This window comes from Stigmatopora argus, chromosome 6 (assembly GCF_051989625.1).
Source record: "Stigmatopora argus isolate UIUO_Sarg chromosome 6, RoL_Sarg_1.0, whole genome shotgun sequence".
Lineage (NCBI taxonomy): Eukaryota > Metazoa > Chordata > Actinopteri > Syngnathiformes > Syngnathidae > Stigmatopora > Stigmatopora argus.
Window position 1 is genome coordinate 17,397,521 of NC_135392.1, and position 72,089 is coordinate 17,469,609.

Consider the following 72,089-nt stretch of genomic DNA (forward strand, 5'->3'; position numbering starts at 1 on the left):
CTTGATGTTAAAGTAAACATGATCCACAGTTTTATCCTCCCTTGTTGGACATTTCACATGCAATTTTGAGATTTGCCTGATTAAAATCTCCTGCAATAATGTGCGCACCGCTTGGGTAGGCGTGCTGGTGATTATTTAGGTGTCTGCTCATCCATGGTCAAAACTAATGTCTGAGCTCAATGCTTCAATGTCAAATGCAGACCACCCCTTTAATTCATCTTCTGGAAAATGAGCATCCATGTGGTCACGGAGCTTACTAACAAAAAAAAGTAATCTCATCAGTATTTCTGCCATCAACTGATGAGGTCCCTATTGCCTCTTTGATACGGTCACTTCACTGCACATCTTTGTCCTTCAAGGATTGGGAATGTAACTTTTCAATCTTTGCTCTAGCAAAGCAGTGTCCCTGCATCACAATCAAGTTGCGTCTTTGTAAAGTGGGGCAGATTTGTGCGAGCTCACCTAAAATATCTTCCAGAGCAGTGACAGTAACCTTGAACTTTGGATAACTCACCTTTTTGGAGCAGTACATTACCATTGGATCTTTGTTATCAGTGAATTCTCTTTTGCAGTATTCTTCAAGCACAGTGTAGTAATTCAGAACAGCATTCATAGCTTGGTTTGTGAAAGCCAGCGCACTTCACTCAGAGGCCTAAATGACATTCTCTCTTCATCTAGAATCTTTGCTCGGGCCTCCAATTTTCCCTTCCTCACGGTACACTGAGAGAAAGTGGAATATACTGTTCTCAGAAGAGTTTCCACATCATCCATCAAAGGCACATCTTTAGCATTACTGAGGCACCATCAGATATCAGCGTGACCATTCTCTGCATGTCCAGTCCATGTTTGAAGTAAAACTGATTTATTGCCTGCACAATGTCCTGAGCAGTGCATGATATCAGCTGGATGATGCAAACAAACACAGTTTTATAGCTGACATCATTTTCCTCCCTGAATTTGATATATATGACTAGCATTTTGTGTACTCTTATGTCTGTGCTCTCCCATGGTGGATGTTTAACCTTACACATAGTCTCATTCTGCACTCATTGATTGAGTTCACACATTCAGAGGCATAGTTTTTGCTTTGCCAGCTTTCTGGTGAACTCACATACTTTGCCGTGCGATTGTGGATTTGTTGAACTGATAGCATTGATGCATTCATTTTCATGGCGAGTAAAATATTGTCAATGAGAATTTAAACTTGCTCACGGTCAGATTTTTCTTCTTGTGACAGCTCGTTCTTTTTCTCCTACTCGTCTGTGCTCTCTTGCAATAACGTACAAATCCCTTTTCCTATCTTGAGTCTTCTTATAATTACAACAGCATTCAAATGGGGTTTCTGCTGAATGTGTCACTTGAGGTAGTTTAGCTTCCATTTCATCTCATTTTCTGAACCGCTTTATCCTCATTAGGGTCGCGGGGCGTGCTGGAGCCTAACCCAGCTGCCTCTAATCGCAGGGCACAAGGAGATGGACAACCATGCACACTCTCACCCATACCTAGGGGCAATTTAGAGTGTCCAACCAGCCTACCAGCCTAACCGAGCTGACTTAGGGCGGAAGGCATTCTACACCCTAGACTGGTCGCCAGTCAGCCGAAGGGCATACAGAGAGATAAACGAACCATCCACACTCTCAATCATACCGCCACCAGCAGGAATCGAGCCCGCGCCTGGCGAGTGAACTTCGACTGTACTTTGACACTAGGACTAAAACACCATAACTACCTCACCTGCTGCTAACCACCAAGTCACTTTTTTTTTACCTCACTTCATTTTTATTGTATATAAAACTTTTTATGACTACTTACTATTTGTGTGCACTTTATAGTGAAGCTTTACATCTTATTGTACATGTATAATGACAATAAGGGCATTCAATTCAATTCAAGTAGACAGTATTCTAGTGTAAAATGTTGGTGGTAACCTGTTGGTTTCTTTTTAAAACAAAAAATGGATTTATTGCAGAAGTATATTGAAAACCTATTGGGTAACATGATACTACATCACCAAATTAAATATAACTCGCATTTGTTCTAAAAACCAAAAGACTACAGAGATACGTATTAAACAATTCATTATTGTCGTTTTGGTGTTTTATTAATATGTTGAAGGACATGTGAAAGAATGGCACGTTATGACTGTTTAGAGGGGTATGCAAGCTATTAGTCACCAACATACATATTTTCATGGAGAACATTTTAGGGAACAAGTGTTTCTTGACCATGAGAGGAAAAGCTTTAAGAAAATGTTTGTCTCTTTGTTTACAGGATGGTGTTAGTTAGGTATTTCAAATGGATTGTCCAAAAGGTGCCACCCGATTGGGCAGTGGTTCTTCCACCTGACTGGTGCGGGCAATTTGGGCTCGATTCCCACTCGGTGACAGTATGATTGTCAGAGTGAGTAGTCATCTGTCTCTTTGTTTGCCCTACGACTGATTGGCGACTAGTCTAGGGGGTAGTCTGCCTTTTGCCCAAAGACAGCTGGGTTAGGCTCCAGTAACCCCCGCAACCCTTTCTAGGTTGGGTGGTATGGAAGATGAATGAATGAATGTCCAAAAGGTATAAAGGGGATCCTGCCTTACAGTGAATCAATTTCTGACAACAACCCATTCTGTTTCATGAAGATAAAACATAGGGCTGGATTATAAATTTGTTTACTAAGTCACATCAAGACATTACATGTTTCAATGGAAGATGTTTTCACTGGAAAAAAATCAGGAAGAAAACCGAATTAAGATCAATAATCCTGAAGCTGAAGCATTTCATGGGATATAGGCAGAGCCTACAGTATAACGTTATTTTGAGCCTTGTCTGCAGGGACTCCATAAGGCTAACCCAGTGGTTCTTAACCTGGGTTCGATCGAACGCTTGGGGTTCGGTGAGTCGGTCTCAGGGGCTTGGTGAGGCGTCTGCCGCAGAGGTCAAGACACATCGACCTATCATATCTACTCACAATAACATGCCCCGCTTTACCATTACTGGCTGCAGATGATCACGTGACATTGCTTGGCCAATCAGTGCTGCGAAGAATTTATATATCTTGAATTTTAAAAAGAGCATATTTATTTTACACTAAAGTAGCGTCCGGTAAGTGCACATATGAGACTGGTGATGTTTGGTGAATGCGTATATGAAACTGGTGGGATTAGATAGCTCCAACAAGGTTAAGAACCACTGCCCTAACCATTACATCAGAACAGAACTACCCTGTCCGTGTATGGGACATGGCATACGAACGCCGATCATAAACAAATTGTGTGGTTGTCAAATACTTTAAGATAGTGTTATGACCAGAAAGAATGGACATAATAGTGAAAGCATGCTGAGTTTTGCTAAAACCTGCGATTGGTTTACCGTAATTACTCGAATATAACGCGCACTCAAAAATAACACGCAGGTAATTTTGGGCCAAAAACATCTGGAAAAACGCAGTAATCGAATATAGTGCGCACCTAAAATTTCCCGCTGACGAAAATCAGAAATCTTACCTTTTTTTCTTCGTTTCACGATTGTTTTGTTCAAACAAATTTATTCATTAGAATCCTTCAAATGAAGAGTTCCTCTCTCTCTTTGTCTGTCCTCTCATCCGTCTCCTCATACATCTCTTCGTTGAGAATCCTATCAACGTCCACGCTTCCTTCATCCACTTCCTCTTCCTCCCACAACACATCATCCGATTGGCTTTACGAGATGACGTAAAATCCGTGCGTCAAAGTGAGTTTCACAATGCTTTTTTCGATCGAAAATTTGTAATTTATTTTAGTTATTGATTATAACACTGAACTGAGAGAGGGTGAACTGAGACGAGTACGAGGCTAGAGGGGGGCAGTGGTGGTCTCGGCTTTACGAGATGACGTAAAATCCGTGCGTCGGCTTTACAAGATGACGTAAAATCCGTGCGTCGGCTTTACGAGATGACGTAAAATCCGTGCGTCAAAGTGAGTTTCACAATGCTTTTTTCGATCGAAAATTTGTAATTTATTTTAGTTATTGATTATAACACTGAACTGAGAGAGGGTGAACTGAGACGAGTACGAGGCTAGAGGGGGGCAGTGGTGGTCTCGGCTTTACGAGATGACGTAAAATCCGTGCGTCGTCTTTACAAGATGACGTAAAATCCGTGCGTCGGCTTTACGAGATGACGTAAAATCCGTGCGTCAAAGTGAGTTTGACAATGCTTTTTTCGATCGAAAATTTGTAATTTATTTTAGTTATTGATTATAACACGCACCCCCAACTATTGGAATTAATTATATAGCAAAAATCTGCGTGTTATATTCGAGTAATTACGGTAAATGAGATTCGTACTCTCTATTTTATAGTTTGTGACATTGCTTTATGATCACTGGCTGTAATCATTTACCTTTCATCCTAGTGGTGACATTACAGACAACCAAATGTGGCATGTACGCAATGTTCCCTCTAATTTTTCGTTGGCCTGGGCAGAAAGACAACCTCTCTGAGCGCACTGAGTACCAGTGTGAGCGACATCATTGGTACTCGGATGATTCGCCTAAAGACGTTTCGCCGACGGACGTTTGACAGACGGGCAGGTCGCCGAATGGACGTTCCGCCATATACGGCCCGTTAGGATTTTTAATCCGGCCCGCCGCCGGCGTTGTCCAAATTATAGTAAAAATCAATGTTAGTCTACCATCAATGCAGCCCGGGAATAAGCACTCTTCGGCGGGCATGGCAGCCCGGGAATAAGCACTCTTGGGCGGGCAGATGTAGCAGAACCGAGCCGTAAAATGACAGCAATCGGGTCAAATCCATCCTAAAAAAGCATTTAATGATTAAATACAAATACTGGAGCTCTTTGGACATTAGAACCGAGCCCAGGGAAGTGAATTCCTCGGTAAAATGTCGCGATGATGTCGCTCGCAATGGAGGCAAAAAAACGTCTATATACGTCCATTCGCCAAACGGCTCAAAATGCTCTCAAATTCGGTCAAATCCAGCCGAAAACAGCGTTTAATGATTAAATACAAATACTGGAGCTCTTTGGACATTAGAACCCAGCCCAGGGAAGTGAATTCCTCGGTAAAATGTCGCGATGATGTCGCGATGGAGGCAAAAAATGTCCATATACGTCCATTCGCCAAACGGCTCAAAATGCTCTCAAATTCGGTCAAATCCAGGTGAAAACAGCGCTTAATGATTAAATACAAATACTAGTATTTGTATTTAATCATTAAACTAACAAATACTAGTATTTGTATTTAATCATTAAACGCTGTTTGAACGAACGTTCATTCGGCGACCTGTCCGTCTCTCAAACGTCCGTCGGCAAAACGTCTTTAGGCGAATCATCCGGTCACGACATCATCATTGCTCGCTATGGGCACACCAGTATCACACCTGCCACTAGCAGGTGCATGTCAATGTTCCCTCTAATTTTTCATGTAAAACATGCTGTAAAACACGAAAAACATAAGAGTGGACAGAGCTACTGTCACTGGCTGCCGCTTAAACGGCGCCATCATGGGGAAAGGGGTAAAAAAAAATACTGCGCGCCATATGATTGCTGCTACGCAGAGAAGACGAGAGTAGCGCGCAATTGCGCACGCGCGCAGCTTAGAGGGAACATTGCATGTACGTAAAGATTTCTCCAAAACACACTTCTATTATTGAGAATGGATGTACTGTAGGACAATATTGTTCTCAAACTTTGACAATATATTCACCTAATACGCTCTTTGATCAACATTCCGTGCAAAATATCACTTCATCCATTACGGTTTTGACTTTTCTGAAATTTTGTATGCCCCTTTATCCTGCCAACTATCTTTTTTTTGTTTTGTTTTTGCAATTGGAACAGTTATTAAAGAGGGTTAATACATAGTTCAAATTTCAAGTCGATGCTTTTAATTAGTTATACAAGAGATACTCCAAATCAAGCTCTATCTTGACTGTACTTTTGGGTCTTTCTCATCATTGCACTCAGTGGTAAAATAAAAGATTCAATTTCCTTTTAATTTCTATTGACCTCCATTTGAACAATTCCTCGTTGCCCAAAAAAAGTCTCAGCTCTGAGTATCAAACAACCTAACTAACAATCCTAAAAACATCCTTGGGAGGCTGTTTGCACACTCTAAATTGCCCCTATGTATGAGTGTGAATGCTTGTCCGTCTCCTTGTGCCTTGCTATTGGCTGGCCACCAATTGAGGGCCCCCCTCCTGGTGCCCGAAGTCAGCTGGAATAGGCTCCAGTACCCCCGCAACCCTTGTGAGGATAAGTGGTTCAGAAAATGAAGGAATATTACTGTGATCGGGCAGGCCGGTGGTGCAATTGGTTAGCGCGTCGGCCTCACAGCTCTGGGGTCCTGGGTTCAAATCCAGGTCACGTCCATATGTGTGGAGTTTGCATGTTCTCCCCGGGCCTGAGTGGGTTTCCTCCGGGTACTCCGGTTTCCTCCCAAATTCCCAAAACATGCTTGGTAGAGTGATTGGACACTCTAAATTGCCCCTAAGTATGGGTGTGAGTGTGAATGGATCGTCCGTCTCCTTGTGCCCTGCGATCGGCTGGCCACCGATTCAGGGTGTCCCCGCCTCTGGCCCGGAGTCAGCTGGGATATGCTCCAGCACCCCCCGCGACCCTAATGAGGATAAAGCGGTTCAGAAAATGAGAGGAGATTACTGTGATCCTTCTTCACTTTGTGGCTTCAACTTTCGCATCTTCACTACATCCGGACTCAGCTGGGATAGTCTCCAGCACCCCCCCGACAATTCCATGTTAAAAAATGGACACATGCGGCATTTGTATGTAGATTTTATAGTCAAGTGTGCTCTATAGTTCAAAAATTAAGGTACTTTGCGCAACTCTATTTCCCATCGAAGTAATTTCTCCTAGGTGTTATCGATTTCCTTAAGAATCTGACTTCAGGCTTTCTTTTATTTTAAACAAAAAAGGAAATTTTACAATTTCATTCAAATTATGTGTGACATTACTCCTCTTTGGGACTAAAATAGATGTGACTTTGATAAACTAAGAAAAATTAATGTCAAAAGCAAACCAAAACTTGTGTACAGTAATCCCTCGATTATCGTGTCTTCACTTATCGCGAATTCACCACTACGATTTTTTCCACCATTAATTATTAAAAAATAAATAATTCAAGTTCATAAAAATCACTCTTGCTACTAGGACTCAGCACTGAAAAAAAGTTATAATAGGGGTGACCCTACTTCACGATTTTTCGATTATCGTGGCCATATCTGGTCTACATTAACCGTGATATTCGAGGGATTACTGTAGTGGAAAATGAGAAACTCCACACCCATTGTTTAATTCTAGTATTGCAAAGAACAACCTGATAACTTTTACTAACATTGAAACTTTTAAGTAGTCTCAATGGAAATGTGACTAAGGTTACACTTACACACACAAACTGTGTTTATGAGAAAAAAAGACACATGGAACAAATGATTTGACGCAGAACACGGTGGTCCGAGTCCCGGGTCAGTCCCGAAAGCGGCATGTGGCGTCATGAGAGGAGGAAGGGGAATGTATTAATGGCTGTCTTGTTTTAAAGGAAGCCAGCATGGCCTCTCTTGCACCCATGGAAAAAGAAGTAAAACACAACTGGAGTTCTGAAGTTGTGCACTGCTGGGCCCACTCTTTTCCTTCCTGTCTGGGACATTCTCAGACAACTTGTCTGCGCACGCGCTCACATGCACACACAATACACAACTCCTTGAAGTAACTATGGGCCTCAAGCAGATGGCCTTCTAGGGGCTCTTGTAGACAAGGAGGAATGGTTAGCCATGTATAGGTACTACTATGTGTCCTATATTCATTTAGTGATGGACATAGAGTCAAAAATCTCTACAAAGTTACTATGTTGCCTATTGAAAAGCCTTCAGTTTTCACACCTTGATGTATTTTTTTGTCATTTTTTTTCTAACGTGTTTTTAAACAGTGATTTCTTCAATAGGTTAATCATTTAAATGGTGATGGTGGTTGCGATGTCAGGGATTTCCTAAAAAGTGTAGGTGTACAAATACCTTCAGAAGTAATAAGAATCTTGAGAGAAGGGCTCTGTTTCGGTGGCCCACAAATGTGCGCATGTCTGTGTGTGTGTGTGTGTAGGAGGGGGTTGGTGAGTCTACGAAGAGAACATCTGGATGTGCTTTTCATTGCAAGCTGTGGTTGCCGCAACCACTCGCCGATGTGTGTGCGTTTGCGTATCTGCAGGGGTTTGTGAGCATGTTTTACTGCTCTTCTGGTTTAGTGTGTCAGAGCTTTTTAAAAAATTTATTTATTTTTGTAATTCTCTCATCTTTTTGTTCACTAGACTGGCATCATTTAGGATAATAGAAATCATTTTCAAAACCCTCTTGCCCCAGGTACCATTTGTCATTTTTATCACGGAAAGTGAGTTTTCCCCTCACACACCAATAGCCAAAATGTATTCTTAGAAATTCGAGTTCTAGTAGCCACTTATAATTTCACCAAAACACAGGAATTGCAGCTGTCTTTTCTTTCCCTTTTTTTCTGGATGGAAAAACACACATGAAGTGAATATAAAGGAATACAGAATTTTTCTGCAAGGAAATGACAATGACTGCCTGTTCCAAATTATTGTCCAAATGCCAGATGTAGTTTAGAATGTCTTAAAATGACCATGAGTAATTTTCTTAATAATAAAACAATCAATTTCAAAATAAAGCATTAAATTATAGTATTAAAAAGGTTGGATTGTGGAAAATGCACTTTTTGTGTTGTACTTTTTCAAATATAGTGGTACCTTTTTACTTTCATCCATTTTCTGAATCGCCTATCCTCACAAAAGTCACAGGTGGTGCTGGAGCCTATCCAAGCTGACTGAAGCAGAGCACATGGAGACGGACAGCTCACTCACCCTCATACCTAGGGGCAATTTAGACTGTCCAATCAGCCTACCATGCGTGTTTTTGGATAGTGTGAGGAAATCCGAGTACCCGGAGAAAACCCACACAGAACATCCAAAATCCACACAGGTGGACCGACCTGGATTTGAACCCAGATTCAGATCCAGATTTGAAAGCAACTGTGAGGCCGAGATGCTAACCACTCAGCCACCGTTACCTTTACTTACAAAATAAAATTGCTTCCATAAGTCTTTATCTAGTCCAACACTACCAACTAAACCCTTTAGAAATGACGAAAGATGCAAAAAGGAAAGAAGATGAGAACATTAATTTTTATACAATGAATAAGATGTGCTCAAACATTTTCCATTGGGGTGGATAGGCAGGTGCGGAGGTAAGGGCGAAAAAGGAGGAGTAGCTGAGCAAACAAATGTCCCATGCACGTAGGCACTGTCATATACTTAAAATATACATTCTCGATTGTGTCATATTCAAAAGATATTTTCCTGCCAGAAACGACTGTCAGGAGCAATTGTTTATACTGCATATACCAGAGCCCTATACTGTAGTGACACATCACTGTGAATAATCTGCTCAACCCTAAATGATCATATAGGAGCAATCACTTTGATCAGCAAGCGTGAAGCATCCTACATTCTGCTGGGAACATATATTTTGAATATGACACAAACGGGAATGTATATTTTAAATATATGACAGCACACAATTTAACAACTTGTGGCCCGAGCACCCCCCACGTGAGTAAAAACTCCGGCGAGTCGGACACGCGCCCAGTCTCGACCCGGCACAGCTCAGAGCATTGCGAAATCGCCTTGTGGGAGTAATAGAAGGGGTTGTGACTGAGCTCCGAGGCCACACCCGCCTATCAAACTTGCTGTACCCGCTTTCCAACAGGCAGGAAAAACTACTTCCTGTTCATGGCGAAGACCGGATGGCCATGGCAACAGACACAGGCCTTTGGACACGGGCTACAAAAGGTAGTATGACAAAGGACTTCTAACCACACTGATTGACATTCAGGGGGAAAAACTCAACCTGCAATGAACTGGACCTGCCTAACTAAAGAGTGACTTTTTGTGTACAGTTTTATTACAGATTTAGCAAATGACTCCCACAGAATATACTCTTGATTAGTTTAGAAAGTTTGGTGCAAATACATTGAATTACAACCAAGTTATGGCTGTTCAAACTTGAAAAAAATAGGCTTTCACTGAGTTGTGTAAGCACGCCCATGGCTTGGGATGATAGTTAGCTCGGCACGTTGGCAAACACATGTTGAACTTTGACCACCAGTCAAACATCCATAAAAGTTCAGTGTCACAGGTTTTCTCAATTCAAGCTAAAAAGAACTCTAAAATTGTTACAGATGTGTAAAAGGGAAAGGAGAGAGAACTGCTCTAAAATGAATAAACAATTCCATCCATCCATACACATTCCTGTGTATATTCTTTAAATTGACAGACCTTGTTGAGGCTGCTTCTCTTATAAGTACTGGTTACACACAAACAAATAGTAAAACATGCAGTGTCTAAATATTGAGTGGCCTCACAATTTTCAAATCCTAACTAGGGTATCTTTTTTCTTCATTGATTGTTCTCGCTCTAAGCATGAGAGAAAAAAAATTCCCGCCTGTGATGAAAGAAATGAGCGCTGGTGGCCACACAGAAATATCTTTGAAAGTGGTTGCATGTGCTGGGAAATATCCAGAAAAGAAGCACATGCACACACTCACACACACACAAAGTGGCAGACCTAATGCACTAGATAATTTAAAAACAGGAAGTAATCTTAAATAGTCATCTTTTTTTAACTTGATTACAGGCCTAGTGCATTTTTTTTCACAAGTTAACAGCGAACATCGAGTCATTAGTCCAAACATGAGGCATCACTGAGTGAGTGCACAGCATTTTCCAGTTAAACGTGACCACTTGCTGCGTCTGAAGTAGTGGAAATCTGTAAAGAAGCAGACACATTCATCACACGCCAATATTTTTATTTTGGTTTTCATCATTAGGCAGCAAACCTCATTTATTTGAATATTATTGGCAACGTATGAGAAGAGTGATTAAAAGCATATTGAAATATATGTTACAATTGTAAATGACTTACGAATCTTAATTTTCTATTTCCGAACGTGCGCAAGTGGTTAGCAGGTCGTCCTCACAGCTCTGGGGTCCTGTGTTCAAATCCAGGTCATGTCCATTTGTGAGGAGTTTCCATGTTCTCCCCGGGCCTGCGTGGGTTTCCTCCGCGTACTCCAGTTTCCTCCCACATTCCAAAACCACACATGGTAGGCTGATTGGACACTCTAAATTGCCCATAGATATGGGTGTGAGTGTGTATTGTTGTCCATCTCCTTGTGCCCTGCGATTGGCCTGCCACCAATTCAGGGTGTCCCCTGCCTCTGGCCCGGAGTCAGCTGGGATAGGCTCCAGCACCCCCCGCGACCGGTACTCAGACGTTTCGTCGAAAGACGTTTGGTCCCCGGACGTTTGGTCCCCGGACGTTTGGTCGACCGGGCGTTTGGTAGAACGGACGTTTGGTAGAACGGACGTCTGGTAGAACAGGTTCGCGAGTCCCGAGACTTTCATTTGTTTAACCCTAACCCTATTCACTCAATGTTAAATAATAGTCATTAAATCCCTATTCACCCAATGTTAAAAAATCTGTCAACCCGTTCTACCAAACGTCCATTCTACCAAACGTCCGGTCGACCAAACGTCCGGGGACTAAACGTCCGGGGACCAAACGTCTTTCGACGAGACGTCCGATCACGCCCGCGACCCTAATGAGGTTAAAGCGGTTCAGAAAATGAGATGAGAGGAGGGGAGAATAATCAAATAAACAAGACAACACAACCATTAGACAGCAAAGTCCGGCATGAAACGTGTTCACAACTCCTGCCATCCTTTAAAAAAACACAAAAAAATTCTACAAATAGTAACACTACATACACATGAAATGAAACATTCGCGAATTAAGTAACAATTGGTTTGAAATGCAACTCTATCGGTACAACATGCACGATTTGAAACTCACTCACATTTACATTTCTTCCTTTGTCTGATAAATGAAAACTCATACATGTTTCATCATGCTTTTGTCTCAGAGTGCATGTTTAACCTGCCGTATCCCCTTGTCATCATGAAGAATCATGCATTCATAAAATCCTTCCATCATCGTTGCTCAATATAAACAGTGATACGCACTCTTAAAAGTATTCTTAGTTTATTTTGCCCTGCATCCATGGTTATGTGGCAATAGTTGTCGATTTCTTTCTTTAAGGAGCCATATGTAAGATTGGTGACCAAAAATGGTAATACAACTGACACGCAGAACAATCCCTTGCTCTGGGGGCTGCCAGATAAGCACTTTGCAATGGAGATTCAAGCTTCGTTATTATACCAATGTTGCATTACAATCAGAAAAGACATTGATTAACGACTACACAATCACGATCACAAAAACATACAGCACGTGTAGTCAGTCTACAGTCTTTCTCTATTAGTACATGCCAAAAATAAAATACGTATATGGTACAGTCTACAAACGTAAGGGTTCCAAATCGTATCATAGTTAATTTGGTGCATGAATAAATAATATTTTTAATGGGGTAGGTAAATACATAGAGCGGAGTTCCAAAATAAAATAAAATAAAAGTAAGAAAAGAGGCAAGTTAGGAGCAGCGGTTAGTTTCTTTCTCCATAACGGGAGCGGAAGTCTGTATTTTTTTCAACATAAGCACACTGGCAAAGAAAAATCTTATTTGAAAATGCATTGACAGCACCACAAAAAAGATTTTATTCCTTCATTTAAATTTCAGGCTCTCATGGGTCAATGTAGCGGCGCTGGGGTTAGTGTCGGCACCGCTGGGGTGTTCCAACGCCAGGCTCCTATTGGTCGATGTACCGAAGCTCGAGGTCATGTTGCGAACATGGTCATGTGCCAACGCAAGACTCTTATTGATGCGTTTTAGCTTACTGGTCAGCGGAGAGCCATATGCACCTATCATGAGCCATAGGTTCCCAACCCATAAACCATGCTAGACTGAATAACAACACTCCACATTGCCCCCACGTATGAGTGTGAGCGTAGATGGTTGTCCGTCTCCTTGTGCTCTGCGATTGGCTGGCCACCAATTCAGGGTGTCCCCCGCCTGGTGCCCATAGTTGGCTGGGATAGGCTCCAGCACCCTGCGACCCTTGTTAGGGTAAGCGGTATGGAAAATGAATGAGTAATAGGAGGATTTAATGAATAATTGAATTCCAATTCTTTCATATCGCTCCTTTAAAGCAAAGCATTAGAATACTATTCCTTTATTCTCAACTGTTTTTTTAAGTTTGCAAATTCATGAGTGAGCATTTCTGCCAACTAGATAATGTGGATTTTGCAAGAAAAACACTGCAATAGTGGGAAGGAAATGAGCTGTTTTACATTTTGGTGGTGCCTCAAACTAAATGTAAAAAAAGTTTCTTTTTTGTTTTATTGGGGATTTTTAATGTGAATGTGTTGCTTATCAATTGTCAATGATAATATAACATCAATCAGGTAAATCAATGTCATGTTCAACATATACATACTAGTACATATTGTTGTTATGCTGACATTATTCAGCAATATAAAACATTTCTAAGCGATAGTATCAATTCGCAAACATATTTGAATCCCTTCACCACTTTGTGACCGTCAGCCGACTTTTGTTTTTTGTTTTATTTCCTATTTATTTTTAATAATAGTCGGACATAGGCTTTGTCATCATCATTGACTCGACAAAAGCTTAATTGTCATCATACCCAGCTGCATATGACAACATTTCAAAATTTGTTTCAACTCTATATATAATAAGTTCTGCTTTATTTACAAAAAGTCCAGTTAAAAAGATACAAGTAAAAAAAGTCTGCCTATGTATGCCAGTATAGTTATGTCCTCCAAAATTAATGTGTTATTTAAACGTGTGAAAGGTTACACGATGTAGTGGGTGCATACCATGTTGTGACATCACTGAGTGTTTTTAAAGAAGCTGGATTTGGCCAAATTCCCCAGTGCCTCATTTCCTGAACACCCCCTTCCATCCTCCACTCCACCACTTCAGTCCACTCACTGCACCCTCCTCCGCTCACAAGACTGAGCCACGCTTGTCGACAGTTGCTGGGGTTTTTGGCGCTGCGTTGCTCTCAACCCACGCCTGGGGTTTGTGCTCCAAAACCATCTTTTCCATTTGCTCTCTTGGAGTGAATGGCTGGAAGCAGTGCAATCACAAACCCATTCGCATGAACCTCATTTACTCAACTTTAAAGACAAAAAGTATGTTTTTTTCACATAAATTTAAATATATCAACTCAAATTTTAATTAAGGCAACCATTCAAAACAAAGTAAACATCTAAAAAAACAGACACTCAAATAGTAAAGTTATTTAGCTTTCAATTAGTTTTTTTTATTTCATTTTGAACTGATGAGAAATATACAGTTGTGGTCGAAGGTTTACATACACTTGTGAAGAACATAATGTCATGGCTCTCTTGAGTTTCCAGTTATTTCTACAACTCTGAATTTTCTCTGATAGAGTGAACAGATACTTCTTTGTCACAAAAAAACATTCATGAAGTTTGGTTCTTTTATGACTTCATTATGGGTGATCAGAAAAAAGTCATCAAATCTGCTGGGTCAAAAATATACATACAGCAGCGCTAATATTTGGTAACATGTCCATTGGCCATTTTCACTTCAATTAGGCGCTTTTGGTAGCCATCCACAAGCTTCTGGCAAGCTTCTGGTTGAATCTTTGACCACGCCTCATGACAGAATTGGTGCAGTTCAGTTAAATTTGATGGCTTTCTGACATGGACTTGTTTCTTCAGCATTGTCCACAAGTTCTCAATGGGGTTTAAGTCAGGACTTTAGGAAGGCCATTCGAAAACCTTAATTCTAGCCTGATTTAGCCATTCCATTACCACTTTTGATGTGTTTGGGGATTCATCAAAAACACCAGGTTCCTTCGCTTCGTTGTCAGAGTCACTGTCATTGCCATGTGGCTCCACAGAAATGATGTCGGCTTTGGCAAAAGCTTGAACAACACTGCAAACAGACACGTTCGTACAAGCGGCCACAATCCATTCGCAAATAGTGGCGTAACTAGCCCAGCGCTGCCTCCTACTCTTCGTAAAGCTGTGTCGGCTTTGGCAAAAGCTTGAACAACAGTGCAAGCAGACACGTTTGTCCAAGCGGCCACAATCCATTCGCAAATAGTGGCGTAACTAGCCCGGCGCTTTAGTTAAGCCTCCGGGAATGACGGCAAGCTCAGAGTTCATTTTCGTGACTTGGTTTTTCACCGCTGCTTTGGGGGCCTTAGAAACCAAACCGAAATTGTTTTGCAATAAACACATGCCCACACTATATACGGGTACCTTGTGGGGGCGTGCCTTTAGCGTCTGACCCCACCCACGGCCGCCTTCTCTCTATATGAGAAGCGTGTCGGCAAGAAGTGTTCTCAGTTAGGCTTTAGAGCTTACACACGGCGCTCCACATTATAAGGCGCCCTGTCTATTTTGGAGAAAATTTAAGACTTTTTAGTGCACCTTATAGTCGTGAAAATACAGTATACCCCTCAGCTATTAGTGGCAATGCGGTCCTATTGCATCAATACAACTCAACAGGAGAAGAAGCAGACCCGCAGAGAATTTGATTACATTACTTGAGCATTAACACAGCATCTTTACTGTTTGGTTTTCATGCATGTCAGTTATGATTAAAAAGCATAATTATAAGCTCAGCAAATTCATTTTTTGGTGAGTCAAATCATCTTGTCAATTGTTCAGTTTAAGTTTGTAATAAACTTCTAAGCCTGTGCATTGAATTGTAATGTCAAGTTGAAATTCGTTTGATAAAATATGAACTATGAAGTCACAGTTTTGTGTATTCTTATCCATCATGTTTAGCAGTTTAGACAGCATGAAAAGAAAGAGACAGATGCATTGATTAAGTGCTTTATTATAAAAAGAAAACCTAAGGTGAATAAAAACGAGGGCTTAAACAAAGAGAGAGGCAGCACAAGTCGGAAGATGGCAGGATGGGCCGTCCACTGCAATTTGAGGATCCCTCACCAGCCCAGGTTCCTCTTCACCAGGTCACTGAAAACGTGATTCACTAGGCAAAACCAGATGACAACAAATACTGTATTTTCTCGCATATACGCCATATTTGCCACAAAAAAAATGATGACTGAATCGAGGGTAAGTCTTTTTTGCGCACAATTTAGACTTGACAAGCACAAAACGCCATAACGCAAGACAATGCGGCCGATATGGTAATTTGTTTCAAAATAAAGAAAAGATAAACAGATAAAACGCTTAACAAAATTTATTTTGACATCTATGAATCAAATAAAAGAAAAAAAATAAACTGTATCTTGCATAAAACGTGAAAAAACGTACTTGTGCCTGCCAATGCTCGCTCAGGGTGCTGCCATCTTACCTAGGGATGAAAAACTACACCGCTACGAACACACTTCCTGGTTGTACTGCTCACGTGACTTCCTTTTTGAATTTGTCTGTGCAGGCAATACCCTTTAGGAATGTGCAATCCAGCAGACGATTCTTACAGTATATCAGAAATACCACGTGCGATGATTTTCCTTAAGATTTTCCCTTCAAAGTAACACATTTCTACTCCCTATTAAAACCACAAATGCGGAGGTGAAAATTGTGAATCAGGGGGTGTCTTATAAGAGAGAAATTGTAAAATTCAATGATTTTAAGGCAATTTAATGAATACGGCTTCATACCTGTCAACCTGGGCCAATTCCTCCCCGTATTAATGATTGGAATTCCCCGTATTAAGCAATAGAAAACCGTACAAATGCAACGCGGCACATATTTACTCACATAGGGTGCACGTAAAAGTGTTATGGTCGCGCCGCGTTGTCGTGACGCGACCGTGAATGTATTCGGACCCAAGCGCTATGACTCATAGCTGCTTAAATAACGAAACAAATCATTTCCTGTTTCGTGTGAAAGGGGAATGCGTGTGCGCATATCATGCTTAAAGCATGACAATATTAGCAGTTGACGATGACGTTTTCGTCTGCTACCAGTGACCGAGACGATCTGGATTAGAGCCGAAATGCGTAAAACGAGATCCGTTTTACAAAAAACGTACTTAAAAAAAATCCCGTACAAAAGTTGTTATACGGCGTACACAATTTGAAATGATCAAAAAACGTATAAAATACGGTAAAAACGTATAAGTTCACAGGTATGCGGCTTATACGCGAGAAAATACTGTAATGCAATACCGGTTTATCTGGAAATGGTATTCGTTGAAATCACATTGATGGGAAAGGTACAATTTAAGTTTTATTATTACTATTTTAGTTCTAGACCTGTTTTAGTGCCAAAATGCTGAATGCTGCTGGAACAGGAAGTCACCACGCTAATTTGAACAATTTACTAACGTTAAAATGGCCATATATCCAATTTAAGGTGTAATGGTAAACCTCCAGGCTATGATGTCAAGTTGAATGATGTGTAATGCGTTTTGTAAATGTGAAATTGCATTTTAGGGCAAGAATCAGATGTTGTTCCTACAGTACTGTATTTTCACGCCTATAGGGCGCACTTAAAAGTTAAAAAAAAAAAATGAATGTGGTGCCCAATCAGTCAGTGCTGTGTATGCACTAAATTCAAAATTCTATAGATTTAGCTGTATGACCACTTGCCTCACTGGGTGCATTTCTTGCCGACATGGCACTTGGATATAGAAGAAAGGGGCTGATGTGAATTACGACAGGATGTGGGTGAGTAGGCGGGGACAGAGAAGAGCATGTACAATATTGCTTTGACCCGAAAATGGCATCTGCCGAGAGGCACGCTGGTGAGATGGATTTGAACATGTTTGAATGCTTTGCCTTATATTTAACGTGGGTACACATTACGTCAATAAAGCACAATCATACTCAGTTTTGCTCCTGCTGCCTTTTTAAAGTTTCTTGCTGGCACTACCATGTGTTGTGCCCATTGAGCCGACGCACCTTGTGTATCGGCTAAATACAGAAATTGCACCAACAACTGAGACAGCAACCGTTAAATTGGTGTGCTATATAGGCGTGAAAATATGGTATGTGAAATGTTAATGCTGTACCTTTGTCTTTCAGCACAGGTCTACAATATCTGTGTGTAACCGTGCCTATAAAAAAACAGAATTGAAGGACTGTTCCATATATTGTATCCTTTTTTGTCCGTCCTTACTTGCACACTGTATGATTAAATGCGAATTAATACATTTTTTCCCTGCTTCATATTATTTTGTGTTTGAAAAGGGTGACTGAATAAATCATTTGTGTGCTTGAGTAAGTAGCAAAGTCAAAGTGGATAAACTTTATTGTCACTATACAAGTACAGTGAGATGTAGAGAGCTGGTTATCTATTTACAATAAGGGTATGATGGGTCAATAAATACAATGAGACTTTGATGGGTAAATAAATACAATGAGACTATGATGGGTAAATAAATACAAAGAGACAATTATGGGTAATAAATTGATTGTGTGCCATATGACATAGCTGTGTGGCTCAGAGTCCAGAAAAATATCACAGCCCAATTCCAAAGATGTAAAGTTCTATGGCACAGTCCAGGAAATGTTCAGTGCTAGTGAGGGAAGTATTCAGGGAAGAGATCTTGTGTATAAGCTCATAGATAGCACTATGTGGAGTGTAGCCATACCAGATAAAGAATACTGGATGCCACAGTGTAGCCAGACTTTCTGTGAATACTGGAAGCCTCGGGTGCTATTGGCTTTTGTTCGTGTTTTTGCACTGTCAACAAATGATGTTTTTACCGAAACATGCAGGATAATCTGTGTATATTGTCTTTTTGATCTGAACAAAGATGGAAACGACCCTTGGCCCCTTCTTGGACCGTTTCAGAAAAATCCTAGAACCGCCATTGAATATGATTGCTATCTTACACTGAAAATTTTAAGAGGGTATCTTCTCTTATTGACAGACTTTAGAGATTTGACAAACTGCATCAATGATTGAGATGTGAGTGCTTCAAATTCTAACATTACAGTCACACCATGGAGGATGGAGGACCTAGTGTGAGAAAAGTACTTTGTGAATTTCTTTGGTTTTTAAATGTTGACCCTAAAACAGTAAAGTTTTGTCAAACATACTCCTAATTTAACATACTTCGGTCCACTTATTTGCCCTGCCGAGCTGCTTCAATGCACTTCAGGCAGCACGCTATGCAAACAGACTTTGAAAATTGATGAACACACATGACAGCGAACCCAACCCATAAAACAATTGCTGTGATAAGCCAGCCAACACCTGCGTCCCTTCCTCCACCTATGCCCCATCTCATCTACTTACTAAAGGTCAGCCACTTACTCATGGTTGTAATGTAGGTCAGGTTAGTCGAGCCATAAAAAGCCATATTGCCTTTATTAAGGGTATACTGTATAGTTTCATGTTATAGATAACACACCCAGTGTGGAGCAATAATTTTATTCTAGAGTTGAGCGATCGGGTTGTTACGATGGAGTATTCAGGCTAAAGACAGGGAAAAGAATAAAACTGAGATTAAAGTCACGGTATTAGTACCAGACTACAGTTGTATCACGTACAGTTAATGTAGTTGAATTAGCTACTACATATTTACATAGTGCTAAGCCGGCTCCGTCAAAATCAACAAGATTCAGAGCATAACGTGAGGCTGGGTTTCAGTGTATTGGTTTGGAAAAGTTACAATTTAAAACTGCTTAAAGATGCCAAGAAAACTTTTCTTATTAAGGCACAAATAAGAAATGTACTAAATTACTCAACAAACTCAAACCCTAACATTAGTTTGGCAAAGTCTCCATTTTAGGAATTATTAGAGCATTGAAACTGTTAAGTTAAAAAAAATCCAAAGTTCTCTTAAAAACAGGCATTTGTTGGATCTCTGAAATGAGTAATTGAGCAACTCTGTTGTGTAATGCAACTGTGAGGTCATTATTCAAAGTGCCGCTTGAATGTAGAGACTGAAGTGATCATTAAGGGTGGTGCTGGGGGACATGCACCTTTGACCAGGACCTACCACTTTAGGTTGCCAAGGCAGCATAATAAGGTGAGGTGCTTTTTGTGTATAGTATGTGTTTTCCTCTCCACTTTGATTTGATTCGGATACAAAAAAGGATGAATGTTGTAATAAAGGCTACAGCAGTAACGGTGGTAACACATTCTTGTTGTTGTTGGTGTCTGCTGGTTAGATGAGTCACTATCTTTATTAACACTGATGCCTTAATGGACAATACCTCCTGCATTTGAGGTCATTCTGTAGTATTTATACTCATTCTCTGCTCCATGGTGCCCCTCAAGTGAACATGTCCCTGCCAAAAACACTTAAGAGTCAAATAGTACAAAAAGAGTCTCATTAGTATTTTGATAGCAAGGAAGATTGGAACAATATACTATTTAGAATCCCCTACCAATTATAAATGTTAGCCTGCAAGTATCAGCTTTAGAATTCCTACTGGAACTGTGTTAAATACCCAATCAAACAACATTAACCTAAAAGATAATGGCTTGAGGCATTTTAATTTATCTCAGAAAATGATACGTGCTTATTAAAAAAGTGTTGTTTTGTGTGAGTGTGTGTGCATGAAATTCCAATTACCGTATTTTCTGGATTATAAGTCGCACCAGTCAAAAATGCATAATTAGGAGAGAAAAGACATATAAGTCGCACTGGAGTATAAGTCACATTTTTTGGGGAAAAATAATGATAAAATCCAACACCAAAAACATACATGTCATCTTGAAAGGCAATTTATAATAAAAATAAAATAGAGAACAATAGGCTGAATAGGTGTACGGTATACTAACATTATATGACTGACATGCCTGGTAATGTCAGTAACGACGTAAAATATTAAGAGTTATTCAGATAACTAGCATAAAGAACATGCTAACAAGTTTACCAAACAATCAGTTTCACTCCAAATCACTAAATCCAATGAAATATTCATCCTCAGTGTCACCTTTAAACAACTCCCCCAACTTGGGAGGTAGCTTTTTTGTTTTCTTCATTTCAATAAGAGTAACCTCCTTTCTCGCTAACTCCAAACTTTCTTTCTGCTGCTCGATTACAGTTTTCGGCTGCATATTTCACTATTTGAAAATAATGTGAAATTATGTAATAATGTGTTAATAATTTCACACATAAATCGCACACCCGGCCAAACAATGAAAAAACTGGGATTTATAATCCGAAAAATACGGTAGTAAAATCATTTGACATAATTTTTGGGGGATTTCTAGTTGTGTTCTATTAAGGTCTGCAATTGTTGTGAAAGTGATATATAGAGTGGAAGAGTAGAGTTTGATAATGTTTTTAATTGATTTTACAAGCTATTTAAATATAACACGAGCAATTATGCAATCAATATTTGTTTTTTCGTCAACAAAGTCACGGTATTTAGGGTGGCATGCAGGCTGATATGCATCGTTATTCCCCATCGAAGTTGGGTGTCGCGGGTTCCCAGGAAAATCAGTGCTCTATTTCCTCCAGAAGACAAGACTGGAGTCAAAACAGCAGAAGAAAGCCACACGGGACATAGCCGTAACAGCCGAGTCCAGCTCAAGATGTCTGTGGCTCAAGTGAGCCCACAGTTAGAAGCCTTCTGCAGGTGAAGCCTAGTCAGTCTTCACTGCCCCACTCAGGCTAGGTGTCCAGGTTATGGGGCGAAAAGCCTGTGACCCTGAGATGCCTGCTGATGATGCAGAGGGGTTTCCATAAACGTTCGCAGCCCACGTAAGATCATCTCTAAAAGTGTTCTGCATTACATAACTTTAAGTACCGTATTTTCACAACTATATGGCACACCACATTTAAAGGCGCAGTGTCAGTAATGAGTGCTATTTCTGTATTTGACACACAAGACGCACCGCATTTAAAGGCGCACCGCTCCACATTACACTGGTCTACCGCACCGCATTATACAGGTCTACAGTAGAGGCTGGGGTTACGTTATGCATCCACTAGATGGTGCTGCGGTAAAGGGAATGTCAACAAAACAGTCAGATAGGTCAGCCAAACTTTATTAATAGATTACAAATCAGCTTTCTGACAACTCCATTCACTCCCAACATGAATAAACAACAGTTTTTTTTTATTTTCTCTGAGGTTAAAGTATTAGTATTTTCGTGACACAGCAATAGCATAATAACTAATGTTGAACAGGTGGGCATCTCACCAAAGTCATCATTAATCGAGTCAGTAATTTCTGCCTTCCTGAAAGCTCGGACCACAGTTGAGACTTCCACTGGGAATGACGACGAACATAGAATTAATGTGCTAGATCGAGCTCAACTGAAATGCAATGCCGTTTTATATATCTCAGCATTCACCGCGCACCGGAAATAGAGTCTGGGGCTGCTTGCCGTAGTTGCCAGAGCTATTGCGGCTCTATATTTTATATATATATATATATATATATATATATATATATATATATATATATATATATATATATATATATATATATATATATATATATATAGTTCGCAGTCTAGCTTTGAATGCTCTGTTGACGCCAACATCTAGCAGCAGGAGTTCTTTTGTAAATCCACCCTATTAAATGACGGCCGCTGTCAATTGGTTGACAAAAGAACTATATATCCCAGCAGTCACTGCGCACTACTTCTTCTACAGAAGAATAGAGTCGGGGGCTGCTTGCCCTAGTTGCGAGAGCTGTTCGGCTGGAGTTCTTTTGTAAATCCAGTCGGAATGACGGCGAGCACCAAATTAGTGTGCTCGCCGTCATACTGGGTGTATTGACAAAAGAACTACATATCCCAACATGATTCGCGCATGGGGGAAAATGAAGTCGCAGGCTGCTTATCGTAGTTGCGAGACCTGTAGAGGATGGTGTACCCTATCGACTGATTTATTTTATTTTATCGTGATAACAATTTTAGTATTGGTCCATATATAAAGCACACTGGATTATAAGGTGATCTGTCTATTTTGGAGAAAATTTAAGACTTTTAAGTCCACCTTATAGTTGTGAAAATACGGTAGTTCCGAATGGTTACGGCTCGTGACAAAGCATCTTGGATGTTTGCTTTACCCCAGTGCGCCTATTATGTTATTGTGGCCGAAAAGTGTATTTCAAGCAAGAAATGCACGACTTGGCTGAGTACGATTTTTTTTATTAAAGCGCAACAATTGTGGCGCGGAATGGGGGCTCAGTGGTTCAACCCCGGAGTGGCACCGGGTGCTTTGGGTATTTGGGTTGCATTGGGCTGCACTGTATATATTTTAGGGTATGGCCTTTCATTTGTGGTCAGTGTGCATCTTGATTTGTTGTGGCCAAATTGTGTGTTTCAGGCGCTGAGGGGCGTGATTTGGCCGAGTGTGATATTTTTGATTAAGGCACAATGGTTATGTCGCAGAGGGGTTCCAAGTACTTCAGGTGGTTTGATCAAATCAGTTTGCACTGTGTGCATGGAGAGGTTTTCTAAAAGGGTTCTGCATTGAGTAAGTTTGAGTGGTTCCGAATGGTTACTCAACTCATTTTCTGAACCACTTTATTCTCACTAGGGTTACAGGGTGCTGGAGCCTATCCCAGCAGACTCCGGGCCAGAAGCGGGGGACCAGCTGATCGCAGGGCACAAGGAGATGGACAACCATGCACACTTACACCCATATCTAGGGGCTATTTAGAATGTCCAATCAGCCTACCATGCATGTTTTTGGAAGGTGGGAGGAAACCAGAGCACCTGAAGGAAACCCATGCAGGCCCGGGAGAACATGCAAACTCCACACAGATGGACATGATCTGGATTTGAACCCAGGACCCCAGAGCTGTGAGACCGACACGCTAACCACTTGCTCCATCGGGCCACCCTATGCAAATCCTAATCAGATATTTATTTTATAGAGTCCATGAACATGGTGCATCCAATCATAACAATAATCCAATCTGAAATGGGGCTAAAGAATTTTTGGCCACTGAAACCTTTGTCATTCCATGGTGTTGTTATAGTGCCTTCTCTTCTGGGAGATGCCAACAGTCTCAGCTAGGAAAGAAAGAATCTTCTATCATACATCACCATTTGGTGTTCGTAGTCAATGTTTTCTGTGGTTGTTTGTGTTGTTGGCCGTCCAGACCGCAGATCATGTTCAATCCTCTCTCTACACCTTTTGAATTCAGATGCCACCATTTCACTTGAGTAAAAGTATGGAGTATTATCCCCTAATGTTCCTACCATACCAGCACAGCAGCACAAGTTTGTGTCGGAGTTAAACCTTTCAAGGTCAGATACTTGCTAATGACACAATAAACTACTTTGTTTATTTTCAGAAACTTTTACAGCCGTAAACTTCAAAGTACTGTCGCAGCATAAAAAAAATCCCGCAATTGAAAAATTTTGATGCAGGTACTCATCAAAGAGCTGAAATAAATGCATGCCAAGTTTAATTGAATTTACACTATTCCTTTATAGTTGGCATCAAAAATGTTCCTAAAACCATTCTATTACAATTAAATAAATGTCCAAATGTTCCTGTTATAAATTACCATATCAAAGTGAGTCCAGTCTCTATTTGTCAATAGGTGAGTGAAGAAATATATGCTTAGTAAATTGCTACTCCCAAAATAGACAACTCAGGACAAACAAAAAATTAAATGTGATTCTCCTATTTCACGTCATGAATGCTCATGAAGACAGTACCCTAAATAGATGATTAAAGGAAACCAAAAATAATCATTTACAATGCCAATAAAATATGGGAAACTGTATTTTCTGGTAAGTGGTATCCACCTACTCATCTGCTCAAATTGCATCCTTGACAAGAAATAAAAGTGCCAGTGCCTTTTGTTTGCCCATTTTGATCATAATAATAGGAAATTACTGTATTAAAACTAAGATAAGCACATCACATCTCATAAAGAGTCAAATTCAACAAGGGACCACGAGAAAGATTATCTTGATCTGTAGGGGAAAGCTGTTGGATCTCACAATATGCAGCAAATATGTGAGGATGGGAGGCTGGCTTGTGAAAACGGTTTGAGAGATGGACCCAAGTGAAAGGAAACAAGGCAAAAAAATAAACAGGAACTGGTGCAAAATAAAAAATATCCATTTAACATAAACTTGTTCTCAATCACAAAATACTATGGGCAAAACAAACGACAAAATAAAAAAATCAAATTGAAACAAACAAACTGAAATTGTCTACACAAAAACTCACAAGAACACACCAGGAGCAGGCAACAACAGGTGAAATCCTCAGGCAGCTATAACGACAACACATATTAAGGCTGAATTCATACTTTTTAACAAGTGTCTAAATCAGAGTTGAGTCTGTTCAGACTGGGCCACATTATTGATGCATCTGGCTGTGGCAACTAAGTCTTCATTCAATATAGACAGATGTCAAAACCGATATTAGCTGTTCGGTCTGAGAAGCATCTTGTCCTTATTGGATATGAAATTATCCTCTATATGTAGTTTCAATCCATCTCACAAAAATCATGTTTATGTCCTTTGTGATTGTTCAGATTACCAAAGAGCCATCCATTTCAATCTGGATGTGCTAAAATTCTGATTTAGAGTGCCATTCCGAACAAGGCCAAAGGCACACACATAAACTTAACCAAAGCACTAAACCAACTCAGACCTTAATATTTTTTTTTGATCCAATCAGTGTTTATTACTACACAGGGCCTATGCGAAATATTACTACTTCATAAAAAGACAATTCCAAGCAGTTTCCCATCAAAACCCTACACAAGAGGTAATCTACAAATATACAGTGTGTAAAATATCAACATATGTGTATCACTATATTGTTTTGTGGTATATTCTTTCTTATCTTTAGGCCCTCTTCTCAGCTCTCAGCGGTTGGTCTCACTGACGTCATTTCAATGAATATATCAATGACAATGTACATGAATAACAACAGAAAGAGTATCGCAAAGCAAAACTCTTTGAGCCCAAAAAACAATTAGTGTGCATCAGTAAGAATGTTCCAACAAGTTAAAACATGCACATGCAGACTCCAACAGGTGGTGGCCATCACCAGACATATATATATATATATATATATATATATATATATATATATATATATATATATATATATATATATATATATATAAAATATAATATATACATATATATATATATATATATATATATATATATATATATATATATATATATATATATATATATATATATATATATATATATATATATATATATATATATATATATATATATATGCTGGAACAATGCAAACAGAACACATACTGTGGCAATGCGTGGTCATGCATGAAGTTCAAAATTCTCCCATTGGTTCGGATGAAAACCCTAGCAGAGCCTGTTTTGTGTGTTTTTGTGTGCATGCGTGCGTGTGTGTGTGCGTGTGACCTGAGCACTAAAGTTTTTTCTCAGTCTTGTTTGTGTTCTTGCGTATGTGTGTGTTCACTGGTGAGTCAAGAGAAGCATTGTCTGCAGCTGGTGCATCACCCCCCAACCCACCCCTGCTCTGTGCAGCTGTGAGGAAATCAAACGCTCCTCTTTTCCCCCCCTCCTTGTCTGTCACAACCTGCTGATGTCCTATGAGGTCACTCACGGTGGAGCCTAGTGACGACCAAGTGACACTGACCCCATTTACAAACATGACATCTCCTCAAATCAGCTCTCTGCTGTGAATAGTTTAGCACTTTTGCTGGTTAGATGAAGAAAAATAAACACCGGCCAAACATGCTGCCCCTAAAATGGAGGACTTTGTTGCTGCGTAACTACCAAAACAAAAATAACGCCTTGTCCATCACATCAATCCAGGGCATGTCAGTGGTGGTGGACTGGTGTACCACAAAACTACCCCGTGAAAACAAAATGGAAAGAGTGTTTGACATAGAAAGTGGTAGCCACTATAAGAAAAGTATCCACAATGGCTCAAGCAATGGCCACCATCTGGAAATAAACCACTCACTCAAGACAAATGAACCTAAAAAAGCAACCTCAGTTTATGGAGGTTTTTCACACACAGATTTAAAATACGTAACTGCAAAGTATCAGGTTTCGTCGAATTGTCTGCTACTCTAATTGCACATTGCCCTGTGAAAGCAGTTAATGCATCAGACATTTCAAGGAATTTTTCATACTTTTAAATAATTCATGTTTGACTTAATGGCTTCTTGTGATAAAAACTCTGGTAGAAAATGTTTCTGTTAGGAATATACGTACATCAAGAACTCTTGAAGCTTGTTGTAATGCATAGAGCAAGTCTGCCTTACAACTCGCAATGCCTCATACAGTGGCAAAAGTAATGTGACCATCAGATTCGGATATTAGGGCCATGCCTATAGCAACATCTGTTGTAATACCACTTTGTTCACCCGATTAGGATTGTTACACCTGCAAATTAAAGCTAAAAGTCTACCGTTATTTTGCACATATGCTCATTTTATTTCATTTTTCGTAAAATTTAGAACCCAAAATATAACAGTTGTGCCAATGTCCCAAAACAGTATTTAACAATATAAAATATTTCATTTTTAGGAAAAACTGAATCTTCAATATATTAAACTTTGACCATCATAAAGCCTATTTTACCTGCAGAAAATGATGAATAAATGATGACACTGTGAACCCTATGAATGTTTTGGGGATTTTTAACTAACAAAGTCAACAGTTTATTTCTATGATAAGGCAAATCACCAGGATTTTTCTTAACCAGCTGCTTAGGTGACATATCATCCATCATGTGTATATTTTATTTCCAACCTCCGTTCCCCTTTGAAGGCAAGCGGCGAGCTAAACTTAAAGTTACTGAGTGGTGGCGGTCCGCCGCAGTAGTTGTAGACCGACAACAACCACGTCCACAGTTTTCACCGCAATCCGGAGCCATAAACATGCAGAGCAGCTGTTGTTTTCTAGAGAAAGACACAAAAAGCACTTGTACTGGTGAACACTTTAAATGTTTTTTAAAGTGTTTAATGACTGGTCATCTCTGGCCTGTTAGTTTGGTTGACTGTGACTATTAACCGCACAACAGGGGTGAGCTCTGGTTCCGGAAACAAAACAACTTCCGCAATTAAATCACTGATACCCAACCACTGAGATCATAAGGTGTGTCGGAAATTTACCAACTTCACTGAACTGCCATTCATATGACAAAATAGGTCACGGCTTCCTGTGAGTATAATAGCTTTGTGTTGAATTAAATGACTCAGATTTCTCATTATCCGATTTAAGTTGTGAGTAGTCTTAGTAATGTGTATTTTTCTGTGGTTTTCATGCCTTTTTTAAAATGTAAAATATGGTCCCTGGCTCAGTTTGGATAAAGTGCATTAGATGATATATAAATACTCGAAATAAGCGTCAAGTGTGACATTTCAAACTCGTTCCACTTTTTTAGATTGTCATCATATACACCAGAGATGTACTACACCTGTTTGTTACTTAGGGCTGTGAAATAATGGAATTTTCCCAGTTTTCAATGTTATGATTCTTTTCTATAGTGTTCAGTACACACAACAAATTGGAAAACATTGGTGTTAGAGTGAGTGACTGGTTTAATGATTTTTGTTGGTTATTTTTTAAGATTAGAGCCCTCATTCTGTTCTTCATTTGCTTTGATTTGCTAGCAAAACCTGAGATACGAACACTGTATGGTAGCAGTGAACCAAGCTCAGTTGACAAGAAGCAGAACTTTGGCAGATGGAGAACAGGCTTAATTTTTTTTATCCTGCCAGATTTCGATTTTATGTCAATTTTAACATAAAACCCTATTCTGTCCAGATGTTTTCCCTGAATAAACAACACAATATGGGCAATCACATGGTAGTTCACCAAACTCCCAGGTGGCACATTAGAACTCTTAAGCCTATAATGATTCCCAGTCTTTGTTTCTAAGCAACTAAAAAGGACAACAACAACAAAATCCAACAAAACAAAGAATCAGAGTTACAACAGTCTTTTTAGCCAAGTATTTATAAAAATGGTTATAACTTATAGCCTGATCTGGACAAAAACAGCAGAGCAAACTATATGGTCAGACACGCTGTTGTGTGTATAGTTATACTCACAAGCACAATACACTATTTGTTTTTGTTATACTTATATACCTGCAGTTTACTGAGTTGTAAACAGTATTTTTCCTTATTCATATTGTGGTATATTTACTTTAAAAGACATGCAATTCACACTCTAAATTGTCCTAAAATATGAGTGTTTACCTGAATGGTTGTCTCTCTCCTCGTACCCAGCGATTGGCTGGCAACCAATGCCGTATGTACCCTGCCTATTGCCCATAGTTAGCTGGGATAGGCCCCGACAGCCCTGGGACACTCGTGAGAATAAGCGTCACGGAAGATGATGTCAGATGTCATATGAATGAATGATATGCCATATGTTAGCCTATAAGAATCTCTATGTTGACCACATTGGATTGTTAGCTGCAATGTTCAACACTTGAGTGTTAGGCCCAGGGCTCGAAAGGTGGATGGATGCGCCTGTCACCCAATCACAGGTCCATGGGTCAACCAACACCAGGTGTGACACATCATTATCACTGACTTATTTAAGCCACCCAGAGCCTGACCACGTCACTGGATCGTTTTAAGCAGTTTACCCATCACCTCTACGCCCATGCTTCTTGGACCTTCACCATGGATTCCCTTACAGACCTCACAGGTCTCGATCTCCACGCCACGTTCACTGACCTGCCTACGCTGCTTCCCTCGTGACCTGTAATAAACACAAATTGCCAGAACCAGAGTTGTCCTTATGCATGCTTTGGGTGCCTCCGCCCACGATCATAACACTTAGGAAAAAATGATGGTTTATAGCCAAAAAATTATGGATGATATGCAATCTATTAGCCCATAAAAAATAAATAAACTGTACTGGACTCTAAGTTTATAGCAGAAAATTACAGTATATTTCTATGCCTGTATTAAACCGGCACTGGTGGCTAAGGCACGCACACCAGAGGGAGCAGCACAATGTCGAATGAAGTAATGCAAAATACGTGTTAAAACAGTTTCATAAGCGATATCAGTAATAATATCATTTGTGTTTTTTTGGAATGTATAAGTTCCTAGATTTTTATTTCCTTTATTACAAATACGGGCAGCCCGGCGGATGAACGCTTAGCACGTCGGCCTCACAGTGGGAGTCCTGGGTTCAAATCCAGGTGGGTCCACCTGTGTGGAGTTTGCATGTTCTCTCCTGCGTGGGTTTTCTCTGGGTACCCCTGGTTTCATCCCACATTCCAAAGACATGCATGGTAGGCTGATTGGACACTCTAAATTGCTCCTATGTATGAGTGTGATCGTGAATGGTTGTCCGTCTCCTTATGCCCTGTGATTAGCTGGCCACTAATTCAGCGTGTCATCCGCCTCGTGCCCGAAGTCAGCTGGGATAGGCTCCAGCACCCCCGCGACATTTGTTAGGATAAGAAGTTCAGAAAATGAATGAATGAATGCTAGAATTTGTAAGATTAATGGCAAATCCCTTTGTTTTACTTAGAAAGAAAGTTACTAGGTTTAATTCATCTTCTGTATTGGTGTCATTTTTAAAGAACAGAAAAATCACAGATTTTGCAGCATTTGAAAAGAAATTTTGCATATTCAAGTGAAAATTATTTTTCACCCAATTTTACGGAATATCTGCATATGGAGAAAAAAAATCAACCCACATTAGCGAACATTTTATGCTGCTCTGGATATTGTATCAATATTGTGTGCATTTTGTGTTTTCACACTACCCTTTACCATGCTGTTGATTCTGCCTGTTGCTGACATCTGTGTGTAATTGCCGATATCAAGGAAATGTTGATGTTTTTTATATTCAAGAATTTTCAACTGTAAAATAAGTTTCAGACTGTGCTCCAATTTTTCAAAAAACAAGTGATTTTGTAGAGTGCAAATGGGTGGCGGATTTTTTTTTTTTTACGGGACAGAATTTTATTATTGCACTATGGTTGTGATGGTAAAATTATAAGAGTGCAAACTTGACAAAAAAGTGAAAAGGGAAGATACAACAGAAGAAGAAAGACGAATCTATTTATTTGTTGCCTTTTGGGTGTCACTAAACATCATTGCCGCATCATATTTATCTCCACGATCTCACCTTTGTTCCCTTCATATATTTTGGATCCCAAATAACTATAAATAGTTCATCTACCGTGAGCAGATTGTAAGTATGTTCAGACTGAATATGTAGCCTCAATTGATGCTGCAATTCCTGCTATTGATGAAAGAAGTAGAAGGGTAAGAAAAGGTGTCACTGGCCTTTACCTTTTTTACATGATGGTAAACCGCTGTTAGTATACTGAATATATTACATTAAAGGTGTATAGAGAGAGATTGATATAAATAAATAAAAATCCCTATTTGGATTATTCCTCAGGTGCATTAGAAAGAAATTGCTGAACGTGCATACCTCGAAAGGGTCCATTGTTCAAAGCAAGAGTGGAGTGAGGTTCTCAAAGTTGTATGAGCAAATATGAGCAAAAATATCTTAGGGTTTCAAAAATCTCCACAATAAAGCCTGATATTATGATGATGCCGCAAAAAGGACAAGAGGAACCTCGTCCCCATAACATCAGCACTCCTTTCTGTCTCCACCTCGTGATCAAAAGAATGAACAATTGGGAGGAATTTCATGATCAATGGCCCACACCTGGCATCACCGTGGCTGAGTAGTTAGTGTGTTGGGTTAAAAGTTTTAAGATCGAGGGTTCAATCTCAAGTGGTGTTGTCACCTTTCTATTTGGAGTTTGCATGTTGTCCCTGGGCTTGAGTGTTTTCTCTGGGCTCTGGTTTCCTCCTACATCCCAAAAACATGCATGACGGGCTGCTTGAACACTCTAATTTCCATCTCCTTGTGCCCTGCGATTGGCTAGCCGCCAATTCAGGGTGTCCCCCGCCGAGTGCCCGTAGTTGGCTGGCAGAAGATGTTGCATTGTGATTCTCTACGAATGTCATAGAGGAGAGCATTTGAAAATCTAAGGACTAATTCAATAATTAGTGAGGGATAATTTTCTAATTATTGTTGATTTTTATTGTGGGAGTGTATTGCCATGATAATTGTCTTCATTATAATATTATTTAGTATTTTAGAAATGTGAAAGTGCTAGCGTGGTAGCAAGGGAGGAGAGGTTTGCACGTTCTCACAGCAAGCACGAGTTTGATCCCTGATGTGTTCCCTCCTTCCCTTATTGCAGGGGTGGGCAAACTATTCCACAAAGGGCCACAGTGGGTGCAGGTTTTCATTCCAACCCATAAAGAGGACACCTTTACAGCAATCTGGTGTCCTATAACCGCAATTAGTGGATTGCAGTCAGGTGCTTCTTGTTTTCTTCAGAAATCCCATTGGTTAAAGTGTCTGTGCTGGATTGGTTGCACCAAAAACCTGCACCCACAGCGGCCCTCGAACACCGGTTCTTCCCTTGTCTGCGTGGGTTTCCAATGTCCAAAAGACATTCATGTTCTCATCTCACTTTCTGAAGCGCTTTATCCTCACTAGGGTCGCGGAGGGTGCTGGAACACGTCCCAGCTGACTTCGGGCCAAAAGGTGGGGGACACACTGAATTGGTGGCCAGCCAATCGCAGGCCACAAGGAGACAAACAACCATTCACGCTCACACTCATACCTAGGGTCAATTTAGAGTGTCCAATCAGCCTACCATGCATGTCTTTGGAATGTGGGAGTAAACCAGAGTACCCAGAGAAAACCCACACAGGCCCTGGGAGAACATGCAAATTCCACACAGGTGGGCCGACCTGGATTTGAACCCTTGACCACTGTGAGGCTGACGCACTAACCACTCATCCACCGGGCTGCCCTCAACATTCACAGTTGCAGTCCAAAATGAGTATGAGCGGGCGGTTATTAGTCTCTATGTGCCCAGCGATTGGATGGCAACTAATTCAGGGTGTACCATGCCTACTTACTATTGCTGGCTGAGATAGGCTCCAGTACCCCTGTGACTTTCTTTTTTTAGGATAAGTGACTTGGATAATGAATGAAGGAACGAACAAATGATGAATGAAAGCGGTAGCTCTTCATCTTCAACCCACATTTAAATTTCCTTGTTGAGACCAATCTGGGATCGTTTGTATTAAAAGTTTGTTGATTTGAACATGAGGCGGCCGGGCGGATGAGTGGTTAGTGCGTCGGCCTCACAGTGAGGGGGGTTCAAATGCAGGTCGGTCCACCTGTTTGGAATTTGCATGTTCTAGCTGAGCCTGTGTGTGTTTTCTCTAGTTACTCCAGTTTCCTCCCACATTTCGAAGACATGCATGGTAGGCTGATTGGACACTCTAAATTGCCCCTAGGTATGAGTGTGAGCGTGAATGGGTGTTTGTCTCTTTGTGCCCGATTGGCTGGCCACCGGTTCAGGGTGTCCCCCGCCTCTGGCCCAAATCAGCTGGGATAGGCTCCAGCACCCCCCGCGACCCTGATAAGGATAAAGCGGTTCAGAAAATGAATGAACAAAAAAGTGACGCGGATAATGAATGAAGGAACGAACAAATGAATGAATGAACCAATGAAAAGTGACTCGGATAATGAATGAAGGAACGAACAAATGAATTAATGAATGAATGAAAATGACTCGGATAATGAATGAAGGAACGAACGAATGAATGAATGAAAGCGGCAGCGCTTCATCTTCAACTCGCATTAAAATGTCCTTGTTCAGACCAATCTGGGATCGTTTGTATTAAACGTTCGTTGATTTGCACATTTTTCGTCCTGCTTGGATGGCAAACAGGTGATCTTCGTAGGGGGCAAGCTTGTGGTGAATGGCCGTGGAAGAAGCTCTGAAGCTCGGCCCCTTTAAATCTCCAAGCCCCGCCCTCCCTGACGGAGCTCCCTCAACCTCGAACTGCTTCGACTCCGATCTGAGGCGGAGAATCAGAACCAATTTTCGGGTCAGTCATGATTGGTCATTGAGACCAACTGTGGGTTCCGATGGCAGCACCTAACCGGGTGTTCTGTTTATGTATTTATTGTGTTGTTACTTTCTCCGAGTCCGGAGCCCGAATGGTCGTAGCTGGGCTGGGGGAGTGGGAGGTAGAAGCCTCCGCGTGTTTGAGCTGCCTGTCTGGAGCGGAGGGGCATGTTGCATCCGGTTGAATGGAAGTGGAGGTGGCGGAAAGAGGATCGAGTGAACTTTAGCTGGGCGATTTCTCCTTCATCCCTCTCGCATCACCCTGAAGACGCAGCAGAGGATTCCCGATGAGAAGCCCTCGCTGGCGGGGAGGCTGCGCGATGGTGACCGTGACGATGAGTAAGAGCGCCGAGTGGTTACAGGAGGAGCTGGAATCCGGGGCCGCCGCGCTTCTGCTGCTCGACTGTCGGCCGCACGAACTCTACGAGTCGTCGCACGTCGAGGCGGCCATCAACGTGGCCATCCCGGGCCTCATGCTTCGCAGGCTGAAGAAAGGCAATCTGCCCATCCGCTCCATCATCCCCAACAACGAGGATAAGGAGAAGTTCGTCAAGCGATGTAAAAGCGACGTGGTGTTACTGTACGACGAGGCCGGCCCCGAGCGACTGGAGTCCGGGCTGGGGAGTTCTGTGCTCGGACTGCTCCTGCAGAAACTCCGGGACGACGGCTGCAAGGCGTTCTACCTGGAAGGTAAGTCTTGTGGCGGAAAACATTCATGTTTCTCAATCGTGCAAGCAAATACATTGGGAAAAATGTTACTTTTTAATAAATGCTACTTAAAATAAAATAAATAAATACAAAAACAATGAAAATAAATATGACTTTAGTAGCCAAGTGACCTTTTGGCCATTAAAAATGATTTATTTTGAGATATACGTATATATATATATATATATATATATATATATATATATATATATATATATATATATATATATATATATATATATATTATAATCTATATATATATATATTATAATCTATAAATATATATATATTATAATCTATAAATGAATACATTTAGAAACTCAAACAATATGGGTAAAATAAAAAGGAGTCAAATCCAAAATACACTGCCACTAAAATGTTTCTTTTAAATCTTAGTTTTTTACTCATTCCTTGCCATTGTCAGTGATAGACGTCTTCATTTTGCAGAGGGCTGGCTGTGAATGTTCATGTTTCAGTGCCATTGATGACAAATCTTTTTGAATCGGGGAGCTACCAGCCTCTCCCAGTCAATATGGATTGGACTGTTTATGGCATCCAGAATTAGTGCTTTACTAAGGATTACAAATTACCACTATACATATATTAACCTCCTAAGATCCAAACTCTTGCAAGGCATGCATTTTTATTTTCTCTTTGATATTTAGGTTAATTGGGACCTAATGAGTGTAAAAACAAAGAATTATCTTTTTACATGATGTAGTTTCTGAGAAAAAAAATGATAATCATAAGTCAAATGACATCATAAGTGGACGCCATTTTACTTCAGTAAAAAATGCATTCATCTTCCGTACCGTGTATCCTCGTAAAGGTTGTGGGGGTTGCTGGAGCTTATCCCAGCTGACTTCGGGCAATAGGCAGACAACACCCCAGAGTGGTCGCCAGGCAAAAGTAGGACACTCAGAGAGATAAAGGACCATTCGCACTCACAATCATACCGCCACCTGCGGGAATCAGGCCTGCATTGAAGTCAGGCAAGTGAACCACTACACCATCAGGCAGCTCATCAGTGAAGGCTCTAGCCTAAATTGGTCGTCAAGTGAAAACGATTTTTGAAAAATGTGCTAAAATGCCAAGCAGTGGAGAACATATCTTTTTGCTCACCCTAAGTCACCCTTGATAAGCTAAGAATATGTGCTTCCTGTATATAATGTTTTTAAAAATCCAGTCCATTCAAATTATCGTCATTTTGGTCATTTGAATGGAGCATGTACGACACAAAATCCCTTTATAATATGTATATAAAAACAAATACGAGATGTAATGCAAATTGTACATTAACAACCTGACAAATCAACAACACTGGCCTAAATAGGTTTTCAAGTATATGCTGTACAGTCATGATGGTCTTCTTAAGTACAGACAGGCTTCTTTTTTTCCATTAATGAACAGTGGATAACAGCTGCAAATAAAATATCGTTCAACAAGAAAAATGCTGCTTATTTGAAAACGAGCACATTGTGTTATTAATAATGCCACACAAGCTGACTAGCAGATAGATGTATGAATGTGTGTGTGTGTGTATCTGCCACTGGAGCCACAAGCTGCATTGCCATTCACAAAATTGCCGCTGAGCCAAGCGAGCATTCACTCTGGTTCTCTCAATGGAGCACATATGCTGCTTTCTCTTCTCACAGCTTTGATGGCTCCGTCACCATTAATACCTTTCATTAGAGCAGACATCCTCCTATTTTAGGGAGATCTTTTTCGAACCTAATCCACACATGTACACTTAAAGCCACTTAATCTCGCGAAATTTTTTATAATGAATAATAATTTAATAAACAATTCACGTATTTATTCATAAAAATATTAACTAAATGTCACTTTTGTCTCTCAAAAGATGTGTTTCAATTACCTAACTTGATCTTTCATTTGGTTTAGTTTATAAATCCCTCTTGTTACCGTAATTTTGCTTCTAATCTGGCCTTTGTTGTGTATCTATTTGTATATTAGTTGTTAACATCTTGAAAGAGGTTTTGAAATAAAATGTGTTATTATTATAGAGAATACAGATCATATTCAGCAATAAAATACAGGTGACGGCATGTGAAACCTGAGCCTACCGCAACATGTATTTTATAATCATGAATTCCACTTGGGTTAATGGCGAAGTTATTTTTGCATACATTGTACCTCGCCACTGTGTCATCATTCAGAGATATTGTTTAGTGTATTCTTGTCATGATCGCCTTGAGGGTGAGAGGCAGGAAAAAAGGCGAGGGAGGTGCTGGTGCACAACTTAGAATTTTAATAAATAATAAATAATCATACAAAAGCAATAAACAAAGAGACCAAAAAGACAACTAAACTTGGGAAGACGCACACCGAAGAAGAAGCAAAAGCCTGACTTACGTGACAAGAGACACGCTTAAATAACACAGGACGGGGGCGAATCACAAAATACAAACAGCTGGCCACGAGAGGAAAGGGACCCCAGGAGGGACACAAGAGGCAAAAAACACAATCACCCAGCCCGCACACACACATTCCTTCACCAAAACCCCAACAAAACGTGACAATTCTGCTAGCAAGTGAGTTCATTATTTTTGTTTATTATTGGTGGATTCATCCTTTGCCATCGCGCAAACTACCCTGACAGTCTCGGGCAAGTATAATTTACGTGTTGGTAGCAGACAGTAAAAGAAATCCCGCCCACAGTGAAAGCTTATTGGCTAGTTTTGCTGACTAAACCAATCAGCGCACTCTCTGTAAAGCACTCACTTTGACAGACATGTGTCATACATTGTATCTCGCCTTCCATGTCTCTGGCATGTCCGCGTAAGATGATTGAAGTGATTGGAAGAACAACCTCACATAGACACAAAATCCAGTATATTTTATCCGAACCAATAGAATTTGAAACAAAAACAAAAAGCACATGCGAAGTAGTAAAAAAATAAAAGCTTTAATTTCATATTGATTTGTTAAATGTGTTAAGTACTAAATGAAAAATACAAAGAGGCACTTTGAAACCATGGAAACTGCTGTTTGAATTTGATGAATCTTGTTTCGTTTACACATTTTATTCGATGAAGGACTGGGTGAAATTTTATATTGTTTGCCAGTTTGCACATCACAAGTGGTGGTGTCTTTTTAAAAAAAATAACTGTAATGGTGTTAATGCTAACCTTCGCAAAGATGTTGTCGCTGGCATACATAAAACATGATTGGATGAACAAGCACTGGTATAATGAGAGATTAACTAAACCTATATACCACTGGCCACATGGAGGAGTGTGGGATTATTCATTCATTCATTTTCCGTTCCGCTCATCCTCACAAGGGTTGCAGGTTTGTTTGAAATATTTGATTTGCATATACAGATTTTGGCGTAGCCTTTCTCACAGCTCCTCAGTATGAGTTTTGTCAAGCTGATTTGCCTTCACCAATGTGGCAACCTTGACAAATATTGGCTTCAAAGTTTGTTTCAATTTACCATTGTGATGGTGATATGTCTAATGTGAAGCGCGCTCTCATCTTGAAGTTAATGCTTTACATGCCGGATACAGTTTTGTTCTCACACATCACCAGTACTCCTTCCCAAAGCTCACCATGTCCCTTTTCCCCCATAGGAGGGTTCAATAAATTCCAGTCAGAGTTCCCTGAACACTGCGAGACCAATTTGGACTGTTCATGTCCCAGCAGCTCCCCGCCATCCTCTGTCCTCGGCCTGGGAGGCCTCCGCATCAGCTCCGACTGCTCAGACGGCGAGTCGGATCGCGAGCCAGGCAGTGCCACTGAATCTGAGGGGAGCCCACTGCCCAACAACCAGCCAGCATTCCCCGTCCAGATCCTGCCGTATTTGTACCTGGGCTGTGCCAAGGACTCGGCCAACCTGGACGTGCTCAGCAAGTATAACATCAAGTACATTCTCAACGTGACGCCCAATCTCCCCAACATGTTTGAACACGAAGGGGACTTCAAGTACAAACAGATCCCCATCTCAGATCACTGGAGTCAGAATCTCTCCCAGTTTTTCCCTGAAGCCATTTCGTTTATTGGTGAGTGTGGTTATGCACCTTTCTTTATACACACAACTGTCAACTTGTCATTTTCATATTATTATGAATTTTTGTCTTCAAACGTTCACTCACCTTTTCCCAGTATTACTGAATGCAAGTGCACATTCCCACAGCTAAACATTGAATTTGCTTCTCTGGTTTTAACAGTGACATGGAATGACAGTAAATATTTAAATGAATGCCACATAGACTATGATTAATTAGAGTTGCTAACTCCTTGAAAAAAGGGGCACCTCTCTGGTAGAGCCAGCTGGCCCGATATTCATCACCTTTTAGTTCTTTTTCTTTTTTGGTGAATGTGAAGTGATTTTTTGGGGGGCAGGGAGGTTATTTGACTGACTTGAATTAATTACTCGGTATATATTTGAGTGATAAAAGCATGTGGAAAAACAATTATCAGCAAGTATTTCATTATTATTTTGAGTCTTAAGATTTATTTAATGTGGCCCGTTGGTTAAGTGGTTAGCGTATTGGCATCACAGTTCTGAGATCAAGGGTTCGACCCCCGGTCGGGACCTTAGTGTGGCCAGTTTACATGTTCTTGTGTGGGTTTTTTCTGGGGACTCTGGTTTCTTCCAACGTCCCGAAAACTTGCTGGGAAGGCTGGTTGAACATTCTAAATTGACCCAAAGAGTCTAAGCATGAATGGTCCTGCAATCTGCATGCAGCCAACTCAGAGTTTCCCCCTCCTCATGCCCAAACTCAGCTGGGGATAGGCTCCAGCACCCCCGCGACCCTTGTGAGGAAAAGCTGTACGAATGAATGATTTATTTATCATATTTAAACTTCAGACTGTTGTTTCCAAATTGTTTAACCAGAAGAACATGATTCATATTTAGCCAACAAAACTAAGCTGAGCTCTATACTAGAAACTATATACGCATGCACCGTCACAGTACACACAGTGGTGTACTCATTTGCCACACCTTGTGACAAACCATAAAGCTGAATGGTTAACAGCATTAAACTTTCTACGTTTTCCTTCAGGTGCATTCACGGAAAATAAAACAATAATAAAAATAATAATAATTACCATAAGCACTTAGTAATAAAAGTACAAGTCACAATTAAGGGATTTCTACCTGAAATGGGCAAAAATAAAAATATACTTATAATAGTGAAGCACACTCAGTTTTAGGAGTGAGGCACATATGTCATTATGCATCCTAAAAGTTGAATTCCCTTATACGGTTATAACTAAATACCTGTCAGAAGGTATACATCAATGTCCCATCAATGTTATATAGTTAAGGAATATGACTTTTACCACCGGGTAAAAAAACCCCACATATTTTGACTTGTCATCATTTAACACAAGCAATAGTTGGGTAGGATTGAACTGGACAATGTCAAAGGCAGATTGCGAAGTTATCATGGTTTGAGTAGGAACTCTATGCCATAAGAATAATAACAAAACACTCCACAAGCAACATAAAAATACTAGGTGTATAATATAGTTATCTGTCCTCAAGCATTTCACTGTTTTTTTTTTTTTGCCTCTTTAAATCTGGTCTGTCTTTTAATGCTTTTTACTTTTCTCTTACACTGTACCCCAGTTCATTGGTGTCCGCACTAGGCCACTTCGTATTTGTATGTCTCTCGCCTGTACATTGTTACTGAGCAATACAAAACTGACATCATTGTCACAAGAATTTCGAAGATGGTATTAAGTTCCATGTAACCTGGCCTATTCAGACTGCCATGGAAATATTCCCACGAGTCAATTAAATGCAAAAATATCTGATTTAAGTCCTTTAAGCTGCGGCCTGAGCATAGCCTTGTATGCCATTCATGTAAAATAAAAAAAAAGTGTAGTCTGAGTATGCCTCCTTGAGGCGTGTGACAATTTATCACGATGGAGAACGGTGTAACCTCCAAAAGTTGTCCTTTAGCATTAAAAACCAAGGAAATCGGCGGCTATCAGAAGCATGTTTTGCGAAAATGTCCCTTTTATTTTACTTCTTCCAGGACTCTTGTACCTCACAGAGCTCTTGTAACAGAAACACCGAATGAAAGGTTATCAGCTCTAAGGAGTTGTTCCCTGACCAAGCTTGTACAGCTCAATATACTAAGCCATCAAAATCATTTTTTTCTCATTTACAAAACTAGTTATTTATTAATGGCGTTTCTTTTTTTCCACCCGCCTCTGGCCTGAAGTCAGCTGAGATAGGCTCCAGCAACCCTAGTGAGGATAAAGCAGTTCAGAAAATGGGATGAGATGAGAGACAAAACAGTACTGTACATAACATTAAAATGCAAAGAAGTCAACTGTGAATACAGCATGTGTTGGCTTTGTCGGGTTGAATTTGCTCCCATCATTGGTTTTGTAATGTACTTGATTAGGTATTGCTGCATGAGGTTACGCGGCCTATGCCAGAATCTGGCGCTAATTACCACTCCTGGCTCTTGCATTGCATTCTTCCCAAAGCTTTCAGCTGTAAATGGGAGCCAAGGGCTCTATGGGCATCAAAAGTCAACGATGACGTCGTCTTATTATACTTCAGAGTCTGCTGTGCATGCTTTTAGCTAGCCACATGACCATTTCCAGTTCCCCCTTTTCCCTTAAAGTGAGCAGACATCACAGACAAATTGAATTTGATGTTCACAGGAGGCATCTGGAGGCTGCAATGAGAGAATCATGTCTAATGGCCAAAGTGGCACAAGGCCTTGGAGGGACAGAAAGATGCAGCTTATTAATAATGTAACATCAACATATAGTTCATGGTTACACTTAATTCACCAAACCCCCCACAGAGTGTTTTTTTTAACCCAACTGTCGATGGGGAGGCATTTACCGTATTTTCTCGCATATGAGCTGTATCTGTCGCTCAAAAAAATGATCATTGAATCCAGGGTACGGCTTATTTTTGCACAAATTAGACGTGACATGCACGAAAATACAAAGTGCCAATGCAGCCGATACGGTCATTTATTTAAAAATGGAGAAAATATGAACTGATAAAACCCTAAGCAAAATTTATTTTGACGTCTATGAATGAAATTTAAGAAAAAAACGTATCTTGCATAAACGGGGAAAAAACTCACTTGAATTTTTTTCTTTCCCCCTTCAGAAGAGGCACGCTCCAAAAAGTGTGGAATCCTGGTGCACTGCCTGGCCGGCATCAGCCGTTCAGTGACAGTAACGGTGGCTTACCTGATGCAGAAGCTCAACTTGTCACTTAACGACGCCTACGACTTTGTGAAGCGCAAGAAGTCCAACATTTCGCCTAACTTTAACTTCATGGGACAGCTGCTGGACTTTGAGCGGACTCTAGGCCTAAACAGCCCATGCGACAACCACGCGTCGCCCACCAACGAACAGCTCTTCTTCACCACGCCCACCAACCACAACGTGTTCCAGCTGGACACACTGGAATCCACGTGAGATTGGCGATGAAAGGCTGCCATGTATCGTTTGGGTTTAGATGATGCTGTTACCGTGGTAACCAAGTGGTTGCGCCAAGGCGCTTGCAGCTGCTTTCATGAATGTTTTAGCTCCAAGAAAGCTTGGGAGCCCAGGAACGTAGAAGTCGCGGACGACGCCTCGGAAGTGGGATGTTTTTAAGAAAGCCAAGGACAGCTTTCGTCAAGCCAAGGAGACTTCTTCGTATAAAGATTTAAGGGGGCAGAAAACGGAAAATTCCCCTCATTGCCGGGTCGAAATGGAGGATATGGGGTCTTTGAAAAGATTTTCTGCAGTGTTAGTTTTTAAAAACCAAGGAGTTAACACATGCACACAGGAGGATTTGTACTTTATGTGCTGTTTGTATAGCAGAATGATATGTCGACATGCATTTTTTTGTATATTTTGTGTGCTTTAATGCACCTATTTAGATTGTGTGTTGATATGAACATATAGATAATAATGGTATCTTTGGCCAAAAACAGTGAGATTGTAAAACATGATAAGAAAAGTGATGGGATGCAGTTTGCACTGCCGTGTAGCCGATGGCTTGCTGGCACTGATATGCAGCCATTTCAAGAGACACAAGAATGGGTAAGAGAAGCAAGTCCAGAAACGGTCTGATTAAAAGACCAAATTATGGGTCTATGTTTGACTTTTGACTAAATGTAGTTCACACATAACTTAAGTCTTTCCCCACGCTGTCCAACCAGAAGTACCAGTTGTTTGTTTCGTCACTTACTGCTTTGCTTCATCACAGCACCACAGCAAGGCTTTACCAAACCGGTTTTACCGACAGCACCAACATTTTGTACTTTGGAGTCGGAGAAGGTGGAAGCACTTAGCTTATCTCAGCAACCTTTGGCAAAGAAGTGCCTCCTTTCTTGAGTATGTACAAACTATTTTTACACGGCATGTTGAAACCATGTTTCTGATCTGGTTTTGTGACGGAATAGAGTTTGCACATTCTTAGAGGTTGTAGCAGAGCCATAACACAAGTCCTTTCAGTCTAGGATTCATAACAATGGTGGACTCATGCCTGTTGTATAGGAAACTCCATACTATTATGTCAGGAAAGTGGTTTTAAACTCCTTCATTCAATTCGTCCCCCTGTTAACAGTATTTCATAGTATGTAAGGCCAGACGCTTTTCTGGATGCTGTTTAAAACAGCAACCAACGAGTCACAGGGTTCGCTGTGAAAAGCTTCTGCTTCAGTTCTGATGCGGCCAATGTGTGGTGTTCTGTAAAAGTGTATTGATAAAAGCTGCACTTACTTTGGAACGTTTTGTCTGAATCACCCTTAAGCCTTGAGTGTACATAATATTGAAAAGTATTCTAACTAATTTGATATATATATATATATATATATATATATATATATATATATATATATATATATACATATACATATATGTCAGTATATATATGTATATATATATACACATATACATATATGTCAGTATATGTATGTATATATATGTATGTGTATATATATGTATATGTATGTGTATGTATATGTATATATGTGTATATATATATGTATATATGTATGTATGTATATATATATGTATATTTATATATATATATATATATATATATATATATATATATATATATATATATATATATATGTATATATATATATATACACATATATATGTATATATGCATATATGCAGCGTGAATATTAAATTGATATATATTGTTTTGTATACCTGAGCATGCTGCAGTACTGTACGGCTCAGCCACCGGTTGGATGTTGCTTTAAAGAAAAGAAATAGGGATTTTGTTGTTGGTTTAATAAAATAATTATTTTTCCAAGAATGAGTTAAAATCCGCTGCCCCTTCCAGAAGCACCCTTTTTACAGTAGCAGGAACTAAAGAACGTGTAGCTTTTGTCCAAACAAATGCTGAACCTCACACAAAAAAAGTATTTATTCGTCTGTAGTTAAGGTACATGTTTTTTTTCGTGTATTTTGCATTTTTAGATAGAAATGCTGTGGCTATGAAAATTAATTAAATACAGGATTTTAAACAAATTCTAAATTTTTTTTTTTTTAAATTTTATTACAAGAGGGAAACTGTATATGTCACAACAGGAAATGACCTTAGACAATGTTGTTAGTTTAGCTGTGTAATGCTGTCCCACAATAAGCCAATATATTGATTGAACGCAAGTGATGATTGAAAAAAAAAAAAATCCAATATATTCCGTTGTATCAAACTTTCAGAAATCCACAGCCTTCAAGTCTACGCGTGCTCTTTAGGTCATGGACTAGTTTTGCTTTGCGATACTAAAAAAATCAACAGCGAAGTTGAACAATTGCCTTGATTTTGCTCTCGCCAAAAATGGGATCTGAATCCACTGCAAACAATAATTAAGGCTATAATAGCAACCGAGTTGCGAGTTCCTTGTGTGAGGTTCAGTGTTTGCGATCGGGAAGCGAACGATTTGCTTATAGAGTTCAGTTGCAAACAGGGTTGGGCTCAGCTGGCCTTACAAACTGTCTGACTGTTGAAAACTCTTTGTATCTCAATTTTTACAGGACCGTTAAAATTTTAAATGTTGTTTGTTTGTTTTTTTACGCTATGGGTCAACACAAAATTGTCTTTATAACTCTGCAATACACCAGAATTTTTTTTCTAGAAACCAGACCTCAAATGTATTCTTTTGTACTATTTTGATGGAATTATAAGACCTCTATCCTGGCGCACTTGCTTACTGTCTGCCGCTTGCCCCAACTTTTTTTTTGTCATGTCAAATGTAACATTTTGGGCATTTGTCACATTTCACTGGGCAAAATGTAACATTTCAATTGGCCTACCCAGTATATTAATTGCTACGAGTTTGGGTGTCAATTAATAATTTCTATAGCAATGATATTTACACTGCTGATGTTCAAAATCACTCAAATATGTTAATAAATAAATAAATTGGTTTTTAATCTCCAGATTAAAAAAAAAAAATCAAATGCCTATAAACCTCTATTTCCATTTCTTATTTAGTTTTAATGCAATCTATGCTATTCCTGTGGCCTTTTGATGTTAATATATACAGTATATATTGAATATGTTATGAATTTAGTATATGCAAATGTTGTTCTAATACAGCACTACTATAGTGGAATATTATAAGAATCCCCCCCCAAAAAATACAGTGACAGTGTTGGACTTTAATTCACTTTGCAGTTTTAAATTTGTAAGACTGTTTAATTCTGTGCTGTTTTTCCTTTACATAATGGAAAAGAAACAAAAAAACAAGTAGTACACATTGCCACATCACGGGAACGGACGTTTCTGTGTCCTTAACAACTTGTAGCCACATCTGGGTGTCTATGTGCTCAGGATGGCATGGACTATTCACTGATATGATGAGAAAAGAAAAAGGGAATGATAAAAGAAACAAACAAAAAAATTGACCTCAATGAGGGAATTTTCAGGGATTTTTTTGGGACAATGCATATTTGCATCGTGTTGCATTGAATGGCCATTTTGTATTGAATGCTGTCTTTAACACAACGTGCAAGTTGTACTGGTGACGGAAAGAAAGGAGGGCACAATGAGGAAAACACCATTGGCCCAATGTATTGTACAGTACAGTCTACTCAAACCACACCACACTTGTTTATACTGTAATAAATATTGACATATTTTTTCTTTAACATTTTGTCTGTCTTTTTTCCTACCATATCTTTCCATGGTTCAAATGTTTACGTAATCCTTTGGGCGAAAAAATAACTGACCTCAATAACACAAGAGGGCGCCCCAGCAGCTGAGTGGTTACCGGGTCGGCCTCACAGTGGGGGACCTGGGTTCAAATCCAGGTCGGTCCAATTGTGTGGAGTTTGCATGTTCTCCCTGGGCCTGTGTGGGTTTTCTCCGGGTACTCTGGTTTCCTCCCACATTCCAAAGACATGTATGATAGGCAGATTGCACACTAAATTGCCCCTAGGTATGAGTGTGAGCGTGAATGTTTGTTTGTCTCCTTGTGCCCTGGCCACCAATCCAGGGTGTCAGCTGGGATAGGGTCCAGCAACCCCCGTGACCCTGCTGAGCGTAGTACGACATCCAAGACATACTGTAAGGCAGGGGCCTTCACCTCCAGTCCTCGAGGGCCCCTATCCAGTCATTTTTCCATGTCTCCCTCCACCAACACACCTGAATCAAATTTTAATCAGAATCGTGATCAAGCTCCTGGACAGCTTGCTGATTAATTGATCATTTGATTCAGGTGTGGTAGAGGAGGGAGATATGGAAAACAGACTGGATAGGGGCCCTCGAGGACCCCTTGTGAGGATAAGCGGTTCAGAGAATAAATGAATGAATGAAATGTCAGTATGAAGAATTAGATATTACTTTTTATGTGTTCATTTTATTCCTCTTGATGAAACCTTGATAAAAAAAAACTATCGTTAACATAGATTTTAAATTTTTAGATTTTCATGTAATGGTGTACCTTGATATTTTTTTCAATGCAAAAAAGTGTGCCTCAGCTCAAAAACACTGAGAGAATGAAATGAGGCTCCCAACTGGCTTAGGAACACCATAGAACCCCATTGGGTGAACATTGCTGACAAAAGTTAATATTTGACTTTTTATGTCTTATTTTCGTACCATTTGGGGTATTCATTCACTCATTTTCTACTATCTTTGTGAGGTTCTGGGGTGTCCTCGAAACTATTCCATTAAAAAAAGTTGGTTCACTACCATTACTTTATGCCACCTGCAAACCTGCTCCATCCAAATGATTATCAGTTTTTTTCCCTTTTGTTCGATCTGTTTTAATAATATTTTTAGTCTGCGTCTTAGTTAAGCTCTTGTGTTTATAATGGAATCAGCGCTCTTTATTTTCAATTTTTCTTCTTCACAACGGGAAAAAGCTAGCAAGTTGATGAGTCAGCATCCCAACTCCTTTATTTTGTCACAGTTTGTCATCCAATTTTCTCTTTTTTGGCTAATACAATCATGTTCCATTACATATAGCCCCAAAATAGGCACAAGAAAGATAATAAAGCTTTATTAATGAACATTATTGATTGTTGGGCTTGTATCCTTCAGAGGTATAAAATTGATTAAGGGTTTCAGACTCCTTTAGATAATCACATCAGACAGACTCTAATGCAGAGGTCTCCAAACCGGTCCTCGAGGGCCGCTGTGGGTGCAGGTTTTTGTTCCAACCGATCCAACACAAACAATTTAACCAATGAGGTTTGTGCTTAAAAAAGAAGCACCTGACTGCAATTCACTGATTGCACGTCTAGGATACCAGATTGGTGGAAAGGTTTTCTCTTACAGGTTGGTACGAAAACCCACACCCACTGGGGCCCTTTCTGGAATAGTTTGGGGACCACTGCTCTAATGGGAAATGACTGTGATCACCACCATCCTTTTTACAGAGCGAAGAGGAGCTGATGGCTGACAGGTCACTCACTGGTTACCTGGCAACACAAAGCCAGGGTTATTCTGCGTTGTCGCCATCAAGCCTCCTGTGACACAGGTAACATCTCTGCTGCTTAATGGGAGAAGATGAAAACCGGGACTTAATTACGCCCGCGCGGAACAGGAACGAGCGAGGCGTGATATCTCTGGGAGCTAATGTCGCAGCAGAAGAAAATAATCAGTAATCTTAAGGAGGAAATGTGCAACAGTGACCATGGAACAGGAAATGGGTTTCACTGCAACAGCGAAAAGTGTTAGTCAGTTAAAGGATTAATTTCACAAGTGTGCTTTGCTTTTTGTTCTCTTTTCTTTAAGACAACGTCAAAGAAAGCCACTGGGAAACAAGATAAGTCGTCACACACTGGAAATTTGCATAAATGTGAATAAATCAAAGGGAAAATGTGTGATGTAAAAAAACAAGACAGGAAACTAAAATTACTGATTGAAGAAAATGTATGGAGGAGGATTATTATTCATATTATTGTCTTCATCATCTTCTGCTTATCCGAGGTCAAGTCGCAGGGGTAGCAGCTTCAGCAGAGAAGTCCTGACTGAACTTCTCACCTTATCTTTAAAGGAGAGTCCGGACCTCCTGCGGGGGTGTTGGGTCTGTAAAAACAGCTTCAGGAGCAGGTTAAGAAAGAGTGAGACCAATTTAAAGGAAATATGTTTATTACCAGACTGCAGGATGGGGAGAGAGCTCCAACAGCTGTGAAGACAGTTTGTTGTCCTTGCAACTCTCTCTGAATGAACAGTGGGTGAGGCAGACAACAGAGCACAGTCTCTATGACAACGACCAAACTTTGGGCAAAGTCTGATTAATCAGTGTCAAGTCTCCATGACAACGACCAAACTTTGGGCAAAGTCTGATCAATCAGTGTCAAGTCTCCATGACAACGACCAAACTTTGGGCAAAGTCTGATCAATCAGTGTCAAGTCTCCATGACAACGACCAAACTTTGGGCAAAGTCTGATTAATCAGTGTCAAGTCTCTATGACAACGATGTTTCTATACTTACAAAAACTGATACAATATGAACAAGCAATTGCAAAGTGACTTTGTCATCTTATCTTACAGGGGGAAACTCCTTTCAGCCGCTTGTATCCGGGATCTTGTTCTTTTGGTCACAACCCATGCTCGTGACCATAGGGTAGGAACGTAGATCAACCGGTGAATAGAGAGCTTCGCTCCTTCTTCACCACAACAGACTGATGCATCAGTGTAGTCACCGCACTGATTTGCCTGTCGATCTCCCGCTCCATTTTTTCCTTACTCATGATCAAGACCCCAAGATACGTGAAGTTTTCCACTTGGGGAAGACCCAGAAAGGGCATGCCAGCTTTTTCCGACTGAGGACCATGGTCTCAGATTTGGAGGTACTGATTCTCATCCCGAACGCTTCACAGTGAATTTGGAATCGTTGCAGTGAAAATTGGATATCATGGCCTGATTAAGCCAACCAACAGAAACACATCAACTGCAAAAAGCAGGCTTGTATTATTGAGGCCACGAAACCGGACCCCTCAACGCGAGGCTGCGTCTGTCAGATATTCTGTCCATAAAAGCTCTCAACAGAATCGGTGAAATAGGGCAGCCTTGGCAAAGTCCAACTCCGACTGGAAATGGATCAGACTTACAGCCTGGCACGTGGAACAGACTCTACACTGGTCATATGGGAACCGGACCCCAGATATCAGGGATTCTGGTACCCCGTACTCCCGGAGTACTCCCACAAGACTAATCGGGGAACACGGTTGAATGCCTTCCCCAAATTCACAAAGCACATGTAGACTGGTTGGGCGAACTCTCATAACGCCTTGAGAACCCTGCTGACGGTATAGAGCTGATTAACTGTACCATGGCTAGGACGAAAACCACACTGCTTCTCCTGAATACGAGATTCAATTCACCGTTAGACCCTCCTCTCCAGTACGTCCAAATAGACTTTCCCGGGGAAGCTGAGGAGTGTGATACCCCTTCAAAATATTCGGCCCACGAGAGACTACCAGAACCATGTGCCGTTTCGACAGCCGGTCCCCGTCAGCTGCCTTGCGAGTCCCACGGGCCAAAGAGGCTCGATTGGACTCTTTCAGTCTGATGGCATCCCCTACCGCCGGTGTCCTCCAGGGGATTCAAGGGTTGCTTCCATCTTGCAGCCACAGCTCCCGTCTGCCGCCTATGCAATAGTGTTGTGGTACATGGTCCATTTGGATTCGATGTCCCCCGCTTATTCCCGGACATGAGAGAAAACTCTGCTGGAGATGGGGGTTGAAACTCTTTCTGACGGGGGAAGCAGTCACGCATTCCCAGCGGACCGTCACAAAACCTTTGGGTTCCCAAAATTTATTAGAAATTCTTATCATTTAGGTTTTTAAAGTTTGAATTTCTTTTAACTAATATTGTTTCATTTAAATGTATATATATATATATATATATATATATATATATATATATATATATATATAGAGAGAGAGAGAGAGAGAGAGATCTTTTTAACACTATAATTGTGTTTCTATTTTTTTTTCTTCTGAAACGGATCCTTCAATTACTTTGTACATATTATTTCTAATGACAAATCAGAAAGAAGTACATTTATTCATTTTCCATTCCGCTTATCCTTACAAAGGTCGTAGGTGTGCTGAAGCTCTCAGCTACTAAATAAGGGCAGTCGGCGGGGGTACACCCTGAATCTGTTGCCAGCCAATCACACGATAAAACAAACAATCATTCAAACACACTCATAAAAGTAAATTCATTTATTATTTCATTTTCAACACTGCTTGTCCTTGTCAAGACCGTGGGGTGCTGGGACCCAGCTGACTTCAGGCAAAAGGCAGACTACACCTTAGTCTGGTTGCCAGTCATGTGTAGATAAAAAAAATAATTAAACCTTCAAAAAATAAAAGTAAAAATAAATCGAGGTAAATTACAGTCCAATTTCAATAGATACATGTACATATGATGGTGTTCTTATCAAATAATATTTGTGTACCTAATAAAATGACTTGATAGGGCTCTTTTAGGCATAGACGCTCAGACGTTCCAGCAAAGCATTATTCAATATATAGTTACTTCCTGAGATAAGTGCTCACAGTGTGTACAGTGTACAAATTTTACAGCACAGGGAACTTTTGACTGACTCACGTCCACTCACGTCTGAGAAAGAAACGCGCCCATAAAGGTGTGAACATAATGACACTCAACTGGTCAACGAGTAAACCGGTCCACGCCTGTGAGAGTCAACTCACATGACTTTTTATGGTGTCAAACAGGAAATGAAGCGCCTGGCCGGAAAAGGCGTGATGTGACTGTTTGACTTTCAGCACTTATGAGCAAACACAGACTCACAGCGGGCTCTTATCTCACTGACCCTCTCACAGGTTGCTATCTTGGAGGCCAAAGTCGTATTTGCTTTATTGGCCATGTGAACAGACACTTTGAATCAGCTCAGTAGAGGAGTGCCTGTAGTGCTTCCTTTTACTTGACAAATGACAAAAGTATTGGGCCATAAATTGAAATACGTTACTTGTCCATTTTGTATGCAAAATCCATGTAGAGCAGAACTTTTTCTTAGGTTCCCAAAGCATGCATTGTGGGTTGATTGTCGACGGAATGGGGTGTAGAATGTGAAGTGGTTTTGTCTATATGCCACCTGCAATCGGCTGGCGACCAGTTGTGGCCCTTGACTGAAGTCAGCTAGTATGTGGGCTCCAGTACACCTGTGATCGAGCCAAGTGGAGATGAGTGGTCCACAGAACTATGGGTGGACAGTCAAACCCATGTTAACCTGCCCGATTTTTTTTTTGTATTCCCGGACCAGACTGGTGGGTGGTTGCGCCTGTCAGCCAATCACAGGTCCAGCGACTGATGGGTCATGCACCGCCAGGTGTGGCTCATCAATCGTTAAGGACTATTTAAGCCAACCAGAGCCGTTACCGAACGTTTGGTCGCCGGACGTTTGGTCGCCGGATGTTTGGTTGCCAGGACGTTTGGTTGCCCAGACGTTTGGTCGCCGGACGTTTGGTCGCCGGACGTTTGGTCGCCGGACGTTTGGTTGCCCGGACGTTTGGTTGCCCGGACGTTTGGTTGCCCAAACGTTTGGTCGCCGGACGTTTGGTCGCCCGGGTGAATATAATTTTGAGAGCTGGTTTCAACAGTAGATATTTATATATTAAACTCTCTCTCTCACGAATATAATTTTGAGAGCTGGTTTCAACAGTAAACTCTCTGTCATGTTGTCAAACGTCCGGCGACCAAACGTCCGGGCGACCAAACGTCCGGGCGACCAAACGTCCGTGCGACCAAATGTCCGGCGACCAAGCGTCCGGCGACCAAACGTCCGGCGACCAAACATCCGAGTACCAACCAGACCATGGCCATGTCGCTGGATTGTCTTTATCATTTCGCTGTAAAGTAACTTCTCACGTTATCACCTTGCTTCTTCTTGTCTAATCTTCGACCACTTGTTTTGCCCGAGGACCAAGATTACGATCACCAACCACGATTTGACCCCGACGCCAGCCACGATCACGCATCTTGTATCTCCTTTTGGATACCTCTAAGGACCTATCGGCTATCGACCTCCACGCCACGTTCAAAGACCTGCCTACATTGCTTCCCTCGTACCTTCACCCTGCCCTGGTACATGTTGAATAAACTGAAACCACCACGGCAAGTTTGTCCTTGTGCCTGTTTTGGGGCCCGCCGCCCACGATCATAACACCCGGAACTCGGCGTCTAATCCATTTTGATTGGGAGGGGCGAATGAAGGTTCGCTCATCCGTCCCGCCCAGTCTGAGTCAAAATGGATTGGATGGCTTGTGCTGAATGGCACTGAAACATGAGCTTCCCCAGCCAGCCAGCCCAATTTAAATGATTTGGATGCTACACTGCTGATGTTCCATCAATAATGTTGTGCAATGTTTGTGGGAATTGCAATTTAAAAAAAATCCATGTATATTGGGCTCATTTATTCAAGTATAATCACAAAGCTGTTGTATTTTGTCAAGATGAAAGCATTTGTTTTTCATTTTAGCCAAAGTATGTGGATCATTCTCGGCATGCCGGTGTGACGCTGTTTCATATAGCAAAGCAAGTCTGTTTTTGATCTGGCATAAATGCTTCTTATCAACCACCTAGCAGCAACATCTACATAAAGTGACATTTGCGCCACCCTGGTTTTGCACTAATTGTCAAAATTGAAACTAATAAAAACCACTTGAGAAGCACAATAGGGCTGTAAAGCTTGTGTGGACTTGCCATGTTGTCCCTATAGAATGAGAAAGCAATACAATTGACAAGTTTGTGGTGTTTCGTTACCTCAGCAGAGCCAGGAACATCATAGGGAACCCTTACCACCCTGGTCACAATCTGTTCCAGCTGCTGCCCTCTGGCAGACGCTATAGGTCCCACAAAGTACGGACAAATAGGCTTAAGGACAGTTTTTTCCCCACATCCATCAGAACTCTAAATTTGCAGTAACTCAACACACATTCCCTTCTGAGGTAATATGAAAACATGTTTGGGTCGTGATCTGCCTCCTACTAGCTGACTGAAGGTAAGTGAAAGACAGGTAAGTGACCTGTATCCATAACAGCAGAATGCCAAATTACAAGTCCGTAACTATCACTTATTTAGGTCTTTTGCCGAGTAAACGCAGCTTATGGAGAAGCACCACCAATTTCATCATACGCAGTTTCTGGGTGTGATGACAAGTAGGCTTTTTGTTGTTGATGATGATGACAGGGCCTATGTCCGATTATATTATATTATATATTATACATGGCTCGCCATATGCTTAGCATTACATTCTAAATTGTGTTTGTTTTCAAACATATTGGCCCCAGCACCAGTTTTAGTAAGCTTCAGAGCTACTCATATACAGTAGGCTAGTAATTTAACATGCTCAAATTAGTTAAAATAGTTAAACTAGGTCTTGAAATAATGCGATCACAATCCGCAATTCTCAAATGATTTGAATTTTTGTGGTTTTACAAGTAGGGGCCACATAGCCTACTATTTTGGTTCTTTTGGTTCATTATTCTCTCTGTCCATTTGATGGACTTGGAAATGATTTATACTTACTCTCAGTTGTGCTGAAGCTTGTAAACCTTTCCTGATTTCCTGATTTGTTCCGCCAATGTTTTGTGCTAGGTTCCACTTATGCTGAATCCAGTCAGTCATGCTACACAATTTGTTAGCATGATAGTCGGAAGAAACCAAGGTTGAACAAAATCTTCTGGGCATAATACTTTTCCCTCATGCTTAAGAGGAAATTTTGCCAACTTTGAAAACGAAATTTCGTTAACAAAGTCCCTGTGATAATATTTAGATCAGGGCTCACAAAAAAGTTTTTGTTCCTTTGTGACATGCCCAAATCACGATGTCTGCTTCTTTCTTTTTGCCAATCTCAATTTTTCTGCCTTGGCCTATCGTTGAAGTAACGAGAACTTCTTTTTTTTTGAAGGGCAGGTGCACAACCTTCCTAACAGAGTGCTGGTTGAATCGTCTTTTTTCTCTAACCACAAACTTTTCTTGAAAATGATAGACGTTTAAGTTTATAATAAACTTCTAAGTAGATTAAAAAGTTTTTAAAAAATATATTTTGAAGTGTCCCAGCAAAAGATTTAAAACTGATCCAAATGTGATACAACGATGATTTCTGGGATAAACCCTGCATTGTGAAAGGAAGAAGTGGGCCAAAATATCTCCAATATTTCTGATGAAATTACTTTTATATACCACATAGGTCTGAATAGTATTTTCTCATTTTTAAAGAAAATAATTTTGTGCTTTCTTGGAAATGTGTTAAGGGTAACTCTTTTTTCAGAGCACCATAGTCACATCCAGTATATTGTACACGTAATACAGAAAAAAAGTACAAAGAAATATAAAGAACATTATTGTGGAGGAATAAAAATATATCAACATTTTATCTTAAAACAAAACAAGTGTGTTTCTGGGATGTAAGGTAATTTAATTGTTTTCTGGCTCCTTTTCCTCCAAACCTTGTAAATTGAAGCACATGTAGCGGAAAACGAATACATGCGTAACATCTGAGATGGAAGCACCACCGTACCGGCTACACTGCATTTCTTTTCTGCTCAAGTGAGCCTCCCTGCTGACCACTAAATGAAATCAGCACACAGTTCGATCGATGTGGGCTTGGTGCTTCTCAGGTCAGCGTTGAGTTTGCAGAGGCTGCTTATGCATGCAACTTGATGGTCGTCTAAGAAGGTCAGAAAAAATTGCCTGAACTCACCAAAACTGCTGCATTGAAAACATGCTCATTTTTGCAGGGTTTATTTTTAGGACTACAGTGGTACCTCGACATACGAGTGGCCCGACATACGAGCAATTCGAGATACAAGTAAAATTTCGGGCAAATATTTATCTTGAGATACAAGACAAATTTTGATATACGAGCAGACAGCAGACGCGAGATGCTGCTCATAAGAACATCATGGGCACTGTCTCTCTCCCCGCAACTCCCTCGTGTAATGTCTCAGGTCGCAACTCCCTCTTTGTAATGTCTCTGCGAGCACTGGGCGGAGCGTTGCATTTTTTTCAGTGTTTTTTCCCGTTAGTCAGTGCGAATGGCGTATATACTACTTCTCGTTGGCAAGTGGTCGTGCGTTATCCTATTGTGAGGACATTTGTGTGCATCATTTAGGGAATATTTTGAAGGGAATACAAACTCAAACAACCCTCGATATTGACTGAAAGTCAGTGTGGAGGCGGGCCAAAAAGAGCCAACCCGAGAGAAGAAAGGTATCAAAATGTCAAAGTTTATTGTTAGGTTCAATTAAACTTATTTTTGAGTGTTTGCATCGTAATCCAAGTTCATTTAAATTTGTTTTTATTTATGTTATGTTACAAGCGTATTGCCATGCAAAAAGCCCCCCCCCTCTCTCTGTCCGTCTCTCTCTCCCCCCTTCGAAATCCGTATAATTTTAGTACTATTAAACACATTTTAGTAATATTGAACCACTAGTTATGTGTTACTTTGTTAATAGATGGCGAATTAGAACAAATAAAACATTTTTTCCAATCCAATATCCTGTTTTTGGTGTTTTTTCAGAGGGTTGGAACGAATTAATTTGTTTTTGTTCATGTCATTGGGAAACATTCGTTTGAGTTACAAGAAAATCGACATACGAGCTCAGTCCTGGAACGAATTAAGCTCGTATCTCGAGGTACCACTGTATTGGGTATAGCATTCCTCAGTTCAATGTTAGAAGATCAAGAAAAAAAAATCCTCAATCTTTGTGGAAAGGAAATATAATAGATTTCTGTAACACTGAAGCCTTATTCTATTCAGAGGCAGAGTATTCGCTGAACTGGTCACCAACCAATCATTAGCCACATACCGACTATTCACACTCATATTTGTCAACAAGGAGAGAACCTGAAAATTTCACATAGGAAGGCCCAGAAAAGCAGAAGCAGTGTTAACCATTTGCCACTTTGCCTCCATGGGAAAAAAAAAAAGAAAAAAATTATCTCATTTTCTGAACTGCTTAATCCTCATTAGGGTCGTGGGCGGTGCCTGTCCCAGCTGGGATAGGCTCCAGCACCCCCTGTGACCCTAATGATGATAAAGCGGTTCAGAAAATGAGAGATGTTTATACAGAATTGAAAGGGCCAAATTAATACCTCTATAAGGAGAAATAAAGAAATTTGATTTGGGTGATGAAGGGGACCAATGCATTCGCATGTTTATGAAACTCTCACGTGTCACGTTCTTTACCATCTGGACTAAGTTCTCACTTACACCGCAGTTTGATTGTGTTTACGGCATCGCAAGTATTCTCAGGCATACTAATCAATCTGATAAATTTAACCGCCCACGAAACGTCTATGATATGGCAGATCTAATCGTGACCATGACAGACAAGTCAATTTTTTTTTACCCACAACCTGGACCGACATAATTACACCATGCTGAAAAGGAAGTGTATAGCATTAATACAAAACTTCTGTTTTTCTAGTAAAATAAAGCACTGTTGGCAGGATTGCAGAATCTGTCCATACTTTCCATTTTCGTGGACACATAAGATAGTTATTTATTTTTTTCATGAACTCATAATGTCCTCATGCAAAAAAAAAGACAAACTCGCGACTATTGAAATTTTATTATTTCTTGGTGATAAAAACAAAGGTTAAATTTTTAATTTTTTAGCCACCGTTTATTCACAAATGGTAGTTATGGTGGGACCTGGCAATTTATTTGTGGAACTCACGTTATCGCCACATTGCGACCAAATTGAGTATGATGTTTTGATATTTATTGATAATTGGTAAATTTTGCAAAAGCCTATTTGAATGATGGATCAAAATTCTTGTCTGTCTGAGCACAAGATTATGCCTTGCCATACACGTTTGCACTTATTAAGAGGCTGCGGTGCTACTAATCTCACTTTCTTTAGGTCAGGGGTCTCGAACTCAATTTACCTGGGGGCCGCTAGAGGCCGAGTCTGGGTGAGACTGGGCCGCATCAGGATTTCCACAAGAAAAGCACTGATAAAACATTCCAACGTTAACAAATATCTTTATTTTTTAACAAAAAATAATGAATTAAATAAATTAACTTAAAGATGAATAAAAAATAAATCAATCAGTAATACAAAACCAAATAATACTAATGAGCATACAGTAGATATACACTGGCTGGCTAAGTAGAGAAAATGAATTATTTTTATTCCGTTTCAAATGTCTGTATTAACAGCTCTTTAACCTTTAACTTTCTGAACTTGAATGGAACATTGAACATGAAATATTCTGAACACGGCTTCTCTTGCCTACTCCTTGCTGCTAGAGACCTGGCAGCGCTTCTTCTCACATAGTCACATTTGGCTTGAGGGAGGAAGCAGTGGAGACCCTCAGTAGAGCTTGAAGATGCTCATCAGTAAGTCTGGACCTGTACTTGGACTTATTGAAGTTCAAGGTGGAGAAGAGCTTCTCACACAAGTATGTGCTCCCAAAAAGGCACATGCTCCGCTTGAACCTTCGGGAAAGTTCAGGGAAGCTGGGGGTCAACTCTCTCAAAAATTGCCCAAGCTTGTCTGCTTCTCCACTCACCTCCCTGAACTTGGCTTTGAGTGCAGAGTTGCACTGCAGGTCAATGAGCTCCATTTGAAGCTCAGGAGGGGCATCTTGCACATCAAAGGAGAAGGGGTCCGCAAAAATTTGAAATGTGGCTTTGTGTGTCTTGAAGTCTGCAAATCTGTGATCAAATTCCTCCTGTAGCTTCGAAATGGCCTCAACATACTTCTCACCACTGAATGGTGTGCCTGCATCCACGAGAGCCTTGCATGCTGGGAAATGGCAAAGGTTTGTCTGAGAGAGCTGGGCTTTCCATAACACAAGTTTAGTGCAGAATGCTCTCACGTTGTCATAGGCAGCACTGACAAGTTGCCCCTGGCCTTGTAGCTTCTTGTTCAGTACATTAAGCCCATGTGTGATATCAACAAGAAAAGCCAAGTCCATGAGCCATTTGGGATCACTTAGCACAGGATCAATCAACTCACAAACGGCGTAGCTAGCTTTGACTGCTGCATTACTGTCTTTGGTAGCCTTCTTGAAGAGATCCTGTTGCCTCAGAAGACGTGTTTTAAGACTGGCAACCTGGTTGGCTCTCTCATCTCCCTGGTATTTTTCGTACTCCTCAGCATGTCTCGTAGTACAATTACGTGTCAAATTGTATTCCTTGTGCACCGCAACTTTTTCAGTGTAAATGAGACACGTCGGGGTGCCCCTGTGTTCAACAAAGAAATATTGCACTCCCCACTTTTCTTGAAACTGTCTGTGCTCATCACCGACCTTTCTCTTCACGGCAGGCTTTGAAAGAGACATCTCTGGGGCTCTGTAATATGTTTTTCCACTTGGAATGAGTCTCGGGTTGATCTTTCACATTCAGTCGCGCGGGTTTGTGGCGCATGTGCACTTTCGCTCTCCGTTTCAATCGCGGAGATGGCTACAGACACTGACACAGGCTGGATCACAGATCATAGCGCCTCATTCAGTTCTATGCTGAGAGCAGCGGAGGAGTGTGCGCGCCGAGCGGAGTGATCGGCCTCACGGCTTCTCCTCCGCCCAGCTGATTGGAGGAATGAATGAGTGAGTGAGCAAGGCACTGGACAGCCCGGCCGATGTCCCGCCCTCCATAGCCGTATACCTCACCGTGATTGGTTCATTCAGCTCCGAACCAAAGTTCCCTCTAATTTTTTGTTGGTCTGAGCAGAAAGACAACCTCCCTGAGCGCACTGAGTTCCAGTGTGAGCGACATCATCGGTACTCGGATGATTCGCCTAAAGACGTTTCGCCGACGGACGTTTGACAGACGGGCAGGTCGCCGAATGGACGTTCCACCGAACGTTCATTCGGCCGAACGGAGGTTTCGCCGTAACGGGATTCGAACGCTCGCCCTGCCGGATCGTGTGTGTACAAGTTTTTCAACCTCGGCCCGCGGGCCATATACGGCCCGTTAGGATTTTTAATCCGGCCCGCCGCCGGTGTTGTCCAAATTATAGTAAAAATCAATGTTCGTCTACCATCAATGGCAGTCCGGGAATAAGCACTCTTGGGCAGGCAGATGTAGCAGAACCGAGCCGTAAAATGACAGCAATCGGGTCAAATCCATCCTAAAACAGCATTTAATGATTAAATACAAATACTGGATGATATTGCGATGGAGGCAAAAAAATGTCTATAGACGTCCATTCGCCAAACGGCTCAAAATGCTCTCAAATTCGGTCAAATCCAGCTGAAGACAGCGTTTAATGATTAAATACAAATACTAGTATTTGTATTTAATCATTAAACTAACAAATACTAGTACGACCTGTCCGTCTGTCAAACGTCCGTCGGCGAAACGTCTTTAGGCGAATAATCCGGTCACGACATCATCATTGCTCGCTATCGGCACACCAGTATCACACCTGCCACAAGCAGGTGCATGTCAATGTTCCCTCTAATTTTTCATGTAAAACATGCTGTAAAACAAGAAAAACATGAGTGGACAGAGCTACTGCCACTGGCTGCCACTTAAACTGCGCCATCATGGGGAAAGGGGTAAAAAAAAAAAAAAAAAATAAATAAATAAATAAACGATCTTTCATATTAAGACGGGGGCCGCAAATTATCGTCCCGAGGGCCGCAGTTGGCCCGCGGGCCGCAAGTTTGAGACCCCTGCTTTAGGTAGTTTCTGGGCATTTGTTTAACCTCAAATGCTACTGCTAATCCCTGTGCTCTTTCATTCTTTCCACCTTATCAACATTTCTTCTGTTGTACCCTGAAAAACAACAGTTCATAAACATTTGTTTTCACAGCTCATGAGAAGGAAGAAAAAAATGCCGAAAATTTATGCCAAATTTAAATAATAAAATTATCTCATCTCATCTCATTTGATTTTCTGAACCACTTTATCCTCATTCATACCTAGGGGCAATTTAGAGTGTCCAATCAGCCTACCATGAATATTTTGGGAACGTGGGATGAAAGTGGAGTACCCAAAGGAAACCCACAAGGGCCTGGGGAGAGCATGCAAAACAATACAGATGAACTTGACCTGGAATTGAACCCAGGACCCCAGAGATGTGAGGCTGGCGCACTAACCAATCGCCCACCCGGCCACCCATGGTGAAAATCTGTAAAAAAAAAACTTAAATCATGTTTACTTATATAGTACAATATTAACACAACTTAAATATTTCTTTTTTGAATGTTTCAGGAAGCTTGAAATACCATAGACAAACTGCATTGGATTTGCCTCTGATAACTGTAATGTTATGATTGGAAAAAATAACTGTGCTGACAAAGAATCTGTGCTTTTTTAAGACAGATGAAGAACATTTGAACTTGGCAAGGAAGGCAGTTCCAGTACAATGCCAATCATGTATAATATTTCTCTTCAAACATTATGCACATCCTATTATTTCGTGATTACATTATTGGTTTAAAAGTGAATTTTGTGTGTCACACATTAATAAAGTTTATTAAATGTTCTTTCTTGTTGGTGATGATTCACATAAGGATACTGAAGTCCATATAAGGAATTTTGTAGCCAGTCATACAGATTTATGTAGTTTTAGGATGACAGGTATGACCACTGGCAGAAAAAACCGAGAAGGTTTGAATTCCTCAGTTTCGAGTCATTTTAACAGTTGTGCTCTACACTAAATATTTTACAATGCTTTAAAGAGGCTACGTGTTCGATCACGCACGTGATATATATATATATATATATATATATATATATATATATATTTATATATACATACATATATATATATATATATATATATATATATATATATATATATATATATATATATATATATATATATATCTCATTTTCTGGACCGCTTTATCCTCAGGTTGGTCCACTTGTGTGGAGTTTGCATATTCTCCCTGGGCGTGCGTGGGTTTTCTCCAGGTACTCCGGTTTCCAATTGTTGTCTGGTTTCCAGGTTGCCAATTGTTGCTTGAAAAACTCAATCATCCCGTATATTTGCTGAACCGCTTTATCCTCACAAGGGTCCCAGCTGACTTAGGGCACAAGGCGGGGGACACCCTGAATTGGTGGCCAGCCAATCACAGCGCACGAGTAGACAGACAACCAGTCATGCCTAATTAGAGTGTCTAACCAGCCTATGCCTGTGAGGGTTTTCTCCGGGTAGTCCGGTTTCCTCCCACACTCTCGAAACCATGCAGGGTAAGTTGTTTGGACACTCTAAATTGTGCTGATAGGTATGAGTGTGAGCGGTAATGTTTGTCCATCTCATTCTGCCCTGCGATTGGCTGGCCATCAATTCAGGGTGTCTCATCGCCTGGTGCCCAAAGTCACTGGGATAGGCTCCAGCACGCCCCGCGATCCTTGTAAAGATAAGTGATGCAGAAAATGAATGAATGAAGTAGAAATGGGAAGAAAATGTAATAAAATTACGAGAATAATGTTATGTTAGTACTTATTTTTACATTACGAGAACCAGAAGTTGTTCAGTATCTGCAAATTACAACTTTTGGAGATGTAAGGTTGGTGTAAAGAATTAGATATGATATGAAATACTTTGTGTTTCTGTTATATCTGTTAATTGAACGTAAGAAGACTTTTTATTGCCAATATAGACTGCAGACTTTTACATTTTCAGCTAATCGAGTGCCATAGATTCTTTCAGTGCAAATAATGGACCTCAGCTGTTTCCAAACACTACTGTACAGTATACTGTTGTTGTTCATCTGTTTTATATCTGTTAGAGTTAAGCTTGTCCGGCTGAACTGTGACAGAAATAAACATCTCTCTGCTTCCTTCCTGTTGCTATGGCAACAGCCGGTATATCATCAGAAGGATTGGGCTGCAAAAAATATTTTTATCACTATCTCGCCCCATCGCTCTGCTTCATACAGCCGCTTCTTTGTCAGATTTGTACTTGGAAAAAGTACACTCACCCTACAAGGAAAAAAAATGTAACAATACATTGAATGCAATTTAACATAAAAGACAAAACCAACAAATTTTATTGAACCGTTACTTGCAAATTGACATATCTCAAGCAATTCCTTGTTGTAACTTTGCTGATTAAAACAAACCCATAAAATTAAGAGTACTGTGAAAACCTCCAGTTTTGTCCACCGTTGGAACATTCGAAATTCACATCACCCGTGAAATCGTTGTGAGGACTTGTAAAAAGTCAGTCTCAGGTTGGCTGAGAGCAGTTCAAACATGACTGCTGATCTGACAAGCTATTGTAATCTTCTGAGTAGTACTGCAAGTGTTTCTTAAATACACATTCAAAAGATTTTAGCAAGAGACTCAGTGGGTTTTATTGCTGGACCCCGGTAGAAGAGTGGTTCGCGTGTCCGCCTCACAGTTTTGGGATCTAGGGTTTGATTCCTGGTGGGTTCCAATCATCCTGTGTGCAGTTTTCATGTTCTCCCCTGGGCTGTAAATTGTCGCGCCTAAATACATGCATACCTGTCAACCTTGGCCAATTGATCCCCTTATTAATGTTAGGGTTGGTTGGTTTTGTTATACCCTTTTCCCTGTGTTCTGTCAGTGTGCTATTCGCCTCTTGTGCCCCCTTTGTGATTAGCCCCTGTTCTGTCTATTTAAATCCCATGTTTTGTCAGTCATTGTCAGATTGTCTGCTAAGTTTACTTCATGCCACGTTGCCATGCGACGTTCCATATTCCACGTTCCTTGTTCCACGTCCCACGTCCCCTGTCTGGGTACATTGCTGGCTGACGCGCTGTGTAGAAGGGGAATGCGCTTGTGCATATCATGGTTGAAGCATGACCAATGTTCCCTCTAATTTTTCGTTGGTCTGAGCAGAAAGTCAACCTCCCTGAGCGCACTGAGTACCAGTGTGAGCGACATCATCGGTACTCGGATGATTCGCCTAAAGACGTTTCGCCGACGGACGTTTGACAGACGGGCAGGTCGCCGAATGAACGTTCGGCGGAACGTCTATTCGGCGACCTGTCCATTTTTCATGTAAAACATGCTGTAAAACACGAAAAACATAAGTGGACAGAGCTACTGCCACTTGCTGCCGCTTAAACGGCGCCATCATGGGGAAAGGGGTAAAAAAAAAAAAAAAAAAAAAAATCCGATTTTTTTTTTTTTACTGCGCGCCATATGATTGCTGCTGCGCAGCGAGGACGAGAGTAGTGCGCAATTGCGCACGCGCGCAGCTTAGAGGGAACACTGAGCATGACAATATTAGCAGTCGACGATGACATTTTCGTCTGCTGCCAGTGAAGGAGACGATGTGGTTTAGAGCCGCAATGGGTTAAACGAGATCGGTTTTACAAAGCACAGACTTTAAAAAAAAATAATGTACAAAAGTTGTTATACGGCGTACACAATTCGAAATGATTAAAAAAAACTTACAAAATACAGGAAAATGAAAAGGTTGACAGGTATGATAATGTGCACAAGCTACAATCTGCATATATACAGAAGGCTTTTAGAAATGTAGGCATTCTTGATCTCAAGGGGAAAAAAGCATACTATTACATTACTTTCCACGCAGCCTCAGCAATCACCCAGTTGCTCATCTTTTTTGTTTCTCCTTTCATTCACAGTGTATGTGCAGAGGATGTTTTAAAACATGCAAATCAAGGTGACTTTTTGTTTACAAAAAATAATAGAATATGGCATATTAGTATAACATACACAGAATCAAATAGTGAATCATGGCAGACTTTATGATATTTTTCAAGGATACCATTTTGTCCGACGAATGAGGATCATATTGTATCATCACGAAATTGGTGATTTACACCCCTACTACTTGAAGAGTAAAACGTTGGTTTATTTTGTATCAAAGATAGGTAGTGATTTTGGTGAAAAGTGTCACAACACACACAAAATTACACCTGTTTCTGTTCTGGCTACAAATTAAGGTGTGATTACAAAATAAACCATCATGTTAATTGGCTTGATTTAAGGAACAGATCTTTAATCTTCTTCCTTGCACAAAGCCATGGAAAGCTTTCTTCCTACTCTGGCCTAAATGTGAGCCAGCATGCCAACACTTTGTGCGAAGGCATGCACCAAGATGCAATAATGTTACGTAATTCATCAAGATTCCCCTATGAGCAGATTAGACCCGTTCGAATATAAGAAGGCATATTAATGGGAATCTGCATTTCAGATATTGTCCCTGACACAATGGATGCATTCTCACATTTTTCTCCTAACCTCTTGAGATGTGTGCTTTAACTAGTGCCAAATGGGCATGACACCTTTTTTTTTACTGTATTTAGTGTTTATGGTACATCAAACCTTGCAACCCTGAGTCAGTTTCTTTGTAGGAGGCTGTTTCTTTATAGTTTTGAAAAAAAATATTATTTAAAAATAGCTGCTTGACTCAAGTGAAAGTGTTTCATTGCATAACTGCCGCCCACACTTGGCTCATATACTCCCAAAAAAGAAGTATAATACAAAATGTGGATGACTGTTTGAGATACAACCAGGAATGACATCGAAGCAGGAGCAGGAATCAGAATCCATATGGCAAGGAGAATCAATAGTGTCTGTTGCTTCTGAAGGTGTTTGCAGCTTTACTGACTATTCTATGCTGAGTGCTTGTCCATAACATGTTTGTCTTGAACCCAGCCTGTGGCATTGTTTGGGCATTAGCGAAGCCCAAAACTCCTTGATAGTCACTGTCAGCGTTTCTTTGTTTTTGAGTCTGGTGTCCTTCATTTTCCTTTTGATAATAGCCCATAATATTTCAATGAGTTTGCGATCTGGGCAGTTGGCCGGCCAGTCAAACACTATGATGGGATTGGCCACAAACCAGGATTTGGTGCTCTTGGGGGTATTCGCAGCCCCTGGTAGGATCATCTCTACTATGTTCTGGTCTTGTCAGCTCCGTTACGTACTCCCAGTTACTCGTGCTTCTTAAGGTTTTATTTTTTTGAACGAACGTTTTTGTCATTGAAGATTATGTTAGTGCACCCACGTTCCCTGCGTCTGCCTGCGTACCTTCACTTGTATCCAAGTCCGCACACCACTAAATCTAACAGAGAAACACGGATTTACATTACCACCTGTCCACTAATAAAGTGTTTAGTGGCACGTTGGGCAAAATACAAAACAACCTGATCACTGTTATTGCTGAAGTGATGGAGGAAGAGATGAGAAGGGAAATAAAAGTCCTGTTTGTCTCTGTAATGGTGAATGATTCGGTGCGGTGTGCTAATGGATTTAAAGCACATCTGGATGATTTTGATTTCAGTAGATTTTTGGTCACTTCCTATTAATTTTGTTGCATTTTTGGGTCACTTGTTAACATCTACTCATCATTGAAAAAAACATGATTGGATGCCTATCATCCTCAATAGCGTAGATTCTTTTAAAGTTATGTAATAATCAAATTGGTATCAATCTTATTTGTGTATGAACATCCAGTTCAAAAATTAAGCCTTGGGGAATATATATATATATATATATATATATATATATATATATATATACTATATATATATATACATATATATATATATATATATATATATATATATATATATATATACTATATATATATATAATCTTTGAAATATTGGCCGCCGATGATTCTTAATGGATTTGACCCACAAAAAAAGATTTCTGCTTCAAAGAGTTAAACTTTGTAGCACATAATTTGTATTATTTTGAAACCTAGGATAATAAAGCCTTAGGACAAAATGAGAAAACAATCCTACGTTGGTTTTTTTGCTTCACACATTAATGGCATTTTTGAGCATTCAGACGTGCTTTTTTCAATACCACAGAACAAAAAACTGGATGTACAGTTTTGTCCTGCGAGAGTAAAAGAGTTTTGTGACACAGTTGAGCGCGAGAGGAGCCGATATGAGGAAATCTACGAGGCCACTGAACGCAGTGCGGGTGCTCCAAGCGCACGAAGAGGTCAAGCGCAAGATTCTCGCGCGCACTACCACCAACTCCACGACAGGATTCTGGACAATATTACTTGCCATACACGGACCAGATTTCAAGAACACGAAAGATTGATGTTTCTCTCCCTCCTCGACCCGCAGAAGTTTTGGGAATACCAGAAAACTTTCCCACATGCAGCCTTCTCCATCGTAACACAGAGCCACGGTACATTTTTGAATGTGGGCCTCAGTTTTTCAAAAAATCGATGTTTCCACTTCCAATAAGGAATGTTAGCGGGCTTTATTGCCCAGGAGTGATTTTGCAAATGTGGTTTCGTACCTGGACAATTTTGTTTCACATCAACATCACTACGGAGACCCAGAGAGGACATAGGTAAAGGGACAATGAGAAACTGCCGCCACGTCTGCTTGTCGCTACACCTGCCACCATTAATACACCCGATGGGTCTCAGTCATCGTAAAAAGACAACATGGACTGTGTGAAGAAAAGGCGGCTCCGTCGTACTTAGTTGATGGTCTTTTGGAAGCAGTCGTTGTACTTTTTCTTTCCCCAATATCATTTGTCATTGAACTTGCCGTACAAAGTAGATATTCGTACAACTGTCACTGGCATGGAGCGGTTCAAGGATCCTCAAGGCTACTTCGCCATCTGGAAAACCGATTGAATTCGAGTGATTGATTCAGGTAATTATTAGAAATTCTCACAGTACGAAACTCTGAACACGACATTACAATTAACCGGTACCTTGTTGAGTGCATGCGATTTGTGGAACGATAATACGGCGACTGTTTGTACATAAACTGGAGTGAACAGTGAGAATGGGTTTTCAACTTTTTTTGATCCAAGAGACTTGGCTAACAAACACGGTCAACAGATCAGGGATTTGGTTAATTGTCAGAGAAGTCAAGCGCATCCATGCAACTCAGAAGACCCATGAGAGAATCTGTGTCGGTGTGACAGAGATTGTTGTGTGTTTGTATGCGCGCCAGAGAAGTAGGAATTTCCCCAAGCTTCCATTTAAAGCATGTTGCGGTACACTCTCGCTGAGTTGAGCTGCTTTTTTTATTTACGCACAAGAGATCTGCAGATGCAGTGATTAAAAAACTGCGGCCCGCTCAAACGCCTCTCCACTGTGGAAAAGACCGTATTCTTCTGAAAGAGGATTCTGAATGTGGCAGCTCCTGGGTTGGTTCAGGCAATTGGTTCAGGTCAGCTGCATTATTTAAATCTGGCGTTCCTGTGTCACCCATTCATGGGTATTGCCCGTCAAAGGACTACACCCCAAACTGGTCATCATTCAGTCAGAGGACAAACTCTGATAGACAATCAGCCATTCTCACACTCAATCAAATCACCATTGAGAGGAAATGAATCCTACACCGAGGTCAGGTGAATAAGTCAGGAAAATGTACCACTACACCATCAGTACCCGCTAACCAGACTTCTACTCAGAAAACAAAAAAACATGGGTTTCATATCAAGACAGCGCTTGACATCAAAGCTGGCAAATCATTCTGTTTTATGGGCCAGAACGATAACAAGAAGTAAAAAAAATAAAAATGAAAATAGTGCCCTCCGCCCACTGTTTAATCAGTATCAATTCCACTTATTTGAATGAAGTTAAACGTTTTGTCGACTACATGTCAGGGACTTAATTACTCACCACAGAATCAGCAGGGTGCTCCGCTCGCGATAATCAGCAATGTTCTCTGCACATTGACATCTCATTAACATGTCACTGGGTGTTCTTACTGCATTCATGCACTCATCTTATGCCTCATTTTGTTTCATAGTCCTTACTTAAACCCAAATAGCCCCTCAGCCCCCACCACCACATGAACCGGATGGTTTGCCACTGTCTGTCTCACCTCATTAGAGGCCATTATCGGCAGGGAGAGAACAAATTCAAAATCTGGAATGTCAACAAGCAGTTCTGTACAGGATAGACGTAACGGTGTGTGTGCGTGTTTGTGTGTGTGTACACAAGTCCAGTTAATGAGCAACATATTTACAAATTTCATGGGCCCGTTGCTTGCAGTGCTGATTATTGGCAAAAGCTATTCCCAGTTCAGTTTCGTGGCCAAATGTTTTGAATGTGAAACCACAACACATGCACACAAAAATGCACTGTGATCCTGTACCACTTTGCGGCTTCAATATTCGCGGCTTCAGTACATCATGTTTTTTAAAGTATTTTTAAAAATCATGCAAACATTTCAAAATTCACACTGAAACTCGCAAGCGCAAGACAGGGGATAAAAAATGGCACAAGTCAGGGCTCAGCTTCTTCTTCGGCGCTGAATTGGGTGAAACTCATCGCTGAAGAAGCTATATTTCACCACAGAAGAAGAATGATATAAAAAGGCTGACATGTTGCGATATGCTTCTTGTCTACTGTCACAACATCCTACCACTTCCTCATTTTTCCTTCGCTGCCAGGATGTTGAGGGAGAGTCAACCCGGTTTTGATATCAACATATTCAGCGTCAGGACTGGATGGAAATTAAATGACAAGGGGGAAATAAGAAAAGTTATAGGTTTTCAAATTGAAAACCTACCTGAGAAAAAGTGCTCCCATTTCTGTGAGAAACTCTCAGCGCGTCCTTGGCCCCAGAGTGGCAGATCCTGTCATCTGATCAGGGGGCTAACACATTCCCCTGGTATCAGACAACTCAGATATCATGTCCGCTTCCTGAACCTTTAAAACACACGTACACAACCCGTAGATAAAGGGTGTCCAAAATAATGTATACCCTTTAACCTCTATGGGATTAATAAAGGACAACAATATTAGGCCACTAATTCTTCAAGTAAGTTAAAGAGTTGCCAAGCAGGTATATTAAAACAAGTTGTATCAATTTAAAATAATAAGCTTCTCTGAGTCTACCTCTGGATTTAGGCTTTGTTTTAAAATCAAATCAAGTTTATTTACATAGCCCTTTATCACAAAACAGTTGTTAGAGGAAGTCCACAATTCACAAAAAGCAAAACAATCTCTTGCTGTAACTGCCCCATTAAGTTAAGGTATACATTGGAAAATGCTAACAAAAAGCGGGATACACCTTTCGAGAAAGCCCAGGTTGCAGTTGATGACAAGTGGGCAATATTTCGCACATATTAGCATTTTACAAAATTTTCAATAAAACCAAAAAAAGAGACCAACGAATGAAATGAATAAAAATTCTGTGTTAACTCCCTCCAGACCCTCAGTCAGTGCACACAATGAGGCATCCAGCGAAGTGGCTCTCTTCGTCTCGGCCAATCAATATAAACATCCTACTGGTAACAGCAATACGTTGATCATTGCCACCTTGCCGTTTCCTAAATGGGAGAGAAGGGTGAGCATAGCGGGAGAGTGGAAAAGTGCCAACAAAATGCAGAAGGCTAGAGGTGAGGTAGGGCTTTGAATGGTAATTATCAAAGAAATTTTTACCACCACTTATCCTGTGCTGCAGCGTATCTCCGTCGTCTACCCGCAAAAGGTGGACTATACCGTGAACTCTTCACCCGTCATTCACCGGGCACATACAGAAACGACAACCATTTGCACTCAAATTACACCGTCACTAATCAGGAATTTATCACGTGATACCTGCACTAAAGTTGTAGTGGATTACCGCTACAAAATTTCAAGTTATTTTACTTTGTATGAATTCATTACCATCCCTTAACACCTTAACCTCAGCTGTTATCAAAACCCAATGCCTCGGACTAACTTTAAACCTACTCCAAACCCCAGCAATAATTCCTTTCTTATCTGACAATATCAGAGAGACAGAACACATCCTTGGTTAGACAAAAATATTAGCACAATGCTTTTGTTGTTTGTTGATGTATAGAGAATTTTTGATGGTGGCTACTCGAAACCCAAGGCGTAATTCACCCTGACTTCCCTGTTCTCTGGCAGCTGTCCCCCATATCAGGTTTTGCCACTCAATCTGAAAATAGATGCCACTGCCATTAGCGTCCAACCTGCTAACCGCCAAGCTTCCTGTCAAGCTAATGACAACGTCTCATTTTTCACTGTGACCAGATGAGGATGAGTTGATGATTCCCAGGTGTAAGACTAACTGGTTGCGAACAGACAAACTTTCTTGTACAGTTTTCACAAATAATGGGCTGCTACTCCCCCACATTGGTTCCGAATGGAGAGTACATAGAAATTTGTTTTGTCCATTGAATCATGTTTCCCTCCCATTTACCTCGTCATACGACCGCTCGTCATACAATATTCTCGTCTTACGACGGAAATTTCGATCGAATAATTCGCCCGTCATGCGATCAAAATTTCGTGATGCGACCAAGCCAGGTGGCCATGCCACTGTCTTTTTTGCATATATTTCGTGTATAACAATATTTACGAGCACCGAATGAGTTATTCAGACCAGGAAACGCACAACGCGCATGCGCGGGAAAAAGAGGGCTTTCTGGGTAATGAAGTATACTCGTGCACACAACGCCGACAGGCAATGGCACTCTTTCTCAGAATAAAACTTTACCCACAATCAATACGTGGGTAAGCTCAGCTGCTGCATTTCCTGTTATTTTTATCTAACACAAGGAGTATTATATTACTTCTCGTTCGCTGCTCATAAGAACATCAGGGGCACTGGCTCGCAACTCCCCGCAATAGCATCCCCGGTAGCAACTCTATCATAGGCGCCGTTCAAAGCGGATGTGACCACAGATGCTACAAGCTAAAAGGGAGCCGCTAGCCAGCGCCCCCGAAGCTCCCATGATCAGCGGAGCGATCGCTGATAAAAGACTTCTGCTCTTTGGCAAGTGCGTTATCCGATTGTGAGGACATTTGTGTGCATCATTTTCGGAATATTTTGAAGGGAATAGTACAACAGCAAACAGCCCATCGATAGCGAACGTGAGGGTGGAGTGTTTGTTTAGTTTACGAGTGCGTTGTGTGGAAAAAAAAAACGAAGCCCCCCGCCTCTTTTGGCGCCTTTCCCTCTCCCCTCGGCGAGATCCGCCCAATTTTAGTTAGATTAAACACATTTTATTTCTATTAAACCACTAGTTATGTGTTACTTTGTTAATAGATGGGGAATTAGAAGAAATAAAACATTTTTTCCAATCCAATATCCTGTGTTTGGTGTTTTTTCAGAGGGGTGGAACGAATTAATTTGTTTTCCATTCATTTCAAGGGGAAACGTCCGCTCGAGTTACGAGAACCTCGTCATACGATCTCAGTCTCGGAACGGATTACGATCGTATGTCGAGGTACCACTGTTTATCGCTAAAGAAATGATGTATGTAATTTCTAACAACTTTGACCTCTAAGGAAGGAGATTTGTGTGGAACGAGTACAAGGCGTTTAAGTGACTCAACAGCCAAAATAGGTGATCCATCAATTGATTAATTTATCAAGCTACATGAGGTCATTAAATATAGAAGGAGAGAAGAAGGAAAAAGACCTAGCCTTCCTTCTGTCAGATTTTGCCATCCATACCACTCAGTCGCTGGGCCACGTATTATTATTATAATTGTAATTAATAATTAAATTTGGTTGTTTACCCAAGCAATATATCGATTCAGTTTTATGAAAAAAAGTTTTCTGATTGTGAAGGAAAAGATGAAACACTGACTTGTACGAGGGGGACTCAAATTCTGTCTTCCATAGAAACGAGGCTCTCAACACGGTGAGTAGGTGTTCATCAGCACGATTACTGCTTTAAGTGGCGACAGACGAGCTCGAGTGTTTCCTCCAACCTCCCCTATTTGCACACTTCATCACAATATGGCGTGACCCCGACTGTCACCATGGCAACATCGTGTGAGTGTCTGTTTGTGTGTGGCATCAATGTTGGGATTAACCTCATTGGATAAGCAGTTTCATCTCCTCTTAGGAAGCCAGAGAGAGAGAGATACAGTGGAGGGGTTCCATGGCAGGATTCTTTTGATCCCGTGCGTAAAAGATGAAGAGAGGCGGCATCTGCCAGCCGCATTTTTCAAAGCTCACCCCCTGAGGTGAAGCAGGCTCCACCAAGTGTTTGTTCCACAACAGGCTTACCTAACCCAATGAAGATCAAAATAGAGCTGAGATTGGCTGGTGACTGACCAAGGATGTTTTCCACCTCTCAGGAGAGAGGCTACAGCTCACTCATGAATCCAATGAGGATAAAGACGACAGAAAATGGGTGGAGGGACAGAATCAACTACAGTGGTCAAATGTGGGTTTGAATCCACATAGGAAACAATTTTGATTTTCACCATTATAAAATTTCTTTCAAATATGCAG

The 72,089-nt window shown here is 40.7% G+C and overlaps 1 protein-coding gene across 2 annotated transcripts; it reads left to right on the forward strand.

Moving 5' to 3' along the window:
- Positions 1–33,749: 33,749 nt before the first annotated feature.
- Positions 33,750–47,863, forward strand: dusp7 (dual specificity phosphatase 7). 2 transcript variants are annotated; one of them, XR_013300752.1, is made up of 4 exons: positions 33,750–34,525; positions 38,137–38,565; positions 41,658–42,877; positions 47,387–47,863. XR_013300752.1 is itself a non-coding variant. In XM_077603803.1 (3 exons), exons 1-3 carry the CDS (start codon positions 34,123–34,125, stop codon positions 41,969–41,971), a joined length of 1,146 nt encoding a protein of 381 aa, XP_077459929.1. In that variant the 5' UTR covers positions 33,750–34,122; the 3' UTR covers positions 41,972–43,335. The 2 variants fall into 2 exon arrangements, 1 of the variants encoding a protein (XP_077459929.1); XM_077603803.1 differs by lacking the exon at positions 47,387–47,863 and having other exon boundaries at positions 41,658–43,335.
- Positions 47,864–72,089: the final 24,226 nt, after the last annotated feature.

Excerpts from the sequence above, each read along its gene's own strand:
- dusp7 (XM_077603803.1), top strand. The coding sequence starts at position 34,123 with ATGAGAAGCCCTCGCTGGCGGGGAGGCTGCGCGATGGTGACCGTGACG. Across the intron at positions 34,526-38,136 it reads CAAGGCGTTCTACCTGGAAG|GAGGGTTCAATAAATTCCAG; the intron begins GTAAGTCTTGTG and ends TTTCCCCCATAG. Across the intron at positions 38,566-41,657 it reads TGAAGCCATTTCGTTTATTG|AAGAGGCACGCTCCAAAAAG; the intron begins GTGAGTGTGGTT and ends TTCCCCCTTCAG.